The 72089-nt window shown below is 44.7% G+C and overlaps 1 protein-coding gene across 3 annotated transcripts; it reads left to right on the plus strand.

Moving 5' to 3' along the window:
* The first annotated feature begins 4145 nt into the window (after positions 1 to 4145).
* LOC123156628 (phosphatidylinositol/phosphatidylcholine transfer protein SFH8) lies at positions 4146 to 9236 on the plus strand. Of its 3 annotated transcripts, none has more exons than XM_044574772.1 (15): positions 4146 to 4397; positions 4932 to 4997; positions 5116 to 5386; positions 5494 to 5593; positions 5676 to 5942; positions 6044 to 6121; positions 6198 to 6299; positions 6383 to 6432; positions 6550 to 6649; positions 6763 to 6861; positions 6942 to 7061; positions 7229 to 7388; positions 8010 to 8374; positions 8544 to 8621; positions 8704 to 9236. In XM_044574772.1, the coding sequence occupies exons 2-15, from the start codon at positions 4991 to 4993 to the stop codon at positions 8722 to 8724; spliced, it is 1818 nt and encodes a 605-aa protein (XP_044430707.1). In that variant the 5' UTR covers positions 4146 to 4397; positions 4932 to 4990; the 3' UTR covers positions 8725 to 9236. The 3 variants fall into 3 exon arrangements, with proteins under 3 accessions (XP_044430707.1, XP_044430706.1, XP_044430705.1); XM_044574771.1 differs by having other exon boundaries at positions 4164 to 4522; positions 7271 to 7388; XM_044574770.1 differs by having other exon boundaries at positions 4167 to 4522.
* The last annotated feature ends 62853 nt before the right edge of the window (positions 9237 to 72089 follow it).

The raw sequence follows: 72089 nt of genomic DNA on the forward strand, positions 1-72089 counted from the left end.
GACGGGGCGAGGGAGACGATGCTACAGTGTGTATGTGTACGTACGCGCAATTGGGAGGGATGTACAAGTAGGACGGCGTTCGTAAACCTGCCGTGCCCGGCAGCCAAAGAGAGAGTAGATGAGCAACTAGCTTTGCTAATTCAACAAAGAACGTGCGTTGGTTAAATAGCTCACCGCCTCACCTCACAATCACATGGCATGCAGGAGCTCTCCGCGTCACACACAACCTACACCTGCGTCGGCAACGCGGTGCTTCCGTTGGTTGATAAGAATCTACTTAGTTTAGGATGGACGCATTTGCACACACATGAATTTATTGAGCAGTTGTAAGAAACTACTCAGGTTCAAAGATATACTAGCAGCTTCCGGCAATTACAGTACCCCCTTCAACTTTATATTAAATCAGCGCCATTTTTTTTAGACCGAGGAAGTGTATGATTAGATGAAACATTTTGTATATGCATTGTGGTTGTGTATTGATGCATTGCGTCAGCCTTCTTTCTAAAAGAAAAGAAAAGGCTTGGTTTGCGAGTAAAAGAAATGGTTATAGGTGATCTAATCGCGAGCGGAATCTGCACGTAGGAAACGATTCTCCTGGTGACTAGTTTAATTCCAGAAAAGCTCAAAAGTTAGTTCTTTCTTTCGATCAGCCTTCGCACTTAAGGAAGTTATTAGGTCCACTTGTATGCTGCTTTGACTTAATATATAGTTAAGCCAAAAGTACATCTTGCTTGGAAGCAATGTAGCGCCCTCTGGAAACCTCCAACCTTTAGACAGTGGAGACCTTTTCTTTAGAAGAAACATGGTATAAATATACACACTCACGTATACGCATGAACACTTAACTCTATTAACGTGCGCACACACACACCTTACATCTATATAAGCACCTTTGAGAAGCAGAGTCGGCAAATCTTTAAGTTGAGGAAGTCATGACAGTGGTCTCACAGTCGATGTAACGTCGCATCTCATTAAACGAACAACAACGGGAAACCAAAAATAAAACCAGCAAACTATGGTGGGTTGGTTCCACCATAAGAACCTCACCATTTGAGCCAAATTTAACACCAAACTTGAATTAACTACCAATAAATCTTGGGGGAGGATAGCGAGCAACCGAAACTTACATGCGATTCAACTCTACACCATGCGTTTGGACATTCAAAGATGTATTGAGCCCGATAGACTTGTAGGGCGTAAAGTGTTTCTTGCGACTCAAACTAATAGCTTCTTTAAACAGCTAGGCTAGGGTTCCTCCCTCCCCCCCCCGGCCCCCCGCCGCCGCCCCCTCTTCCGCCGCCGCCGGTCGCCGGCCCCGCGCACCCCGCCTCCCTCTCCCCCACCCCTCCCTCGCGTTCCCGTCCGCTCGCTCGCCCCCTCCCCTCCCCCCGCGGGCAACGGGCGGGCCCCTGTCGCTCCCTCTCCTCCGGTCCCCTCCCCGTCCCTCTCCCTCCCCGTCGCCGCCGGCTTGGTCCGCCGAGCCTTCCCCGCGCGCTCATGGGGGGCGCGTGGGCCTCCCGATGGCGGCGGTGCAGCTCGGCCGGCTGCGGTGTGGCTCGGCGGAGGGATCCCGACGGGCTTCGAGGTCCTTGGTGTGGTGGCGCGGCCGTTGGCTACGGGGCGGCGTGGCAGTGCTGGTGGCCGGCGGCGCCCGCGCGACCCAAATCTGGGCACTTTCGGGCTTCATCTGGGCTAGGGCGGGCCGGCGACTCGGTGCGCAGCGATGCTGCTCCCTGGTTGGTGGCGAGGAGGCAGTGGTCTGCGGGCGGTGGCGGCTTCGTCAGCTGGCGAGCTGCAACATGACGACAGGGGCTGTCCGGACCCTTTTGGGTCCGGCCAGGCCTCGGTGCCTGGCAGGCCCCTTGTCCGTGCATCCGGTCGGCTCTGTGACGGCGGTGGTGGTTGTCCCCTCACGTCGGTGATGTTGCGGATGCCCCCGAGCCCACTATCTCTTCTCTCATCCTCTAGGTCTCGTGTCGGTGACCTCAGGGAGATGCGCGAACTTGATTCGGTGATCGTGGTGGCACATGTTGGTGGACGGTGTGATGGAAGGTGCACTATGGTTCGTCTGGGGTGGTGGTGGGGGTTTGAGTTGGGAGAAATCTCTGGCGGCTCGTCCGGCCCCGACGCGGCAACGCCTGTGGGTATACCTGGCCATGGGAAGCCTGACCCGGGCGGCCCGGCCCGATGCTGCCCCCGGGCCGGGCTCGGGCCTAGATTTTGAGCCCGAAGGCCGGGCCGGGCCGGACTCGTCGTTTTTGTGTTTTTCTGAAGGTTGGGCTGGGTCGGGCCAGAGCCTGACGGGCTTTTACGTGTTCGGGCCGAGCTCGGGCCCAGAAAACAGGCCCGATGGCCGGGCCGGGCCGGGTCTGGGCTTGTGTTTTTTGCGTCAGGCTTGGCTAGGCCCGGCCCGAGGTATGGCCAGGTATACCTGTGGGTGCCGCCGGACCTTCCTGAAGGGCGTCGGGTACACCCTCCCCCCACGTACCGGGGGAAACCCTAGGCCTAGTCCGGGCAGCAGCGTCATCGTCGTCGCCTCCTTCTTGAAGGTGTTGCTTGGTACCCGGTGCTTCGGAGTGCTGGGAGCGTGGTGGTACTTCTCCAGAGGGTGCAGCAGTTGCCGGTCATCTATGTTTCATTGATCTGTCATTGTTGGCATTGTTGGCATTGTGCTGCGGCTTCAGCACCTATCGCTGACTCTATTGGTGGTTGCTTTGTAATACAAAGCGGGATGAAATCCTTTTTCGTGAAGTGTTTCTTGTAATAGCAAGTATCATTAGCTATCGTTGATAGCTGTCGCGTTACCCACACAATTGCGCTTGAGTTGCTTTTGCATTGCTTTGTTATTTGCAGAAACACCGTATCATCAACGAGATGAGTCGTATGTACACAATACTCGATTAATATGTAATATTTACTTATTATTATTTTTAAAAAGGAGGAATACCCATGTTCTCTGCATGAAAGCCATGCATTCCGCCATTTTATTATATTAGTGCACATAACCTAGCAAAACATATGGATCAATCCGAAGGCACCTTTCTGGCAACTACTGTCGCTACACATACAATCTTGATGACGTCCCCTGATGTAATATTTAATTATGGGATGTTGATCAAGACGTCGATCACCTGTAGGGCACATTGGACAACCAATTGAAATTAGCACATGTTGAGGCAGCAAGTAGTTAGAACACATTTTAAAAGATCCATCCAACGGTTATGATCTACTTGGGTCAATTTTAAAAGAGTTATAGGATCTTATATGTATAGTTTTATGAATCCTATGTAACAAATTATGAGTTCGTGAGCAATCTATTCTCCACACCATCTAACAGGCCACATCAGTAAGCAACAATGCATGTGGAAGATACATATCTTTTTATTTTCCCGCTCTAGTAATGTTAGTAAAATATTTTATAACTATATAGTAATCAACCTCAACGATTCATATTTATTTTCACTTTTTCAGCAATGCACGTGAAGCGGTAATAAATGGTGTCCATTAAATAAAGGCAATATATATCATGTTTATGTAAGATTTTCTAGCATATCTCTATTTGGTGTGCAATATTGCGCTCTTAATATGGTGTATATATAATTGCATTTATTTCATATATCTATTTTGTTGCTTTTCGATCTTGCCAAGTTTAAGCACCCCCCCCCCCCTTTTTTTTTTGCGGGTGAAGTTTAAGCACCCCTAACTTGATATATTCTTTTGGAGTAAGACAAAAGGCAAGTATTTTTTGTTTGAAGTAAAACAAAAGGCAAGTAGATAAACATGATGTGCCCATATCTCTTTTGGATACATCTGTAGTAACTTGTAAATATCCACCACCACTCCCATCTTGATACGCTCCCACATTTAGAAGCCATTCAAAGTGAATCATCAAAGCCTTAATCAGACACTGCCAACGCCACAGGCACTAACTGGCAGGAGATTAACACCCCTTTTTGCATGGATCATCTTAAAAAGCATTAATGGAACGGGATAATATCTCCGGATCCAAAAGGCATGCTACAAAACGTAGGAAGAACTGGTCCATCCCACCCGAAAGCAACGCCCCACATTTCTCGGCGAGAAGAGAACGGAATGGCCATCTCGTAGGCCCATTCCCGTACCCCCATCGCCCGGAGTATATACTTACATCCACCGTATACCCTACGCTAAAATACAAATAAATAAGGGTAATACCACCACCGGCGGCCACTCCCCTTCAGTTACCTACCCCAAGGAGCGAACCGAGCCGAGAGAGGTGGGGGAGAGAGAGAGACGCAGCAGAGCAGAGCTCCACCCGAGGGGAGAAGGAAAAGAAAGCTCCGGCCTCGCCCCTGCCTGCCTGCCTGCCTGCTGTCCCAAGCCCCAAGCCAAGATTCCCTCGTTGCATCGGCGTAAATGTATGTGACTCCCCTGCTCCTTCCGTCCCTCATCCATCAGAAATCTGGAATCCTCCGCTTCTTCTTCTTCCTCCGTGCGCGTCGTTTCCTTTGGTTTCTTGGATCTGCCTCGGCGAGGGGAGAAGGTGGTTTGGGTTCCATTTTCTTTGTTTATCTTCTTGTTCTTGCGCCCTTTTTTGGGTAGGGATTCGGGCTGTCATGTCAGGTTCGATCTCCGCCTTTTTTTCCTTCTTCTGTTCCGGAGGGTTCCTAGGATTGAAATAAATGAGATGCTGCTTCTCTGCGCGGAATTTATTGCGGCGCTCGCTTGCTTGCTTTTAGTGGCCAATGCAGGTTCCCCTCCTGGCCCTGCGAACTGCAAATCGTTTCTCTCCACCATTTGCTCCGCTGCCCCCTTCCGTTTCTCTGCTCAGATCTGTGGCGCAGCGCAGGGTTTACTCCTGCCTGCCGCAACAAATGTGTGTTCTTTCTTAAGTCCTCTTTTTCCGCTTCTTGCAACTGACTGGCAATCCTTTGGAATTTCTTCCCCCGCAGAGCGCCATTCCAACGCGGGCTCCGAGCTGGTGTCCAAGAAGTTGAATTTGGAGGAGAAAATGTCGGGTAAGAATGAGCTCTGCTGTTGCGGTGTCCGCGTCATCCTTCTTGCGTGTTCTTTTTCCTTGGGGGGGGGGGGGGGGGGGGGGAAGTGTGTGTGAGGCGCCGCTCTCTCTCTCTGCAGTGATCCATGCCGACGACATCGAGATATCGCTGTGCGACGGCAACTCGGAGGACGAGCGCCGCCGCCGGAAGATAGGGTCGCTGCGCCGCAAGGCCATCCACGCGCTCAAGAAGCGCGGCAGGCGTCGCGTCGACTTCCGCTTCCCGCCGGCCATCTCCATCGAGGACGTCCGCGACGCCGAGGAGGAGCGCGCCGTCTCCGCCTTCCGTGAGCGTCTGGCCGCGCACGGCCTCCTGCCCGACAAGCACGACGACTACCACATGATGCTAAGGTCCTGTCAGCAAACCATCACCCCTTATCCTTTTTTGGCCCTGTGTTGTTTGGATAGCTCTGTGAAATGCCAGGATCTGAAACTCGCCGTATGAATGTGTGATGCAGGTTCTTGAAGGCTAGGAAGTTCGACGCCGAGAAGGCAATGCAGATGTGGGCAGACATGCTGCGATGGAGGAAAGAGTTTGGGGCCGACACAATACTTGAGGTGATCACACTGACCTGCAACAAGCATGCAGAACAAGGAGTCTCTGCTTTACGCCTAACATTCGACCCGTTCGTGTGGTCAGGATTTTGAGTTTGATGAGCTGGATGAGGTGCTGTGCTACTACCCTCAGGGCTACCATGGCGTCGACCGTGAAGGCCGACCCGTGTACATCGAGAGGCTCGGCAAGGTCGACCCTAACAAGCTCATGCAGATCACCTCTGTGGACAGGTACATCAAGTACCATGTGCAGGAGTTTGAGAGGGCCTTCAGAGAGAAGTTCCCTGCCTGCACATTGGCTGCCAAGAGGCACATTGACTCCACCACCACCATCTTGGATGTCCAGGGTGTGGTATGTGAATCATCCTTCTTGGTCTACGCGTGTATATCTTTTTCTGTTTGTCAACGTATTGCTCAATGTGTTTTCGTCAATGTTTTTTTTGTCATGTGCAGGGTTTAAAGAATTTCTCCAAGACTGCTAGGGAGCTAGTACATCGCATGCAGAAGATAGACAGCGACTATTATCCTGAGGTAATTTTGCAGCGCAATGCTTCATGCTAGTGTTTTGGCATGGTGGAGCGATGGTTCTAAAGTCATAAAACTGCAGACGTTGCATCAAATGTTTGTTGTAAATGCGGGCAGTGGGTTCAAGTTGATCTGGAACAGTGTGAAGGGCTTCCTTGACCCAAAAACTTCATCCAAGATTCATGTAAGCCCACTTGATTATTTGTCAGGATCATGCCAGTCCATTTTGCGAGCGTCAATTAATTTGTTTAACCTTTATTAATGCAGGTTCTTGGTTCGAATTACCAGAGTCGACTTCTTGAAGTAATTGACCCAAGGTCAGTGTAAATTCATGTTGAGGAACAAGTTTTAATCTTAATCCTTATCCATTTCATTTTCTTGTGAATTGTGATGCATTCTGCAACATTTTTACAATAGTTGTGTGCTCCTCTCAGTGAGTTGCCAGAGTTTCTTGGTGGTTCATGCACCTGCATTGACAAAGGAGGTTGTCTTGGGTCTAACAAAGGGCCATGGAATGATCCTTATATCTTGAAGGTATTTTTGGCGCTCTAATTATGTGAAAGTCTTCATTGGTGTACTGCTTATGTTTTTTTACATTCTGATTGATTATATTTTTACCACTCTACTTATACATGTACCATTTGTAGCTGATACACAATCTGGAGGCTGGTTCTGTGAGGGATATCAAGCCAGTTTCTGAAGGCGAAGAAAGAAGCGATTCTTCTCTTCGACTGGAACAGTTGAAGGCAAGATTATGAAATAATACTTCACATTCAACTATAATCTAGCTGATTGCTGCTTCTAACTTCGTATGTGTTACTTGCAGTGGCAAGGCATGATGAGTGACACATCAAACGCTGAATCAGGGTCGGATATTGATGACTTTGGATCCTCATTTATTCCTAAAGGTGCTGAGTATGGCTGCCTCACTCCAGTCCATGAGGAAGTGAGTTCACTGCTTTATTCTTGCTTCGTACGAGTGTGATTACCTTTGTTCTATTTGGCTCTCTATAGCATTAAAAGCCATGCTATGCCTACCGCAACTTACTTTAATCGTTTATGTGAAACCTTCTACATGTGAGTTGTTTTCAGTATTTATTATACTTGCTGTAGGTAAAGGGCATAGATTCAACTTACTATGTCTGTTACGAACAGAGTTCCCTGGAAACGTCTCTTGAAACTGGTAGGAGACTGCGGCGAACTACTGAAACTGTGCCAAAACTACTAGCTGATAACCGGCAATTTTCCATCAATGGAAGCCCTCGTGATTTAGGTATCATCTTTTCCCTTGCATTTTTCTTATTTAACTCTATCCCATTAATTGTTACACAGCTTGCTAACATTGTTATATATTTAGTTGCCTATATATGATGTCTATTTGGTTGGTTGCTCTAGCCCAAGATTTAAGATAAATTTCTGTTTGTCTATTTGACCAAAATAATCTGTGTTGCTTGTAAACTCCAAGAGCTGCATTGTTTGTTTCTCAGTTGCATGAACAATGCATCCATAGAACAATAGATAGAAGTAAAAATGGCATTGCAATGCTAGATGCCTAGGTTGTGCGTGGTAGATTCCTAGATGGAAGATTGGAAGGCATTGGCATAAAACACTTCAAATACTGACCGGACAGAATGAAGTACAGTTCATGTGGTATACCTGCCAGGAACAGTTGCCCTGTGTAATGTACTCCCAGAGGACTGTTTCATTTAATGTACCATACAGTACGTTGCTTGTTGATATTTACTGATGAATCTATTTGCCTCCTTGGTGATAGTATACTTGCACGAAGTTACTGCCTTATCTATCCTTGGTGATATTTATGAATCCATTACTTGATCCAGTTGGCTAGTTTTATCTTCCTCATTGTTGATTTTGTTTGTTGTACTAATGGCAGGGAGCAATGCTGGCAAACTTGATGGTTCAATCGTCCGATGGGGCTTTGAAAATCTTGTTAAAGTTGTGACAGCCTTGATCAAGCTATTCTCCTTCTTCAAGCTTTTCATCTCTAGTAGAGCACTGAGGAGGCTTGAAAACGCCCGGCCTTCCACGGTGCCAGTCCCAGCTGCAGAGAAGCCGCAGCCCCGAACAGTCAGTGCTGATGAGATGAGTGCTTGCTTACAGCGCATTGAAAATCTTGAATCTGTGTGCAACCATCTTGCAAGCAAGCCACCAGAGATGCCCAAGGACAAGGAGCAACAGTTGCTAAACTCGTTCGAGCGCATCAGATCCATCGAGGCTGACCTGGAGAGGACCAAAAGAGTAAGTTTTACACTGCACTGTTGTTTTCATTGAATCGCAGACTTGAGAGTTGTTAGTTGGGCCTGTCTCAACGCAACTTCATCACATGATGTCTATTTTTGGAGCATTGCTTTGCTTCTTTGTGGATGCATGCATTGTGGTTTATGCGTAGTTTTGGTGAATTGATCAGGCACTGCATGCGACGGTGGCGAAGCAGAATTCATTGGCGGAGAGTCTGGAAGCTGTACAGGAGTCGTCGAGAGTCAAGGTACGCCGTCTACAATTAGAACTTGCTCAACCGATTGTATTCCAAAATGAATTGGTGCTCACCCCAATGCTTGCTTGTGCAGAGGAGGTTGTTCTGCTCATAGGACGACCTGACCTGACCTGATCCGAGGCACCGACCATGTCGAAATTAACAGTGAAGCTGCCAGCGCCATTTTTGACCTCCCCGTCCGTCTCGAGAGAACAGCGAAAGAGAAGATAGCATGAGACGATGCTCGTCGCTTCCTTTCGGAACATCAGCTCTCCTTTTATTTTTTGGTTATTAGTTCATATTTTGAGCCCGGTAGCCCCTCCCTCCCTCTCTCGTTCCCCTTCCCCTGGTGAACGCAGCGCAGCGCAACGTGCTATGTTTTTTGCTGGCCGAAAGTGTATGAATCTCTGCTGCGGCTGCCTTTGCGTTCCACTGGGGGCGGGGGCGGGAGCGGGAATGGAATCCGTCGAGGTTTGACTGACCCGAAAGAACAGCGAGTGACAGGCTTTACCGCTGAGCTGATGATGTCTGTGTAAATGGTAGGGGCACTGCCACCTCTCATCTGATGTGAACTGAACTGATGATAGGTTATTGTGATGGGAATGCAGAGGCTCGGCTGTCCAGAAATCTCGTGATCTCGCCCGACATGGCAACGTGGGTTGATGCTGTTGGCCCGTACGAATCTTGCACGGTCTTTTATTACAGGGCAGTGGGCTGGGCTGGGCACGGCACGGCACGGCACCCCCTAGTGCGTGACCCGGATTCCACGGCCTCCGCTTTGTTGCGCACTCGCAAGTTGCCGGCAGGACTGGGCGCGCCAGCTGCCATCGGTGCCGTGGTCTTTTGATGCGGTTAGTTTTTCCTTTTTAAGCTAGGCCGCGGTGCAACCGTTGGATGTGGATCCTGTAGTGGTGAGCATACGCTTGAGGCTGCTATGCGTTGTAAGACCTCCTATACAGCGGTTAAGGCGCCGACTGCAGCGCTCGCGAGCGCATTCGTCTAGGCCAGCCCAGTTACAATCGGACGCGTGGTATGCCCCTCTTTTTTTTTCGTGAAACCACCCTTTTTTTTGCGTAGTAATATGTGACTTTTTAATAAAATAAAGATTTTTTTTGCGGGTGTTAATAAAAATAAAGATTCACTTACAAGCCACGTAAACATCGATATTACAGGACTGAAAAGATAAGATAATCCTATGCAAAAAACTAGCGCATGTCCCTCTCCACTAAGGAAAAGGAGACATATCACATCTACACCCGAGGTCGACGCGGCTCCATCGCTGATCAACAGCTTTACGGACCTCCAAAGTAGTTTGCCTGAAGCAAAATCATTACCGTTGAAAGAATCAGACCGAGGCAACGTGTCCCCGGACACGCCATCGAACTTCAGAACTGATACCCCCGCACGACTACGACGTCGGAGAAGGAAACCAGAACTTTCAGCCTCCAACCGTAGACCCAACATAAGATGCACCATCTTTCAGCTGTCACTTGTGTAGACAACCGTCTGCGCGTACTCTTGGATGACAAAACCTCCCTGCTCCACCATGACGTCGGAGACAACGCCGTAGCAATGGGGACAGAGCAGAAGAAGAGACACACCTGATGGAGTTGCTGCCACCGCCTAGCCGACATCATCCATGAACCCTAACGCCGTCGATCTAAAGGATCGGCAAACACACGTTGCCATCAACTCCGAGACGCCGCCATGAAAGACACTGCCGGTGTGGGAGTGAAGTTGAGGCAGATTTATTCGTCCGGGTGTCACTCCCACCACCCAAACAACGCACCACGACCTACAAATTCAAACCCTAACTACAGAGCAGAGGAACGGGGTCCCCTTCCCTCCTGTCGTCGGAGCAGCAGCCGGAGGGAGAGGGGGCCAGCGCCCTCGCAGTGGAGATCGGTGGAAAAAGGGATCGCCTCCCTAGTCACCTTGTGGCGGCGGCTAGGGTAGGAAAACGTTTCGTTGCCCGTCCTTTTCTTTTTGTTCCACTAGAAAAACAAGCAGTTGCCGCTTTAAAAACTCGACTACCGGTATTTCATACAGAATTTATAAGCTTGATGAAATAGAAAAATGTTCATGATTTTTGTAAAAATGTCACAAAGTTGAAAAAGCTTGAGAATAAGAAAACAAATATGAATTAAATAAATGTCTCAAATTTGAAAAAACTTCTAAAAATTATTCACGAATCTAAAAAGTGTCTAAATTTCAAAAAAATGTAATAATTATTCATGAATTTGGAAAAGGTTCACGGATTTGATTTTTTTGGTTTCCATAAAAGTTAATAAATTTGAATGTTTGGTGATTTTAAAAAACTTCAAGGATTTTGTAAAAATGTTAAATTTTTTAAAAAGTTCTTGGGTTTGACAAAAAGTTTGCAGACTTTAAATAACAAATATGATAAATGAAAAAATAAATAGAAATAAACAAAAAAAATAACTGAAACAGAAAACCAGAAAGAGGAACCGTTCGGAAGGGCAGATCCTGTATGACGCTCGTGTGCGTCCGATCTCGTTGTTTCCTGAAGCAAAGCGAGCGACGGAGGCAACACGGGCCGGCCCACTTCGAGCCAGCACCCGGTTTTGGGAACCTTCTAGGAGGTTCCCTGAACCGTTTTTTTGTTCTTTTCGGTTTTTTCCTGTTTTCTTTTTTCGTTTTTTCCTTTTTCTTTCTTTTTTCTGTTTCTGTTTTTATTTCTCTTCTTTTTCCTTTTCGTTCATTTTTTCCTTTTTTCTTTCTTTTTTCTTTTTTGCCTTTTTCTTTCTTTTTTCTGTTTCTGTTTTTATTTCTCTTCTTTTTTCCTTTTCTTTCATTTTATAATTTTTCGTTTTTATTTGTATACTTTGTTCAAAAAAAAATTGCTTTGGCATCCCAAATTTTGTTCATCGTTTCAAAAAAGTGTACACAGTTTTAAAATTTTACTCACTATTACAAATTTTGTTCGCAATTTAACATTGTTCAGCGTATATGAAAAAATGTTCAATGGGTATTTCATTTTTAAAACTGTGAACACAAAATTGTTCAGCGCATATACACAAAGTTGTGCAATGTGTAGTTAGAAATGGTTCAGATTTTTTTTACAAAAATGTGCAATGTATAAAATTTGTTCATCGTATATCTCAAAAATGTTCAATATGTTTCAAAATTTTGTTAAGTGTATATCACAAATATGTTCACTGTGTTGTTAAAAATTGTTCATCGTATATCTAAAAAATGTTCAATGTATATTTGAAAATCGTTCATCACTATATAAAAAAATCAATAAACTTTTGTTCATGTTTTGAATAACTGTTCACGTTTTCCAGAAAGAAAACACTTTTTAACAGTTGTTCGAGTTTCAAAATTTGTTCAGGAAAACATTATACATTCTTTTGAATGAAGATTAAAAACCAGATCTGCCTCCGTACATAGTACTTCAAGTTTACGTTGTACTTACAACCAATCCGAGTCGCTAGGTGCAGTGGCCGATGACGCAGCCGTACAAGGTCACCGGTTCGAATCCAACCAGGCTATAATTTTTCGTTTGTATTCTGTTTTTCTTATGTTCACTCGTGGCCTCGTAATGGGCCGGCCCGTTTGCGCGAGCCCTGCGCGGAAGCTCTCCTGTTTGACGCTAACGAGCGTCAAACAGGAGCTCCCGGAAGGAAGCTTCACAAAATCAGGTGATGTAAGTTTGTGTAAACAGAAAATGCAATGGCCCATTTATTAGGTAGGTGCGCTGGGAGGGTGTGTGCCATGTGTAAAAAGGCTTACGAGTGGCGCGCAAAGCGCCAAATAGCAATTTGGCAGGCGTTCTTGCATCTGGAATCTAGTGAAGGAACCGGGGCCATGTGCATTTCCATGCCACTCTCACTTCAGCGTATCCTTCTCCTATAAAAAAAAACTGAAAGAGAGAAACTTGTCCATGATCGGCCTTGGCTGATGTGGCAGAATGTGTGAACATATCCGGACATACCCATATTCATCCCATGTAAGAGTTGGGTTTATGGGGCAGGTTTGAGAGGCGCGCTGGGAGAGCGTTTTTTGTGTCCGGAGACATGGGGGAGATTTGAGGGCGTACCTTGAAGATGCTCTTAGTTTGGAATGGGCCATGTCCGGGGTATCACATGGTTTTTTAGTCCTTTATTGTTCATTCTATTATGTCAAATTTTCTATTTTCCCCTATTATTTTTATTTTTCTCTGTTTTAATTTTCTTTGTATACATAACTTTTTTAGATATGAATAGGAGTATCATATGCCTTTATTTTATTTGTATACATTAACTTTTTTAGGTACAACTCCGCCTATGTTGTCTCAACATAGCCGGTCCCAAGCCCGGGTAAAGGAGGAGGGTTGTGATAGGCTTGGCGAGCCAACGTAAAAACTCAGCCACTCTTATGGAGATAAAACCCAAAAGATTTTCGTTGGGGCGTAACCCTCTCAGCGACGCGCCACATCGGAACCCGGGTGTGGTGGAAAATGGGCAAGGGCCGGGCCGTCACCCCCCAAGTGGCGCGCCGTATCTTGATCCGGATACGGTGGCAAGTGAGCGAGGATCGGGTCGTCGCATCCTTAGTGGCGCGCTACATCGGCGCCCGGATGTAGTGGAAAATGAGCAAGGGTCTTCGCATTTGACTCGACGAGTGCGAAGGGTAAGGAAGCTAGCCGAGCCTAGGAGGATTCGCTTAGGTAGCTGGAACGTAGGGTCTCTGACAGGGAAGCTTCGGGAGCTAGTTGATGCAGCAGTGAGGAGAGGTGTTGATATCCTTTGCATCCAAGAAACCAAATGGAGAGGATAGAAGGCGAAGGAGGTGGAGGATACCGGCTTCAAGCTGTGGTACACGGGGACGGCTGCAAACAGAAATGGCGTAGGCATCTTGATCAATAAGAGCCTCAAGTATGGAGTGGTAGACGTCAGGAGACGTGGGGACCGGATTATCCTGGTCAAGCTGGTAGCTGAGGACTTGGTTCTCAATGTTATCAGCGCATATGCCCCGCAAGTAGGCCACAATGAGAACACCAAGAGGGAGTTCTGGGAAGGCTTGGAAGACATGGTTAGGAGTGTACCGATTGGTGAGAAGCTCTTCATAGGAGGAGACCTCAATGGCCACGTGGGTACATCTAACATAAGTTTTGAAGGGGCGCATGGGGGCTTTGGCTATGGCATCAGGAATCAAGAAGGAGAAGATGTCTTAAGCTTTGCTCTAGCCTACAACATGATTGTAGCTAACACCCTCTTTAGAAAGAGAGAATCACATCTGGTGACTTTTAGTAGTGGCCAACACTCTAGCCAGATTGATTTCATCCTCTCGAGAAGAGAAGATAGGCGTGCGTGCCTAGACTGTAAGGTGATACCTGGGGAGAGTGTTGTAACCCAGCATAAGCTGGTGGTTGCTGACTTCCGCTTTCGGATTCGTGTCCAGCGGGATAAGCGTGCCAAGGTCGCTAGAACGAAGTGGTGGAAGCTCAAGGGGGAGGTAGCTCAGGTGTTCAAGGAGAGGGTATTTAAGGAGGGCCCTTGGGAGGAAGGAGGGGATGCGGACAATGTGTGGATGAAGATGGCGACTTGCATTCGTAAGGTGGCCTCGGAGGAGTTTGGAGTGTCCAGGGGAAGGAGAAGCGAAGATAAGGATACCTGGTGGTGGAATGATGATGTCCAGAAGGCGCTTAAAGAGAAGAAAGATTGCTTCAGACGCCTATACCTGGATAGGAGTGCAGACAACATAGAGAAGTACAAGATGGCGAAGAAGGCCGCAAAGCGAGCTGTTGGTGAAGCAAGGGGTCGGGCATATGAGGACCTCTACCAACGGTTAGGCACGAAGGAAGGTGAAAGGGACATCTATAAGATGGCTAAGATCCGGGAGAGGAAGACGAGGGATATTGGCCAAGTCAAATGCATCAAGGACGGAGCAGGCCAACTCTTGGTGAAGGACGAAGAGATTAAGCATAGATGGCGGGAGTACTTCGACAAGCTGTTCAATGGGGAGAATGAGAGTTCTACCATTGAACTGAATGACTCCTTTGATGAGACCAGCATGCGTTTTGTGCGGCGCATCCAGGAGTCTGAGGTGAAGGAGGCTTTAAAAAGGATGAAAGGAGGCAAGGCGATGGGCCCTGATTGTATCCCCATTGAGGTGTGGAAAGGTCTCGGGGACATAGCGATAGTATGGCTAACCAAGCTTTTCAACCTCATTTTTCGGGCAAACAAGATGCCAGAAGAATGGAGACGGAGTATATTAGTACCAATCTTCAAGAACAAGGGAGATGTTCAGAGTTGTACTAATTACCGTGGAATTAAGCTGATGAGCCATACAATGAAGCTATGGGAGAGAGTCATTGAGCACCGCTTAAGAAGAATGACAAGCGTGACCAAAAATCAGTTTGGTTTCATGCCTGGGAGGTCGACCATGGAAGCCATTTTCTTGGTACGACAACTTATGGAGAGATATAGGGAGCATAAGAAGGACTTGCATATGGTGTTCATTGACTTGGAGAAGGCCTATGATAAGATACCGTGGAATGTCATGTGGTGGGCCTTGGAGAAACAGAAAGTCCCAGCAAAGTACATTACCCTCATCAAGGACATGTACAATAATGTTGTGACAAGTGTTCGAACAAGTGATGTCGACACCGATGACTTTCCCGATTAAGATAGGACTGCATCAGGGGTCAGCTTTGAGCCCTTATCTTTTTGCATTGGTGATGGATGAGGTCACAAGGGGTATACAAGGAGATATCCCATGGTGTATGCTCTTTGCGGATGATGTGGTGCTAGTTGACGATAGTCGGACGGGGGTAAATAGGAAGTTAGAGTTATGGAGACAAACCTTGGAATCGAAAGGGTTTAGGCTTAGTAGAACTAAAACCGAGTACATGATGTGCGGTTTCAGTACTACTAGCTGTGAGGAGGAGGAGGTTAGCCTTGATGGCCAGGTGGTACCTCGGAAGGACACCTTTCGGTATTTGGGGTCAATGTTGCAGGAGGATGGGGGTATTGATGAAGATGTGAACCATCGAATCAAAGCCGGATGGATGAAATGGCGCCAAGCTTCTGGCATTCTCTGTGACAAGAGAGTGCCACAAAAGCTAAAAGGCAAGTTCTACAGGACGGCGGTTCGACCCGCAATGTTGTATGGCGCGGAGTGTTGGCCGACTAAAAGGCGACATGTTCAACAGTTAGGTGTGGCGGAGATGCGTATGTTGAGATGGATGTGTGGCCACACGAGGAAGGATCGAGTCCGGAATGATGATATACGAGATAGAGTTGGGGTAGCACCAATTGAGGAGAAGCTTGTCCAACATCGTTTGAGATGGTTTGGGCATATTCAGCGCAGGCCTCCAGAAGCTCCAGTGCATAGCGGACGGCTAAAGCGTGCGGAGAATGTCAAGAGAGGGCGGGGTCGATCGATTTTGACATGGGAGGAGTCCGTTAAGAGAGACCTGAAGGATTGGAGTATCGACAAAGAGCTAGCTATGGACAGGGGTGCGTGGAAGCTTGCTATCCATGTGCCAGAGCCATGAGTTGGTTGCGAGATCTTATGGGTTTCACCTCTAGCCTACCCCAACTTGCTTGGGACTAAAGGCTTTGTTGTTGTTGTTGTTGTTAACTTTTTTAGGTACGAAAAGGAGTATCATATGCCTTTATTTTCTTTGTATACATTAACCTTTTTAGATACGAAAGGGAGTATTATATTTGCCTAGATATGTTAGAGGCTTGTATTTAACCTGTTTTCTCCACTAGTTTATTGTACTTGAGAGCGGAGTAGAGCAGTCATGAACATTTTTAAATACGCAACAAACATATTTATCTACATTTTAAATTTTCCTGCAACATGAATTTCCCATTTTAAAACTGATTATCTTTTATCTTTTAAATCAGTGAAATAGAAAAGATGATAATAGGGAAAAAAGTCGGTCATGGGCCCTACCAAGGGAGCCTTGAGTGAATGATTGCTTTCCTATCTCTCACAATGAGCGTGGAATAGGGGGACTCCCGTGCTACGGTGCCAACATTTGTCATACCAAGGAATCAGTGTTGGGTTGTATAAAAAGATACGAGCTGGTGTTGGATCACCGATCGACCAGCGAGGAGAGGACTCTTGCATCCACAATCTTGCCCCTTCTCTGACCAGGACATGGAGACCATCGAACACTTGCTACTAGGTTTTGTCCTAGTTTGTATTGTGCTGTATCCCTTGGCGTGCCGGATTGGACACCAATTGAGATGCAACCTTCACGTCTACATTGCCTTTTCTATTTTAGGAGCATGGGAACAACACCGTCGACCATGCGGCATGGACGAATGTGGTTGTTCTTCACATTTATTCATAAGGTGTGACATGGAGTGACTACATACAGTAGAAGCATATATATGTTTATATACATCCGTATGTGGTAGTTCATTTAAAATATAAAAAAAACAAATATTTAGGAACAGAGGAGTACATGTTAAACCTATTTATACAAAGTAAAAACATAAGTGTAAAAGGGGGTATACGTACATGTGGACCCGCCCCCATTGTGGGGTTGGACAATGAGTGAATTGTGCGAGGGTGTTACATGTACAACTTCTTTTGCCAGAAAACTTCCGATCTACTCATCATTAACCATGGCAGTACAATGAACATTAGAAAAAATAAAAATTACATCCAGATTCGTAGACCACCTAGCCACGACTACATGCACTTGAGCGAGCCGAAGGCATGCCGCTGTCATCACCCCTCCCTCGCATGAGTCGGGCAGAACTTGTTGTAATAGACAGTCGGGAAGTCATTGTGCTAAGGCCCCATAGGATCAGTGCACCAGAACAACAACCACCGTCGATGAAGAGAAGCATAGATCAAAAGGATCCAACCTGAAGACACACTAACATAAACAAACAAAGACCGGTTATGAATGGATTCATCAAAGACAACCATCGATCGAATCATGTGAGATTGGCTGGAGACACACCTCCACATGCCCTCCAACGATGCTAGACGCATCACCGGGATGGAGGCTAGGCGAGAAGAATCTTATTCCATCTTCAGGAAGCTGCCACCGTCTTGGTTTCCTGAGCAGGATATAAACCCTAGCAAAACTCCAATAAGCACGTTAAAACAAAGCCCTTCCGCTAGCAAGGGCCGGGGTCCATCATCGGCCCCATGGCCCAAATACCATAATGGACGAGGCAGATCGGCGGTGCCGCCGATGGGAGGCAGAAACCCTAGCCCAGCGATGAGGCTAGTGTGTGAGCAGTGGTGTCAACTGACACCAGTGACAACTAGAAAAACCTTGATTAAACCAAACCAGTTACTGTCCATCTTTAATCTAACCCATTGAAATAGAGTTGACACCATAGAATTTTTTTCTAGCTTCGTCCCTGCCCTAGCCGCCTTGTTCGTTCGGAGGAGAGGCAAAGGGCTGTTAGGGCATCTCCAATAGCAACCCGCAAATTTCCTCCCGCATCCGTCCGCGTACAGCTGAGGACCAGTCCACGGACACGGGTGCGGGAGGCCGCCATCCAACCGTAGCTGCATACATTGCAAACACTTTTTCAACAAACCAGATGAAATTCATGCAAACATGGGCGAATTTCATATAAAGATGACGGATTTCATACAAACAGGACTAAAACGGTTACATTTTGGACACGAATACACTAAACTTGTCTACGGTCGCGCATAGCTTCACTCCTACGACACGGATACACTACACTAGTCTACGGCCGCCGGATCCCTTTGTCTTCTCCATGTCTGGCAGCCCGCTAACTGGACTACCGGGAGCCCCAGAGCTAGAATCTTCCCCTGTATCTTCCTTATGTCCGGCTACACCGCTCATCGGAGTGGCAAAGAGGGTGCTTCAGCCAACAGGAAGGGGGAAGGGCTCCACAGAAGCCTAGGCGGGGCCGATGATGGTATAAGATAAAGCAGAACAGGACAGGTCACCGGCTGGTCACCGACTATATAAGTCGGCGACATGCCGACGGTGGCCTTCCTGAGACCGAAGCGACAACCGCCTCCCGTGTTCTACTTTTCCTCAATGTTGGCAGCCGACGCGACGCGCCATCCACCGGCTCGTCGATCTCCGCGCAGCTGGCTTCTTTCTCTGCCAGCGGAGCGCTGTTACTCGCGCGTTGATGGCGGATGGCGCGGTCACAAGCATGGAAGGCGCGGCATGACGTGCCGTCGTCCACGGCTGTGACGATGTCCATGCCGCCATGCCGGCCTGGAGCTGCTCACCAGTCCTCCGCGAGCTGGCTTGGAGCGGCGAGGTGCTGAACCACGCACTAGCTTGGAGCGGCAACTTGATTCATCGGGCCAAGTGAGGGTGGTGGAGCTGCCTCGCTCGTATCCTGCTGGCTTGACGGTCCTGTTGGAAATATGCCCTAGAGTCAATAATAAATTGGTTATTATCATATTTCCTTGTTCATGATAAAGGTTTATTATTCTTGCTAGAATTGTATTGACCGGAAACTTAAATACAAGTGCGGATACATAAACAAATACTATGTCCCTAGTGAGCCTCTACTAGACTAGGTTGTTGATCAAAGATGGTTAAGGTTTCCTAACCATAGACATGAGTTGTCATTTGATAGCGGGATCACATCATTAGGAGAATGATGTGATGGAAAAGACCCAACTGCAAGCTTAGCACTCGATCATATCACTTGAATTTATTGCTATATCTTTCTTCATGTCAAGTATCTATTCCTAAGACCATGAGATGATGCAACTCCCGGATGCCGGAGGAATACCTTGTGTGATATCAAACGTCACTTCGTAACTGGGTGATTATAAAGATGCTCTACATGTATCTTCGAAGGTGTCTGTTGGGTTAGCATGGATCGAGACTAGAATATGTCACTCCGTGTGATGGAGAGATATCTCTAGGCCCTCTCGGTAATACAACATCGTAAAGAGCTTGCAAGAAATGTGGCTAATGAGTTAGTCATGAGAGCTTGTATTACAGAATGAGTAAAGGGACTTGTTTGCAACAAGATTAAACTAGGTATGGAGATACCGACGATCTAATCTCGGGCAAGTAACATATCGATGGATAAAGGGAATTGCATACGGGATTAACTGAATTCTTGACATCATGGTTCAACCGATAAAAGATCTTCATGGAATATGTAGGAACCAATATGAGCATCTAGGTTCCACTATTGGTTATTGACTGGAGAGGTGTCTCCGTCATGTCAACAAGATTCTTGAACCCGTAGGGTCCGCACGCTAAGCGTTCGACGATGATAGAGTAATATTGGGATATGCATGTTGGTGACCGAATGTTCTTCGGAGTCCCGGATGAGATGCCGGACATCACAAGGAGATCCGTAATGGTCTGGAGGTAAAGATTTATATATGGAAAGTTGCTTTCAGGGTTCCAGAAAAAGTTTCAGTTTTTTCGGCATTGTATCGGGAAGCTTCCAGAAGGTTCGGGAAACTTCCGGAGGAGTCCTACAAGGGTTCCACCATGTCCCAAGGGATAGAATGGGCTAAGGGGAGGCGCCCTGGCCTTGGCGCACAAGTCCCTCAAGGCCCACGTGGCTTGGGAGAGGTGGAAAGTCCACCTATGTATGGAAAAGGAGGGAGTTGGACTAGGAGTCCAGCTCCTCCCCCTTGGTGCACCCCTAGGGCTTGGAGGGCTGGACACCACGCCCCTCCACCTATATATAGAGGGGAGGGGCACCCCCAAGAGGACACACAAGCCCTTGGACCCCCTCTCTCTCATTACTTCATAACTCTTATGTCTTCGTTGTTTCGGTAGTGCTCAGTGTAGCCCTGCCGGAATCACTCCACCTCAATCACCGTCGCATCATTGTGTTGCCGGCAATCCCATCTAATTCTCCTCCCTCGCTTGCTGGATCAAGGAGGAGGAGTCCTCATCGATCCGTACGTGAGCTGAACGCGGAGGTGTCATCCATTCGGTACTTCATCGGTTTGGATCGCGATTGGATCATGACGAGTACAAGTACATCAACCGTGTGATATACGTTTCCTCTTAACGGTATACGAGGGTACATAGACAATCTCTCCCCTCTCGTTTCTATGCTTCTCCTAGATAGATCTTGGGTGTTCGCAGGATTTTTTTTGATTTTCCTGCTTCATTCCTCAATAGTGGCATCATGAGCTAGGTCTATGCGTAGATGTATATGCACAAGTAGAACACAAAGAGTTGTCAGCGTTGATGCTCAAATTTCTTACCTCTGTTGTCTTGTTTGGATTCAACGGTATTGTGGGATGAAGCGGCTCAGACCAAATTTACATGTCCGCGCACATGAGACCGGTTCCCCCGACTGACATGCACCTTGTTTTGTATAAGGTGGCCAACTAGCGGGTGTTTGTCTCTCCTACTTTAGTTGAATCTAATTTGACGAAGGCGGTCCTTGTAGAAGGTTAAAAGGTAACTTGATTATCACCGTTGGTCTTTGCGTAGGTAAGAACGGTTCTTGCTAGTTGCCCATAGTAGCCACATAAAATTTGCAACAACAAAGTAGAGGACGTCTAACTTGTTTTTGCAGGCCATGTTGTGATGTGGTATGGCCAAAAACATGATGTGATACATGTTGATGTATGAGATGATCATGTTCTGTAATAGGTTCACGACTTGCATGTCAATGAGTTCAGCAACCGGCAGGAGCCATAGGATTATCTATAATTTATTAATCGCCATGTAATTGCTTTACTTTATTGCTATGCGTTAGAAAATAGTTGTAGAAGCAATAGTTGGTGAGACGTCCACATGATGACACGATGATGGAGATCATGGTGTCATGTCGGTGATGATGGAGATCGTGCCGGTGCTTTGGATATGGAGGTCAAAGGCACGATATGATAATGGCCATATCATGTCGCATATTGATTGCATGTGATGTTTATATTTTTATGCATCTTATTTTGCTTAGGATGACGGTAGCATTATAAGATGATCCCTTCACTTAATTTCAAGAAATTGTGTTCTCCCTAAGTACGCACCATTTCAAAAGTTCGTTGTTTTGAAGCACCTCGTGATGATCCGGTGTGATAGACTCTATGTTCTCATACAACATGTGCAAGTCAGTTTTACACATGTAGAATACTTGGGTTTAACTTGACGAGCCTAGTATGTACAAACATGTCCTTGGAACACAGGAGACCGAAAGGTCGAACATGAGTCATATAGTAGATATGATCAACATGGAGATGTTCACCATTGATGACTACCCCATCTCACGTGATGATCGGACATGGGTTAGTTGATTTGGATCATGTATCATTTAGACAACTTGATGATGTTGATTTAAGTGGGAGTTCATTAGTAATTTGATTAACTGAACTAATTATCATGAAGTTAGTCTTAATTGTCTTTGCAAAATTTGTGTTGTATATTAATGGCCCGCGTTGTAGTTCCCCTAAATTTTAATGCGTTCCTAGAGAAAGCTAAGTTGAAAGATGATGGAAGCAACTATGCAGACTGGGTCCTGATACGTCTCTAACATATCTATAATTTATGAAGTATTCATGTCATTATATTATCATTCTTGGATGTTTTACAATCATTTTATAGCAACTTTATATCATTTTTTCGGACTAACCTATTGACATAGTGCCCAGTGCCAATTGCTGTTTTTTGCTTGTTTTTTACTTTGTAGGAAATCAATATCAAACATGGTCTAAACGCAGCGACTTTTTGGAGAATTTTTATGGACCAGAAGACCCAAGATGGGCCAAATAAGTACCAGAGGGGAGGCCCGAGGTGGGCACAACCCACCTGACCGCGCCCAGGAGCCCAAGCACACCCAGGGGATTTTGCCCCCTCGGTGACCTCCAACACCGACTCTTCGCCCTATAAATTTCCAAATATTCCAAAAACCCTAGGGGGTCGATAGATCGGATGTTTCGCCACCGCAAGCCTCTGTATCCATGAAAAACTAGTCTGGACCCTGTTTCGGCACCCTACCGGAGGGGGGAGTCATCACCGGAGGCCATCTTCATCATCCCGACGGCCACCATGATGAGGAGGGAGTAGTCCAGCCTCGGGGCTGGGGGTTTGTACCAGTAGCTATGTGTTTAATCTCTCTCTCGTGTTCTTGAGATGGCACGATCTTGATGTATCGCGGGCTTTGTTAATATAGTTGGATCATATGGTGTTTCTCCCTCTCTATCTTGTTGTGATGAATTGAGTTTTCTCTTTGAGATTTCGTTCTTATCAGATTAAATATATTTTTATGGATTTGAAAGCACTTGATATATGTCTTGCATATGAATACCCATCGTGACAATGGAGTATTATATTGATTCACTTGATATATGTTTTGGCACTCAGCTCGTGGATTCCTGAGGTGACATTGGGGTAATCTATGCATAGGGGTTGATGCACGTTTTCATCCTACTTTCTCCGGTAGAAACCTTGGGGCACTCTTTGAGGTTATTTGTGTTGGATTGAGTATTATGAATCTGAATTTGCTTTGGTGTTATTTTAGTATGAACTCTTGATAGATTGATCGGAAAGAATAACTTGGTGTTATTTTAGTACGAACTCTTGATAGATCGATCGAAAAGAATAACTTGGTGTTATTTTTGAACTCTTGGATAGATCGATCAGAAAGAATAGCTACAAACAATTTCTTCTTATGTTCTCTGCTAGATAAGAACTTTGGAGTGAATCTTCATTCCACTTTGAGGGATGGTTATATGATCCAATTAGATTATCATTGTTGAGAGATTGCACTAGCGAAAGTACGAACCCTAGGCCTCATTTTCAAGCATTGCAATACCGTTTGTGCTTCGTTTTATCAATTGCTACCTTGCTATTTTTCATTGTTCCTATTACAAAAATCAATATCTACTATCATTACTACGCTTTCATTACCATCTCTTCATCGAACTAGTGCACCAATACAAATTAGCATTGTATTTGGTGTGTTGGGGACACAAGAGACATTTTATTATTTGATTGCAGGGTTGTTTGAGAGAGACCATCTTCATCCTACAGCTCCCACGGATTGATAAACCTTAGGTCATCCACTTGAGGGAAAATTGCTACTATCCTACAAAACTCTGCACTTCGAGGCCCAACACGAGTCTACAAGAATAAGTTGTGTAGTAGACATCAAGCTCTTTTCTCGCCGTTGTCGGGGAGGTGAGTGCTTGAAGGTATATCTTTAGATTTTGCAATTGAATCTTTTAGTTTCTTGTGTATCACTAGTTTGGTTTATAAAAAGAAAACTACAAAAAATGGAATTGAGGTTGCATCATATAATTCATCTTTATAATGTATTTCATGAATTTTTTACACATGACTTATATACAAATTCTCTACATTTTCCTAATTTTAAAGAATTGTTTGTGTAGCAGAAGTATGGTCTTTGTTCATATTACTACAGACTGTTCTGTTTTTAACAGATTCAGTTTTCAATGCATAGTTTGCTTGTTTCCTAGTTTATATGGATTATATTGGTCAACATAAATTGTAGAAATGATAGGGTACATTAGGCATTGTGTGAGAACAATTATGAATCTTGTCTTGATAGTACCAAATTGAATGATTTGCTCTTTATCATACTAACGCATCGCACGAAGTTCCATTAGGTTTTGTGTGATTGAAGTTTTCAAGTTTTGGGTGAGATGTCGATATGAGGAGAATAAGGAGTGACAAGACCCTAAGCTTGGGGATGCCGAAGGCACCCCAAGGTAATATTAAAGGAAGATCCAAGCAACTAAGCTTGAGGATGCCCCGGAAGCCATCCCCTCTTTTGTCTTCAACACTATCGGTAACCTCACTTGGAGCTATATTTTTATTCATCACATAATATGAGTTATGCTTGGAGCGTCATTTTTTTGTTTACATTTTCTTGCTGATATTTAGATTAATGCTTTGTATCTTTTATTTCAATAAAAAATTCAAGTATAGCCTTTTCCATGCTTATTTTGCAAGTCTATATGTGCCTGTTTATAAACAGAAAGTTGCACACCAGTGCATGAGAAAAGTCAGAATGTGATAAAATGCTGAATTTTTTTTGCACACTAAGCTATGATAAATTTTCTATAGTGTGGTAATTTTTCAGAATTTTTGGAGTTAAAGAAGTATGGATCTTCTTGCATTCTTTACAGACTATCCTGTTTAGACAGATTGCTGTTATGTTTGTTGTTTGCATATGTTTGCTTGTTAATTGATTCTATTTGAGGATAGGAATATTAAATATGCAGGGGCATTTAGTAGGCAATGTTAAATTATAATTTTAGTGATTTGCTACAGTAGATAATGATAAGGTTTTGCATTGATTTGTACTAACTTATCTCACGAGTTCTTGTTGAGTTTTGTGTGGATGAAGTTTTTAAGATTTAGAGAAATCGTGGTATAACAGGAATTAAGGAGACACAAAAGGTCAAGCTTGGGGATGCACACGACATCCCAAGATAATACTCCAAGAAGTCTCAATCATCTAAGCTTGGGGATGCCCCGGTAGGCATCCCACCTTTCTTCACCAACAATTATCGGTTAGTCTACACTACTAGGGAAAACCTTATACATAGAATCTTACCAGCAACGCACTTTAAAGTAAGGCGCTACTGCTATTTAGCAGTAGCACGTGTCAACAAAAAGCGCTGCTGAAATCAAAATAGCAGTAGCGCGTCCGAAGTAAACCGTGCTACTGCTATAATTGCCACGACCTCGCCGTCAAGCTAGTTATAGCAGTAGCGCCTTATTCTAAACTGCGCTACTGCTATTGATCTTAGTAGTAGCCCCTTTTGACAATGCTCGCTACTACTATGTTTAGTCCACTCCCCGCACCTAAGTTTAGTCCCACCTCGCTCCGCGAACAGGGTGATTACCACCTTAAATATGTTACTTCTCAAACTATCACAACCACTTGGTCTTCATTGAACTCTATGAGTAGAATTTGTTGCCGCAATATGAGTCTTCTCCGGTTCCTAAACTGGTAAGGACTCATATTGACAATTCAGATTGTACACAAAAAGATCGTTGATGACCAACATATTTTTGATGTTTATTTTTACATGCTTAGACTTAGTGGTAGCGCGTTTTAGCAGAAGGCGCTACTGCTACGGGCATAGCAGTAGCACGTCTTGTCTGAAAGGCACTACTGCTAGGGCATTTAGCAGTAGCGCGTTACCCTAAAGAGCGGTGTCGTTGTCAAAACCGGCGGATCTCGGGTAGGGGGTCCCGAACTGTGCGTCTAAGGCTAATGGTAACAGGAGACAGGGGACACAATGTTTACCCAGGTTCGGGCCCTCTCAATGGAGGCAATACTCTACTTCCTGCTTGATTGATCTTGATGATATGAGTATTACAAGAGTTGATCTACCACGAGATCGTAGAGGCTGAACCCTAGAAGCTAGCCTATGTTTATAATTGTTGTTGTCCCACGAACTAAACCCTCCGGTTTATATAGACATGGAGGGGGCTAGGGTTACACAGAGTCGGTTACAGAGAAGGAGATCTACATATCCGAATTGCCAAGCTTGCCTTCCACGCAAAGGAGAGTCCCATCCGACATGGGACGAAGTCTTCAATCTTGTATCTTCATAGTCCAACAGTCCGACCAAAGTATATAGTCCGGTTTTCCGAGGACCTCTTAATCCAGGACTCCCTCAGTAGCCCCTGAACCAGGCTTCAATGGTGATGAGTCCGGCGCGCAGATTGTCTTCGGCATTGCAAGGCGGGTTCCTTCTCCGAATACTCCATAGAAGATTTTGAACACAAGGATCGTGTTCGGCTCTGCAAAACAAATTCCACATACCACCGTAGAGAGCACAATATTCCAGAAATCTAATCTGCTGACAACTTTTCATAGCGTGACATCACACCATGGCCCGGTCATTATTCGAACCGTTTTTCTCAACCAGCTACTGCACATATTGCGAGGCAGTTTCCTTGGCACGTCTTGTCGAAGCAGAGATCGTGTCCCCTTATCACGGGATTCTCATCAATACGGGTGTGGGTAACCCAACCGCGCCATCAATCGTGGCGTAAGCAATTTTAACGGGCAAGTGGGGAGGCGCACAGTTTCTACCGCCTTTATAAAGAGATAGGGATCCCTCCTTTTCACCCATGCCTTCTTCTTCCTCCGCTCATCCATTCTCGCACGCTCGAGCTCCAGTGCCCAAGTTCTCACCTTCTCCGTAAAGCCATTGCAAACATGTCCGGAGCGGGAGGCAAGTGGATGGCTTCCTCCGTTACGGAGGAGGACATCAGGAAGCTCCGGGAGGTCGGATACTTGGCCGCAGACATCGCGCACCGGCTCCCGGACGCAGGGTAGGTCGTTCCTACTCCGGAACCCCACGAGAGGGTTGTGTTTCTCGCCCACTTCGTCCGCGGACTAGGATTTCCCCTCCACCCATTTGTCTGCGGGATCATGTTCTATTATGGGCTAGATTTCCACGATCTGGCCCCCAATTTCATCCTCAATATCTCGGCGTTTATCGTCGTGTGCGAGGCCTTCCTCCGCATCAAGCCCCACTTCAGCCTGTGGCTGAAGATCTTCAACGTGAAGTCGAAGATAGTGGTCGGCCAGCAAGCGGAGTGCGGAGGCGCCATGGTGGGCAAGATGCCCAACTTCACCTGGCTCGAAGGCTCCTATGTGGAGACCGTGAAGGGGTGGCAATCGGGGTGGTTCTATATCACCGAGCCGCGTGACTCCAACTGGGCGGTGGCCCCTGAATTTTGATCTGGCATCCCCATGCGGCTTACCTCCTAGAAAAGGAAGGGTTTAGCCTGGGGTGAGCCAGCGGAGTTGACCAGACTCCAGAACTGCGTCAAGAATATGATAAGCAAGAAAATCAAGCTTGTCAATGTGGTCCAGGTCATGCTCTTCCGCCGATCCTCCCATGTCAAAGACGGGCATTCAATATGTGGAGTTCGACCCGGCCAAACACCAGACACTGCGAGAGATCTTCGACATGATGCACAAAGACGTCTGGAAGGTGCTGTTCAAGGCCGCCGAGGTACCTCCTCCCGTTACCGAATATCGCGGGCTCAGCGTAAAGCGCCTCGCCAATCCGGTAAGTTCTCTATGTTTTAGAAGATGCTCCTTTTCCCAGTATATTCGTGAAAGGAATCTAAGCCTCCACACCAATTTAGCAAGACTGGGTGGCGACAGCGAAGCGGATCGACTACCCAGCTCCACTACCTGAAGATCCAGCGACGACTCTTCTAACGGAGATGCTGTTTCCGGCGCCCTATGAGGTGCCGGAGAAGAAGGCCACAGGGACCAGGAAAGGTCTCCGGTGCAAGGTTGTATCGGACTCATCGTCCGAAGACACCGAGGCGCACTCCTCCAACGAAAACAAGGAGGAGGAAGAGGAAAACCCTCCCCCTCAAATCGAGGGGAGAAGAAAAGGAAGGCCGCCCCATCCGAGGAGGCCGAAGGGTCCAAGAAGGGAAGTACCCTCCCTCCGGACCACTCCACAACAGCCGCCTACAACGACGAGGAGTGGCTGCCCAGGGACAAGCCCCTGGCGAAGTCGTAAGTATCCGGATACCATAATACTGCTGGCATGTTTCGCTTTATTACTTCTTATCGTATTAAATATGATCGTGTAGTCCGTCCAAAGCCCGCATCGACTTATCCTCCTTGGATGGGTCTTTGAGCGCGTCGGCGATGAACAGCGACTTGCTCCCGAGGTGTTGTCCCAGAGGTTACCGGGCCAGGGGAGACAGTTCTGGGGGCGCCCCAAGGCAAAATCCCCGACGTCGGACACATGGGGGGAAGACCCCCATGGATTTTGGTGAGGGGGCTGCAACAAGTTTGGCCCCCAGTCAGATACTGCGCCGGAACCTCTAGTGGTTCCGGACTCAGGTAGGCAACCCCTCGCTAAGGGGGGCGGGCCGTCCGTGCCGATGACCTCTGTCCATCCAGAGGCATCAGACAACTTGCTGAAGTGCTTCAGGGCGCTTCCATTGATGAAGAACACCATATCTTATGAGTACGGTGATTGCGAAGGTTCGGTCCGCCAAAAGCGGATTGACCGAAGCCTGCGCCAGCCTCCTAACAGGCTTTGAGGTAAGTAATTAAATTATGAAAGAATATCACAGTATAGACAGTAGCCCCTGATGCTTTGTTTGGCGTTCGGAAAGAAAAGCCAAACAAAGGATCAAAGAACATCCACAGGAGTCTAATCATATTATGTCTATGTGAATAAGCAGGCGTCACTTCTGGCCGCTGCCGCCCGTACTGCGGAGGTCTTCAAACTGAAGCGTGACCTGGGGCGGACCGAGGAAGAGCTCGGCCTTGTGAAGAAGCAGCTCGAGGAGAACAAAGGTAAGTGATACCCCATCTGTATGTCATATAAAGGAATAATTGTTGATGCTAAGAGAAGCATCATGAATTTAATAGGGGCCACGACCGAGGTGGTGGCCCTTAAGAAGGCATTGTCCGAGGCCGAAGACAAGGCGGCCAAGGAGCGCACCGAGCGCGAGAAACAAGAGGCTCGGGTTGATGAGGTCCAACAAGAGCTTCGTAAAATAATTCGAGTCCTTGGAGCGTGAGTCCAAGATGCGGGAGTCCGAGCTTGCGAAGGCCCGCCAGAGTGCACAGGATGCCAAAGCGGAAGCCCAAAGGGCCCTCCAAGAGGTTCAAGCGGCCAAGAAGATTGCGGCGGGTAAGACATTCAATATGCAGAGCAAGCATGTGAAGGAGAATTTCTTTTTACTTACCCGAATTTGGAGCTCTCGAGGAGCATTCGCAGATCTGTCGCACAACATCTCTGATGCCGCAGAGTTCTACCGAGCCGAGGAAGGGAGCTCGACAGATAAGTTGCTCTGGTCCCAGTATATTGGGGCCGAACATCCGATGCCCTTGAGCGACCAGTTGAAGCAACTGGTCGAACTTCACAAGGCGGCCGAACTGGCCATGAAGGACCTCATAGTCCGGCTGTGGCCTGGCGAGCCCCTGCCCGGCAGCTACTTCAGCCTTGTCAAGCGGATGGTAAATGCATGTTCGCGGCTTGAAGTCATTAAGCGGTCCGTCTGCATTGAAGGTGTGCGCAGGGCCTTGGCCCGCGTGAAAGTGCACTGGGCGAAGATGGATGCCGAGAAGCTAGTGACAGAGGGGCCACCGAAGGGCAAGGAGCATCGCCACCCCAAACAGTACTATGACAATGTTATGAAGGGTGCCCACCTTGTGGCGGATGAATGTGCTAAGGATGTAATATTTGAATGAATGTACTCATATCATCCTGTAATATGAAAATGAGTTCATGTGCGCTATATGGCGCTTGTTGATTTAAAATATTACCTTCTGTGCGGCCGTTTATAAAATCTTGAGAGTTGGCCAGTCGTCGGCTTCTGCCCCCATGTAACTAGTACTGGGGTGTTCGGGATAAATATAAACACTCTTTATCCAAATTTTTGGTCCTTTTAAGGAGGTGTTTAGCGCAACGAACAAGGCAATCAGACTATATAGCTTTATCACTCTCACTTGGCCATAGAAGTCTACAATTTTAAATTTTGGCGAACCCCTAGTATTCGGAAGGCCGAACTTGGGGCGCTATATACGCCTAAATCGGACAAGGCCGATTCCTCGCCCGAAGCAGAAAAAATCTTTAAGGATTTGAGACCTCTCGAACAGCGACCAGCTCTTGCCTCATCATGACAGTCAGTTTTCGGCTTTCTCTACTGAGGTGCTCGTCCGGAAGAACCGGGACACAATCGTAGTAGTTCTCCCTGTGCTACCTTAGCCGATATAGTGGAACGTAAGGTATGAAAACATAGGAGCCGGGCAAACCCAACTATTGACCCAAGACATGATTCGGAGCTGATGCATATAGTGCTATAAGTTCGGGGTGCCGCACTGTCAAAAGTGTTCGGACTTTTCTTGCCATGTTATGGGGTACACTGAAGCCCCTGGCGAACTGGACGTACCAAAATGTACGGGTGCGATTTGTAATAAATAAACAGTAAAGGAAAAGGATAAAGAAATTGAATAGTAAGCTGACGTTGTACGTTTTTCCCATTGTTATTTGAATAATATGCCAAGGCATATGCGTACAAGTAGTGTGATAAGCGGAATAGGCCTGTTTGACACATCCTGATCAAGAGTGAGCTGTGTGCGGGTATGTAAAACAGGTATAACGATCGTTATCAGACCACCAGAGGATTCCCTTGTACGCTAAAGCTTCTTGTCTCCTTGGTGTGTCCGTCCCGCTATGTGTCCGATAGTCGGGCTATCGGAAGAGCTTCCCGAAGATAGGGACCTGAAAGGAAAAAGGTGGAAAGATGCCCAGATCCTGGGGCGGTCGAACCGCATTGTGGACCATGCCATAGCCGTGCCTCCGCCTATGCCCATGGTATTTTAAGTGCATAATTATGTACGCGTGGCACACATTTCGCCGCTTGACTGGGACTAGGGCGGAGGCCGAATTGCTAGTCGAGCTCTGGACGTGCCAGACGATCCTGTTGCAGGGTACTCCAGACTTGCTTGACGGTGTCCAGGGGGTTTATCACCGAATTGGCGGCCTGCCTAAGAAGGCTGCTTTGTACTTCTACTGCGAGGGCCGCAGTGTGCTCCTCCGTATGGAGCGAGCGCTCTGTGTTTCCATTAACTATTATAACCCTGCGAGGTCCTGGCATTTTGAGCTTCAGATATGCGTAATGCGGTACCGCATTGAATCTAGCGAATGTGGTTCGTCCGAGCAGTGCGTGATAGCCACTGCGGAAGGGGACGATATCGAAGATTAACTCCTCGCTTCGGAAGTTGTCCGGAGATCCGAAGACCACTTCCAGTGTGGTTGAGCCCGTGCAATAGGCCTCTACACCTGGTATGACACCTTTGAAGGTGGTTTTTGTGGGTTTGATCCTTGAGGGGTCGATGCCCATTTTGCGCACTATATCCTGATAGAGCAGGTTCAGGCTACTGCCACCGTCCATAAGGACTCGTGTGAGATGGAATCCGTCAATGATGGGGTCGAGGACCAATGCGGCCGAACTGCCATGACGGGTAGTGGTAGGATGGTCCCTGCGATCGAAAGTGATCGGGCAAGAGGAACATGGGTTGAACTTTGGGGTGACTGGCTCCATTGCATAGATGTCCCCTAGTGCACGCTTCCGTTCCCGCTTGGGAATATGGGTTGCGTATATCATATTCACCGTTTTCACCTGGGAAGGAAATTTCTTCTGTCCTCCTGTGTTCGATGGCCGAGGCTCCTCGTCGTCATCGCTGTGCAACCCCTTTTCCTTGTTTTTGGCATTCAACTTGCCGGCCTGTTTGAACACCCAACATTCTCTGTTGGTGTGGTTGGCTGGTTTATCGGGGGTGCCGTGAATTTGACACGAGCGATCGAGTATGCGGTCCAGACTGGACGGGCCCGGATTGTTTCTTTTAAATGCCTTTTTTCGCTGACCGGATTTAGAGCCACTGAATCCGGCATTGACTGCCGTGTCTTCGGTGTTGTCGCCATTGTTGCGACGCTTGTGTCTATTGCGTCGTGGCTTGCCGTTGCCACTCTGGCATCTGAATTGTTAGAGTTTCTTGGTGTGATGTTGCTATGAGCCAGCCAGCTGTCCTCGCCCGCGCAAAAGCGGGTCATGAGTGTCGTGAGGGCTTCCATGGACTTTGGCTTCTCTTGGCCGAGGTGTCGGGCGAGCCATTCATCGCGGATGTTATGCTTAAAGGCCGCTAAGGCTTCAGCATCCGGACAATCGACAATTTGGTTCTTTTTAGTAAGGAACTGAGTCCAGAATTTCTTGGCTGACTCTCCGGGCTGTTGGGTTATGTGACTTAAGTCATTAGCATCCGGTGGTCGCACGTAAGTGCCCTGGAAGTTGTCAAGAAATGCGTCTTCTAGGTTCTCCCAACTGCCAATGGAGTTTGCTGGCAGGCTATTCAGCCGACGCCGAGCTGGTCCTTTAAGCTTAAGTGGGAGGTACTTGATGGCGTGTAGATCATCGCCGCGGGCCATGTGAGTGTGGAGAAGAAAATCTTCAATCCATACCGCGGGGTCTGTTGTGCCATCATATGATTCAATGTTCACGGGTTTAAACCTTTTTGGGAATTCGTGATCCATTACTTCATCAGTGAAGCATAGGGGGTGTGCGGCGCCTCTATGCCGGGCTACATCATGACGCAGTTCAAATGAGTCTGGTCTGTTGTATTCGTCCCGTCCGGACTTGTGTTTAGTGCATCCGGTGTGACGGTCATCATCACGCGTTGTGGCGCGCCCCCGTGATCCGTAGATCGATCTTGACTGTCCTGCTTTGTTTTACAATACGTCTCACAGGTCCTTCGTGTAGCCCCGGGCCTTAGTGTTATTGTTTGATTGGCCACGGGGTGCGGTCTGGACTTCTGGCTGGTACGGCGCTTTGTCTCGGCCACGGGGTGGCCGGTCAGCCGCATCATGCGCTGGTAGTGTGGGCTTTAACGCCTCCTCCTCGAGTTGAGGTAGCAACCTGCGCTTTGGGTAACTTCTGGTAGGGCGCTCGAGTCCGTATTCCTCGGCAGCCAGGACCTCGGTCCATCTATCAGCTAGCAGATCTTGATCAGCTTGAAGCTGCTACTGCTTCTTCTTCAGGCTTTTTGCAGTGGTTATAAGCCAGCGCTTGAAGCGCTCCTGCTCGACGGGATCCTGAGGCATGATGAATTCTTCGTCGCCAAGGCTCACTTCGTCTTCGAAGAGGGGCATGTAATTTTCATCCTCTGATTCTCCATCTGTTGCCTGTTCATTAGGGCTAGCTTTCCCATCTTCTTGCTTGGCCTGCTCGAAGCCTGGCTGGGCAGGATTGTTTTCGTCTTCTACACCATCCGGATTGCTATCATCTCTGGTGCCAGTATTACTATTTTTGCTATGGCGGGGCTTAGAGCGGCGCCTATGACGCCGGTGCCTAGATTGCTTCTCCAAGGGATTATCCTTTGTTGCCTCATCGCCATTGCTTTTTGTGGGGGTGTCCACCATATATATATATATATATATATATATCATATAATGAGGTGGTCGTCCAGTGCCCTGTGGGCGGTGGTTCCTGTTCTTCTCCTGCATCGTCGTCCATACCGTTGATGTCTCCGGAGTCGAAGTAAAGCACGTCGGTTAAGTCATCGACAATAGCTATTACATGGGTGGTGGGTGGGGAATGGATTTCTTCATTGTCCGCTTCCCACTCCAGCCGGACATAGTTCAGCCAAGAGCCTCCTGACAAGGAGAGAGACCTCAATGAATTTAGTACGTCGCCCAAGGGCGAGTGCTGAAAGATATCCGCTGATGTGAACTCCATGATTGGTGCCCAATCAGATTCGATAGGCACGGATGCACACGGCTTGGAGCCTGTAGCCGGAGACGAGTCCGAGGGTCCGACGACACCGGCCTCATAGGAGGTGGGGTCAGTGTTCGGCTCCAATGCCGATGAGTGTGGGGCTTTCATGGCGGGGTCCATTCACCCATCCTCGGATGGCGCGATCTGCAGGCGTGATCTCCCGAACACTGTCCGATGGCAGGTCTAAGTCATGCTCGTCGTGACTGTTTGGCACGCCTAACATGGGCTCGAATCCGTCAAAGATCAAGTCTCCGTGGATGTCGGCAGTATAGTTCAAGATTCCAAACCTAACCTGATGGCCAGGGGCGTAGCTATCGATCTGCCCCAAATGGCCAAGCAAGTTGGCCCGCAGTACGAAGCCGCCGAATATGAAGATCTGTCCGGGGAGGGAAACCTCACCCTGGACCGCGTTGTTGAAGATGTTTGAAGAAGCCATCAAGCCTTATCGTGACGACACAGTGGAACTCTCAATTAAAGCACCAATGTCGGTGTCAAAACTGGCGGATCTCGGGTAGGGGGTCCCGAACTGTGCGTCTAAAGCTAATGGTAATAGGAGATAGGGGACACGATGTTTACCCAGGTTCGGGCCCTCTCGATGGAGGTAATACCCTACTTCCTGCTTGTTTGATCTTGATGATATGAGTATTACAAGAGTTTATCTACCATGAGATCGTAGAGGCTAAACCCTAGAAGCTAGCCTATGATTATGTTTGTTGTTGTCCTACAGACTAAACCCTCCAGTTTATATAGACACCGGAGGGGGCTAGGGTTACACAGAGTCGGTTACAGAGAAGGAGATCTACATATCAGAATTGCCAAGATTGCCTTCCACGCAAAGGAGAGTCCCATCCGGACACGGGACGAAGTCTTCAATCTTGTATCTTCATAGTGCAACAGTCCGGCCAAAGTATATAGTCCAGCTGTCCAAGGACCCCTTAATCCAGGACTCCCTCAAGCGGTACTAGTAAAGCCATCCTATCTTCCCCAACCGAGCTCCCCTCACTCTCCTCTCTGCACTTCACTCACTCTCCCCAGCACCCCGTCGTCTGGCGCCGCCGCATTGCCGCCCGCTGCTGTCCTTGTCGCCCCCTCCCTCCCTAGATCCCTCCTACATCCCCTACCTCCTCCATCCCGCCGCCGTCACACCCTCCCTCCCTAGCTCCCTCCTCCATCCCCTTCCTCCTCCATCCCACCACCGTCGCCCCCCCGCCGTCACCGCCACCGAGGTAGCTCCTCCTACCTCCCCTTCCTTCTCGCCTCCTCCCTCCTTCCCCCCTCCTCCCTCCATCCTTCCTAACCCTCCTCCCTCCCTCCTTCCTACCCCTCCTCCCTCCCTCCCTTCTCTCTGTTCTTGTAGAATGTAGGTAATTTAAATGTAGATTTTAGAATGTAGACATTGTAGAATGTAGGTTTTGTAATAGAATAATTTTAATACTATTTTAGGTGTTTTCAATAAAATAGGAAATTTTAGGTCTTTTGATTATAAAATTTTAGTAATGGAAATTTTTTGTTGGTAGAATTTGAAAAAATGTCATGTACTTGTTATATTCTGAACTTAGGGCATATTTTTAGGGTTTAGTAAAAAAATAGTAATAGTTGATGATGATGTAGATGTTTTAGGTATAGAACATTTTGAATAGGTGATGATGTAGATTTTTTAGTAAATGTAGGTCTTTTGAATCAGCATAATAAGGTTTAGTTGATAGCTTATAGGGTTTCACTAAGTCCTAAGATGAGGATAATAATGTTTTTGTTCATATTTTGTTTTTTGCAGAAATCAAGGAGCCCCTGCATCATCCCCGCCGTCGCCCCTATCACCGACCCCCTCCGACCTCGAGGTGAGACCAGCCAAATCTCCATGTGGATGATGATGTAGATGTTTTAATAGAACTAGTTTATTTAGTAAGTAGTTAATAGAACTAGTTTATTTAGTAAGTGCTTAATAGAACTAGTTTAGAGAGAGAGACCTATAAGATATTTTGAAATGTTTTTGTTCATATTTTCATCCATTGAAATGCAATGACTATCAAGTTTGAATGCTCATATGATGTAGATATAAACATGTATATATAGTGTTGCTCAAATAGGATATGTGCTTGCCCAAGTGGCCGGCCATGTTTGCAGGTAACACCTCCGAGTGGCCTATGTTTTGCCAGAGTGTTGATTAATTTCTGTTCCAGCAAATTTCAGGCGCTCGATATGTCCTTTTTTTTAGCAAAGGTCATGCCCAATTTTTCCGTTAATTTTGGCATGACTTGTGCTAGAATATGTAGGAAATATCGAGTGGCCTGGATTTTCTAGAAAGATAATTAAACGACATTTCGGGTTGACTTTAAGTCTGTCGAGGCTCCATACATGACAATCAAAAAATGAGTGAAGGAGAAAGTCTGCTGTTATGAGATAGGAAGAATCCCGACTGTTGTCATGGGGTTCGTTTCTCCTTCTTCTCCTTGTGCTAGACCTTTGTTATGCACTAGGGGAAGGAGGAGTAATGACCATCACCGACGGTTGAAAAATCAGTGAGGGAGTGTGTCCACCATATATGAGAGAAGACGAAGAATCTCGACTGTTGTCGTGGGGACAGCTTCTCCTTCGTTCCCGTGTGCTAGAAAATTTGGTGTAATGCACTCGGGAACGTAGGGAGGAGCTACCATCACCGACAGTCAAATATATACACCATGTGAGCTGAGAGTTTTCAAGAAAATACTCGACAGAGCGATAGTCAACCCGTGATGAATAATAATGATCTAATTTATTTTTTGTAGTATATATATATATACAACTTTAGAAGTTTAACCTTTGAATTATGAACATAGGAAATGTCATCGGACGACGATAGTCTCCTGGAGTGCGACTGGTGCGGTGACGACCGGGGTCTGTGTGACAGGCCTCACCTGGTAGAAGGTCGGTGCTTCAGTATTAAGCTCCAGGGGACATTCGTTGTTGAAATGGTACGCAATGACGACAAGTGTTTTTTTGTAATTAAGCACAACTTCTTCTTCTTCAACGTGTAATTTTCATCTTTTACAATTCGATTATAGCTTATCCCATGCCATGCAAGACACTATGTCTTGGAGAGGATGGATTTTGGAGATCATGAAAGTATGGAAACAAACATAGTTCAGCTAAGGACCCATCATGGATATGATTTTGCTGTAAATCTATACAATTCTAAGAGCGCATCCCATTTTGGTTGCCCGAATTGGGAAGCACTTTGCAAGACGTATGATTTTCATGAGGGTATGCTTTTCACCATGGATCTTGGTGGTCCTGACATCGACAAAGACAATATGGACATTTGGGTCCTTGTTGTTACGCTTCCAATTCTACCGCTATGTGAGTTTCTCAAACATACTTATTAAGTAATTTATATTGTTTATTTCAAAATAGTTGACATCTTATTTCCATTGATAGCTTATTTTCTTTCTTCAAAGAATGTGCGGAAGATGGTAGACAGAACCTACTGCACCGATGCGCAGAATTAACTTATTAGGAGAAAAATCATGCTCATTTATTAATGATCTTGAGAATTACAATATCTATTATCAAACTCCTGCACATTATGGTCAATACATGCCACTAGTGCATGTGTTGAACTACGGTAACATCCATGGAGATGGATAGTAAGATTTTTTACTATTACGACATCTGTGCATCTTTTGCATAAATTCTTCTAAAACTAAACTATATTGCTAACTGCAAAATAATTACTATGTTTTTCAACAGAAAATACCGAAGGATTGTGTGCCTCATCTGATGTTTCTGAAAGGTCGCCTTGATGTTATGAGCTTACGGCCAGGTCATCGTACGCATCACTGCTGTTCATACCGAATTTCTAAAACCGATGAAGACATGACAATCAAAGATTGGAAAAAATGTATGGTCAATCGTAGGGAGCTACTTGGAAGCAACACTATGCGAAGCGCAAGAATTGGAGACAGGATAATCTCCATTCTCCATGATGGTGAGTCAAGGAGTATCTTGTTTTATGCTATTTTACCTAAGAGAGGGTAGTAGGTCCTATGAGAGAGGAGTAGGTCCTAGGTACAATGTGTTATTATGTGCTACAATGTGTTAGAGTTGTTGATGATGATGATGAGGAGTTGTGATTATGACTAGTGACCAACTTGCTATATGATGTCTCATTGCCAAAAATGATGATCATGAGGAGTTGTTATATGACAATGATGTATTATGATGACAAGTTGTTAATGATATGATGATGATGATTTATTATATCATTGGGTGAAAGAACGGCGGTTTAATTTCAAGTGGATGGATCCATCCACTTGAAACTAATCCATGGTTCTTTCACCTAGTGATGTAATAACTCATTATGATGTAAAAACAACCTCTAAATTGCTACTGTATGAAAACTTGTATAATGGTGTATGCATACGACATAAAATCAAAAAGAAATAGAATACGCAATAATAGTAGTAGCGCGGGCACAGAGGCACGCCGCTAGTATTTACCAGTATAGCCTCCTACAAGACGCGCTACTACTAAGTGCGTATAGCAGTAGCGTTTCTAGACCAACGCCACTGCTAACCTTTAGCTGTAGCGTCGTATCAATAGCGCGGCACCCCGTGCTACTGCTAGGCTTTTCCCTAGTAGTGCTAGGTTGAGCCTAACTTTTTGCTTCTTCACATGATGTGTGCCATCCTTAGAATTTCATTTTATTATGTTTTGCTTGCCATTTTAATAAAATACTTAGATCTGAAAGTTTTAAAATAAAAGAGAGTCCTCAAATAGCTACCCGTTTACTTAACTACTCATTTGATCTTCACTTATATCTTTTTGGAGTAGTTTGTCATTTACTCTTGTGCTTCACTTATATCCTATGAGTAAATTGTTGAATGAATTGAATGTCATGAACTTGAAATTATATGTTCATATCATGCCTAGTAGTAGCTTCACATTGGGTTTAGAAAGTGAAATCTTTTGAAGCTTGACAATCACAATATTGGTCATACAAGCGATTCATGAATGATTAGTATAAGGAAGAGAACTTTCACATATAAATATATTATCTTGGACATCTTCTATGATTGTGAATACCCATTAATTATTTTCATACTTGAGCAAATTAGTTGAAGTTGGACAAGGAAGATAATGTAATGAGTTATGTTTGGGTATATTTGCATAGAAGTTATATTGTCATGGTCCTCCAACATGTGGTGTTTGCTTAGAATCTTTTGCTAGACAAAAATTTGCACTAAGTAGAGAGACTACTTGTGCATCCAAAAACTCTTAAACCCATATTATTGCCATGAGTGTCCACCATACCTACCTATGGATTGAGTAAGATCCTTCAAGTAAGTTGTCATCGGTGCAATAAAGCAATACAAATTGCTCCTAAATATGTTTGATCTTTTATTGCAAGGGAAAATTGAGCGTTGTACGAACTTGTGATGGCAAAGTAATAAAAACGATGAACTGCATAATAAAGGTTGCTATCATAAGGGGAAATATAATGTAATGTTCCTTTGCATTAAGAGTTTGGGCATCCAAAAATAAAAAGCGCATGACAACCACTACTTCCCTCTGCGAAGGGCCTATCTTTACTTTTCAGTATTTACTTTTCTGCAAAGAGTCAATAGTGTGAATTCTCATTTCAACCTCAACTATTCCCTAGTTGGCAAGCATCATGTGGTGGGGAAATATCTAGGCACATATGACCAGTCAAATATATTTGGTCATGAATTATTATTGTTGAGAATTATCTCTATGGTAAATGAGTTGGGAGGCGAAGTATTAAGCCCCTATCTTTCTCTATGCTCGATGGATGCCATTTGTTCTAAGAATATGCTTTGAGTACTAGAAATCATAGAAGACTATATGATGATTGAGTATGTGGAGCTCTTACTCTGACTCTGTTGAATAGTTGAATTGCAATTGTTTGGTGACTAAGAATATAGGTTGTTGAGTTTGAAGAGAATTCATTGTCTGAACCATAACATGTGAATTGGTTGCTACTTTAACGTGATGAGTTTTATGAGAAAGAGTTGTTGTTATGATGCTAGGAAAAGTGATTGAAATTATCATTGATCAAACTTATGCACTTTGCTAGCATTCACACTTCATAAATTATTTCTTTTATCATTTACCTACTCGAGGACGAGTAGGAATTAAGCTTGGGGATGCTGATACATCTCCAACGTATCTATAATTTATGAAGTATTCATGCTGTTATATTATCATTATTGGATCTTTTACAATCATTTTATAGCAACTTTATATCATTTTTTGGGACTAGCCTATTGACATAGTGCGAGTACCATTTGCTGTTTTTTGCTTGTTTTTTTACTTCGCAGGAAATCAATATCAAATGGAGTCTAAATGCAGTGAAAGTTTTTGGAGAATTTTTATGGACTAGAAGACCCAGGATGGGCCAAAGAAGTACGAGAGGGAGGCCTGAGGTGGGCACAACCCACCTAGGCACGCCCAGCGGGGTTGTGCCCCCTCGGTGACCTCCAGAACCGCCTCTTCACCCTTTAAATTGCCAAATATCCCAAAAACCCTAGAGGGGTCGATGGATCAGAAGTTCTGCCGCCACAAGCCTCTGTATCCACGAAAAACTAATCTAGACCCTATTCCGGCACCCCGTCGGAGGGGGGAATCATCACTGGAGGCCATCTTCATCATCCCGACGGCCACCATGATGAGGAGGGAGTAGTCCACCCTTGGGTTTGAGGGTTTTTACCAGTAGCTATGTGTTTAATCTCTCTCTCTCTCTCGCGCGCGTTCTTGAGATGGCATGATCTTGATGTATCGCGGGCTTTGTTAATATAGTTGGATCATATGGTGTTTCTCCATCTCTATCTTGTTGTGATGAATTGAGTTTTCCCGTTGAGATTTTGTTCTTATCGAATGGAATATGTTTATGGATTTGAGAGCACTTGATATATGTCTTGCATATGAATACCCGTGGTGACAGTGGAGTATTATATTGATTCACTTGATATACGTTTTGATACTCAACTCGCGGATTCCCGATGTGACATTGGGGTAATCTATGCATAGGGGTTGATGCACATTTTCATCCTACTTTCTCCAGTAGAAATCTTGGGGCACTCTTTGAGGTTCTTTGTGTTGGATTGAGTATTATGAATCTGAATTTTCTTTGGTGTTATTTTAGTACAAACTCTTGAAAGATTGATTGGAAAGAATAACTTGGTGTTATTTTAGTACGAACTCTTGATAGACCGATCGCAAATAACTTGGTGTTATTTTAGTACGAACTCTTGGATAGGTCGATCGGAAAGAATAGCAACAAACAATTTCTTCTTATGTTCTCCGCTAGATAAGAACTTTGGAGTGATTCTTCATCGCACTTTGAGGGATGGTTATATGATCCAATTAGATTAGCATTGTTGAGAGATTGCACTAGCGGAAGTACGAACCCTAGGCCTCATTTTCAAGCATTATAATACTATTTGTGCTCGGTTTTATCAATTGTTACCTTGCTGTTTTTTATTGTTCCTATTAGAAAAATCAACATCTACTATCATTACTACGCTTTGATTACCAGCTCTTCGCCGAACTAGTGCACCAATACAAATTACCACTGTATTTGGTGTGTTGGGGACACAAGAGACTTTTTATTATTTCATTGCAGGGTTGTTTGAGGGAGACCATCTTCATCCTACATATCCCACGGATTGATAAACCTTGGGTCATCCAATTGAGGGAAATTGCTACTATCCTACAAAACACTATGCTTGGAGGCCCAACACGAGTCTACAAGAATAAGTTGTGTGGTAGAAACCTGGTCCATAACTTGAGGATTATCCTCATTGCTGCATAGAAGGCTTATTTCCTTGATGCACCACTAGGTGCCGCATCCCCTTCAACGTCGTCTGTGGATGTTGTGAACATTTGATAGGCACGTTCTGATGACTACTCGATAGTTCAGTGCACCATTCTTTACGACTTAGAACCGGGGCTCCAAAGATGTTTGGAGAACCATGAAGCATATGAGTTGTTCAAGGAATTGGAATTGGTATTTCAAGCTAATGCCCGTGTTGAGAGGTATGACGCCTCCGGCAAGTTCTTTAGCTGCAAGATGGAGGAGAACAGTTCTGTTAGTGAGCATATACTCAGAATGTCTGGGTTTCACAACCGCTTGACTCAGTTGGGAGTTAATCTTCTAGATGACACGGTCATTGAAAGAGTTCTCTAGTCACTGTGACCAAGCTATAAGGGCTTTGTGATGAACTACACTATGCAAGGGATGGTGAAAACGATTCCCGAGCTCTTCGCGATGCTTAAGGCAGCGGAGGTAAAAATCAAGAAGCAACATCAAATGTTGATGTTTAGAAAGACCACTAGTTTCAAGAAAGGCAAGGGAAAGAAAGGGAACTTCAAAAAGAATGGCAAGATAGTTGCCGCTCCCGTGAAGAAACCCAAGGTTGGACCCAAACCTGAGACTGTGCTTCTACTGCAAGTGGAATGGTAACTGGAAGCGGAACTGCCCCAAGTACTTGGTAGATAAGAAGGCTGACAACGTCAACAAAGGTATATTTGATATACATGTTATTGATGTGTACCTTACTAGTGCTCGTAGTAGCGTCTGGGTATTTGATACTGGTTCGGTTGCTAATATTTGTAACTCAAAACAGGAACTATGGAATAAATGAAGAATGGCTAATGACGAGGTGACGATATTCGCCGGAAATGGTTCTAAGGTTGATGTGATCGCCGTCGGCACGCTACCACTACATTTACCTTCAGGATTAGTTTCAAACCTAAATAATAGTTATTTGGTGCCTGCGTTGAGCATGAACATTATATCTGGATCTTGTTTATTGCGAGAAGGTTATTCATTTAAGTCAGAGAATAATGGTTGTTCTATTTATATAAGTAATATCTTTTATGGTCATGCACCCCTTGTGAATGGTTTATTCTTGTTGAATCTCGATCGTAGTGATACACATATTCATAATATTGATGCCAAAAGATGCAAAGTTAATAATGATAGTACCACATATTTGTGGCATTGCCGCTTATGTCATATTGGTGTAAAGAAAATGAAGAAACTCCATGCTGATGGACTTTTGGAATCTCTTGATTATGAATCATTTGAGACATGTGAACCATGCCTCATGGGCAAGATGACTAAAACTCCGTTCTCTGGAACAATGGAGCGATCTAGTGACTTATTGGAAATAATACATACCGATGTATGTAGTCCGATGAGTGTTGAAGCATGTGGTGGATATCATTATTTTCTTACCTGCACAGATGATTTGAGTAGATATGGGCATATATACTTAATGAAACACAAGTCTGAAACATTTGAGAGGTTCAAGGAATTTCAGACTGAAGTGGAGAATCATCCTAACAAGAAAATAAAGTTTCTACGCTCTGATCGTGGAGGTGAATATTTGAGTTACGATTTTGGTATGCATTTAAGACACTGGAATTGTTTCACAGCTCATGCCACCTGGAACACCACAATGTAATGGTGTATCCGAACCTCGTAATCGTACTCTATTGGATATGGTGCGTTATATGACGTCTCTTACTGATTAGCCACTATCATTTTGGGGTTATACCTTAGAGACAGCCACATTCACTTTAAATAGGGCATCATCTAAATCTGTTGAGACGACACCGTATGAGTTGTGGTTTGGTAAGAAACCTAAGTCGTCGTTTCTTAAAGTTTGGGGATGCGACGCTCATGTCAAGAGGCTTAAGCCTGATAAGCTTGAACCCAAAGCGGAGAAGTGCATATTCATAGGATACCCTAAAGAGACCATTGGGTATACCTTCTTCCACAGATCCGAGCGCAAGATCTTTTTTGCCAAGAATGGGTCCTTTCTAGAGAAGGAGTTTCTCTCGAAAGAAGTGAGTGGGAGGAAAGTAGAATTTGATGAGGTAATTGTACCTTCTCTCGAATTTGAACATAGCACATCACAGAAAGTAGTTCCCATGATGCGTACACCAACCGAAGAGGAAGCTAATGATGATGATCATGAAACTTCAGATCAAGTTACTACTGAACTTCGTAGGTCGACTAGGGTATGTTCCGCACCAGAGTGGTACGGTAATCTAGTCCTGGAAATCATGTTGTTAGACGACGACCTACCTACGAACTATGAAGAAGCTATGATGAACCCGGATTCCAACAAATGGCTTTAGGTCATGAAATCTGAGATAGGATCCATGTATGAGAACAAAGTATGGACTTTGGTGGACTTGCCCGATGATCTGCAAGCCATTAAGAATAAATGGATCTTTAAGAAGAAGACAGACACTGATGGTAATGTCACCATCTATAAAGCTTGACTTTTCGCAAAGGATTTCCGATAAGTTCAAGGGGTTAACTATGATGAGACTTTCTCACCTGTAGTGATGCTTAAGTCTGTTAGAATTATGTTAGCTATTGCCACATTTTATGATTATGAGATCTGGCAAATGGACATCAAAACGACATTCCTTAACGAGTTTCTTAAGGAAGAGTTGTATATGATGCAACCAGAATGTTTTGTCGATCCTAAGGATGCTAACTAAGTATGCAAGCTCCAGTGATCCATCTATGCACTGGTGTAAGCATCTCGGAGTTGGAATATTTGCTTTGATGAGGTGATCAAAGCTTTTGGTTTTATACAAACTTACAGAGAAGCTTGTATTTAGAAGAAAGTGAGTGGGAGCGCTGTAGCACTTCTAATATTATATGTGGATGACATATTGGTTATTGGAAATGACATAGAATTTTGGGAAAGCATAAAAGAATATTTGAATAAGAGTTTTTCAATGAAAGACCTCGGTGAAGCTGCTTACATATTAGGCATCAACAATCTATGGAGAGAGATCAAGACGCTGAATAGGAGTTTCACAAAGCACATACCTTGACAAAGTTTTGAAGAAGTTCAAAATGGATCAGTCAAAGAAAGGGTTCTTGCCTGTATTGCAAGGTGTGAAGTTGAGTAAGACTCAAAGCCCGACCACGGTAGAAGAAAGATAAAGGATGAAAGTCATTCCCTATGCCTCAGCCACATGCTCTATATTGTATGCCATGCTGTGTACCAGACTCGATGTCTGCCTTGCCATAAGTCTGGCAGGGAGGTACCAAAGTGATCCAGGAGTAGATCACTGGACAGCGGTCAAGAACATCCTGAAGTACCTGAAATGGAGTAAGGAAATGTTTCTTGTTTATGGAGGTGACGAAGAGCTCGTCGTAAAGGGTTACATCGATGGTAGTTTCAACACAGATCCGGATGACTCTAAGTCTCAAACCGGATACGTATTTATATTAAATGGTGGAGCGGTCACTTGGTGAAGTTGTAATTAGAGCAATGTGGCGGGATCTACATGTGAATTAGAGTATATAGCTACTTCAAAAGCAGTGCAAGAAGGAGTCTGGATGAAGGAGTTCATATCCGAGCTAGGTGTAATACCTAGTGCATCGGATCCAGTGACTATCTCTTGTGACAACACTGGAGCTATTGGCATTGCGAAGGAGCCTAGGTTCACAAGAAAACCAAGCACATAAAGTGCTACTTCAACTCCATTCGTAATTATGTTAAAGAAGGAGACATAGAACTTTGCAAAATACATACAGATCTGAATGTGGCAGACCTGTTGACTAAACCTCTTCCACAGGAAAAACATGATCAACACCAAGACTCCATGGGTGTTAGATTCATAACTATGTAAACTAGATTATTGACTCTAGTGCAAGTGGGAGACTATTGAAAATATGCTCTAGAGGCAACAATAAATTGGTTACTGTCATATTTCCTTGTTCATGATAAAGGTTTATTATTCATGCTAGAATTGTATTGACCGGAAACTTAAATACAAGTGTGAATATATAAAAAAATACTATGTCCCTAGTGAGCCTCTACTAGGCTAGCTCGTTGATCAAAGATGGTTAAGGTTTCCTAACCATAGACATGAGTTGTCATTTGATAACGGGATCACATCAATAGGAGAATGCGATGGACAAGACCCAACTGTGAGCTTAGCACTCGATCGTATCACTTGAGTTTATTGCTATAGCTTACTTCATGTCAAGTATCTATTCCTAAGACCATGAGATCATGCAAATCCCGAATATTGGAGGAATACCTTGTGTGCTATCAAACTTCACTTAGTAAGTGGGTGATCATAAAGATGCTCTACAGGTATCTCCGAAGGTGTCTATTGGGTTGGCAGGGATCGAGACTGGGATTTGCCACTCCGTGTGACAGAGAGATATCTCTGGGCCCTCTCGGTAATACAACATCATAAAGATCTTGGAAGAAATGTGGCTAATGAGTTAGTCACGAGATCTTGTATTACTCAACGAGTAAAGAGACTTGTCGGTAATGAGATTGAATTAGGTACGGAGATACCGATGATCGAATCTCGGGCAAGTAACATATCACTGGACAAAGGGAATTGCATAGGGATTAACCGAATCCTTGACATCATGGTTCGACCGATAAAAGATCTTTGTGGAATATGTAGGAACCAATATGGGCATTTAGATTCTGCTATTTGCTTATTGACCGGAGAGGTGTCTCAGTCATGTCTACATGATTCTCGATCCCGTAAGGTCCGCATGCTTAACGTTTGGTGACGCTATTGGGATATGCATGTTGGTGACCGAATGTTGTTCGGAGTATCGGATGAAATCCTGGACATCACGAGGAGCTCCGGAATGGCCCGGAGATAAAGATTTACACATGGAAAGTTGTCTTCACGGTTCCAGAAAAAGTTTCAATTTTTTCGGTATTGTACCGTGAAGCTTCCAGGAGGTTCCGGAAACTTCCGGAGGAGTTCGGAAGTCCACCAAGGTTCCACCACGCCCCAAGGGTCAACATGGGCCGATGGGAGGTTCCCTGGCCTTATTGGGCTAGGCGCACAAGTCCCTAAAGGCCCATGTGGCTTGGGAGAGGTGAAAAGTCCACCTGTGTATGGAAAAGGAGGGAATTGGACTAAGAGTCCAACTCCTCCCCCTTGGTGCGCCCCTCCACCTATATATACGGGGGAGGGGAGCCCCCAAGAGGACACACAACCCCTTGGCCCCCCTCTCGCCCGTTACCTGGTAACTCCTCCGTCTTCGTTGTTTCGGTAGCGCTTGGCGTAGCCCTGCCAGAATCACTCCACCACCATCACAGTCACGTCATCGTGCTGCCGGCAATCCCATATACTTCTCCTCCCTCACTTGCTGGATTAAGGAGGAGACATCATCGAGCCGTACATGTGTTAGACGCAGAGGTGTCGTTTGTTCGATACCTCATCGGTTTGGATCATGATTGGATCGTGACGAGTACGACCACGCTTTCTCTTAACGGTCTACAAGGATACGTAGATACACTGTCCGCTCTCGTTGCTATGCTTCTCCTAGATAAATCTTGGGTGTTCGTAGGATTGTTTTGATTTTCATGCGTCGTTCCCCAACAGGGCCACCCAGCCGGCGTTTATGCCGGAGAACTGCTCTTCCTGCTTGTCGGATGCCATCGAAAGGGTGGAAAAAATGGTGGAAGGAGAAGATGGGGAGTGGCAAAGTGGTGCGATTCTAGCCTGGCGTGTAGCCTCATTTAAATAGAGGGTGGATGGGAGGAGCTTGCCCGGTGTTTCGTTTAATGCTGGCCCGCTCGTGAACGGACATTACTCTGATTTCCATGCTGGTTTATTGGAGGCATTTAAATTCGGCGAGGAGGCATATTAAGTCGAGCGTGCACCCTTGATCATCGCGGCGCTTCAATGGCGGTGGCAGTGAGTGGTCGCATCCGTCCCGAGCCGCCTTCAATCACTACAAAAAAAGACACTTCCGTGATGATACGTGTTTGTCACAGTAGGTCACGTTTTTTGTCATGCATGTACATCCATGACGATTTTATGACAAAATCAAGATAGTCATGCCTGTGCTGTCGTAGAAATGTTCCATGACATTACCAAAATTATCATCACGAAACTGTACACTTCCATGACGATAAATCGCGCGTCATAGAAGTGCTTTCGTCAAGGGTGACCGACATGTGGCATCCACCGTAACGGGTCGCCGTTAAGCTATCGGGTTCTGGTTTGGATCCAATAACCCGTTAATAGCCCCGACCAATGGGGATTTTCCACGTGTAAAATTCTCATTCGCCGAAGGAAACACGTGTCAGCTCATCATTGGGACAGATGTCATCCCTACAATGGACGGAAGACGCCAATGATATGTCAACACATGGCACGGCCTAACAGTGGCCCATTTAAGGTCAAAAGGCTGGCCTAGCTAAAGGCCCACCATTTTTTTCCGACACTAGTGGGCTGGCCCGTTAACAACCTGCCATGTTTTGGGTCAAATTAGGCCCATATCAGATCAGGCCCATTCACAGCCTGCCTTGTTTTGGGCCAAATTATGACCCATATCGGATTAGGCCTGTTAACAGGCATGTGTTCTTTTGGGCCCGTTCTAAGACAGGTTTGTATTTCAGCCTGTTAAAGACCCGCTTACCAGTTCGGTCCGATAATAGTTTCGGCCTGTTAGCGGCATCTAGGAAGTTGTCGGCCAGTTTAACTTTAGGCCATTTAATGGCCCATGCAGAAACTGGGCTATTTCTTGTCCGAAGTAACTTTAGGCCTCTTAACGGCCTGTAGTCTTCATGGATAAATTTCAGCCCAACTGGCCTATCGGCCTATTAATGGCCCGTGTAATAGTTGGGCCTAATTACAGGTTGTGTTGAATCTGGTCTGCTTACAACCCATCTAGTGATGGCTCGTGACACTGTTGGGCCTATGGCCTGCATTGATACCGGCCTGCTTAAAGCCCATAATTTTATTGGGCCAAACAGGGCCCGAGATATATTTTGCCCTATTAACGGCTCGTCCTATTTGGGCCAAACATGGGCCTTAGGCAGTTTTGGCATGTATTGGCCTGTGAATTTTTCGGCTCAATGCTAGCCCAGTCTAGCTTTTAGCCTGTTAAAAGCCCATGGTATTCTCTGGCCCAGTTGGCCAGAACTTTACTCGGCCTGTTAAAGGTGGAAAACTACTATACGTTTAGACCTGCTAATGGCCCAAGATGATTACAGGCCCATGTTTTGGCCCATATGAGTAACGGGCCAGCCTGAAGACCGACAACATTGAGATCCATTGAACCTTCCAGCCTAAATTACAGCATACCGACCAATAATAAACCTAGACCATACAATAATGAAATTACGACATATTACATCCACTAGGAATCAAAGTTCGCCACCGGTGATAATAAGTGCAACATGACCGCAGATTACATACACTGGGCATCAAAGGTCGCCACCAGTGCATATAAACGCGCAGACAAAAGAATATACAAAACTGAGTGCACTTCAGAAGGCATTAGGCCTGGCCAGGACGGGCACCACAAGCAGCCGAACAAACTGATGAGACCTCAATTGTGACAAAGATAGATGCTCCTTCCCTAGCTGTATAGCACCAAAGCACGCAAGGCAGTCCTCTGAGATCTTCCTTGCATGATTGACATCAAGTTGGAGCTTAGCTGAAGCAAGCCTTTTCGCTTTAAGTTGAGTCTAAAGAAGTCGAACTGGTTGAGGCAGCGACTGCATAGAGGTTGTCTCACAACTGCTGGTGAGTAGCTTCAACTCACTGTCTTCATCAAGACAGGACCTTGGCTCGCTCTCTTCAAGACTACTTCCCTAAAGTTTTGCCTTAGCATAAGGGATACGACTCTGAAAGAGAAACAAGGAGACATGTAATAGGTTTCACTATTATATAAGCAAATAAATGGATCTGTTCTGCATAAGGAACATGTTTTTACAACTACAATTTAAATCAGGTAGTTGTTGCAAACATCCAATCAGATTTAAACAGCAAAGTAAACAGCAGTGGAAGAAATGATGCCTATCCAAATCTATACTAGAACAAAGTTTGAAGGCTTGAGAAGGATGAACTTACATTACATGTTAACATGGGCTGGACAAAGCCCTTCTCCATGTCAATGGAAGGATAATTCAATAAATTCCCCAAAGAAACTCCTTTATAAGCGTCGCCATTATTTTACATTTTGCAAAGAGTGAGTATAGATCAAATAATATTTGAAGAAATAGAGCATAATGAAGCTTAGGTGCAGATTGATGATATATAATCAAATAGCAATTAATGAAGTACAGTGTTACAAGGCAAAAGGCACTGACAAGAGGAATGCAGGCATCAACATGTGCAGTGGCATTGGCTTTATTCAACATTTTGGTAAGATTAAATGTTGATCTGATAATTTGGAGGAAGTGGATGGTAGGGTAGATAATATGCAGACTAATGCTAGACAATCAACTATCTCGTGATGCAAGTACAGTAATACCACCACCGCCCGTTATTACTTGTCGCTCAAATGGATGTATCTAGCACTATTAAGTTCTAAATACATCCAATTGATCAACAATTAATTCGATACAGAGGGCGTACATGACAACATGTACTTACATGAGCAATCCAAAACTTCATAACCATTGTGTTAATTCTACATTTATCTAAGAGTAAATATAGATCTTATAATTTCGAGCAAAGGGAGGAGAAAGAAGCGAACATTTACAGTGATGCTACATAATCAAACATCAATGAGTGTAAGTATGCTAACAAAGGGCAAGAGGTACTAACAAGAGCAATGCACTGCCCAGTATTGTTGTGAGATCCTATGATCCTTTGAGCAAGGAGATTCATCTGAAATTAGTTTTCATACAAGAGAGAAGGTAAGTGATAACCCACGAGTATATGGGATCGCAATAGTTTTCGAGGGTAGAGTATTCAGCCAAAATTTATAGTTCGACACAAGGGGAGCCAAAGAATATTTGCAAGTATTAGAAGCTGAGTTGTCAATTCAGCCACACCTGGAGATTAATTTTCGGCAGCAAAGTGATCAGTAGCAAAGTAGTATGATAATTTTGGTAATAGTAGCAACAACAATAGTAACGGTAACAGTGATTTTGTAGAAGTGCAATAGTGACATAGCGATAGTAACTTAGCAAGAACAATATGTAGGAAAATCGTAGGCATTGGATCGGTGATTCATTGGATGAATTTTTTGACAGAACACTATAGGGAAAACCGCCACAACCTTTTATTGACAAAATAGAATTACAAGGGCTACCAGTGGTAACCAAAAGGAGAAGAATCTAATTATGTACAACTAGAGAACAAAGAAAAATACATTTAAGGAGGGAGAAAAGAGACCCATCTAACCAAGTCCTCCTTAAACCTCACCTTGATCCTATGTGAAAATAAAAGCAAATCATTTACAAAAGCCCCTCTCCATTTGTTAAAACTAGGTCTTTCCTGCCTGAAGACTTCCCCATTCCTGATGATCCAAATGTTCCAGCAAGCAGTGAAGACCACCTCAACAAAGAAAGGGTGAGCAAAGTTTCTCTTAGCATTAAGGACAACCTGACCCATATCATTACCAGCCTCCCAGTCAATCTGAAGGAAGTTCCAGACCCTCTGGCTGAAGTTGCAATTAAAGAAGAGATGGTCCCTATCTTCCTTCATGTGTGTGGGGCAGAGCACACAATTAACTCCAACATCAATATGCCAATGCCTTCTTTCCATCATATCCTTAGTGTTGAGTCGATCCATGATGAGCATCCAGGCAAAGACCTTGATCTTCATGGTGCAGCAACTTTTCCAAATCCAAGTCAGAAGAGGGTTGATAGTATGGTTGATGAAAGTATGATCCTATCGTTGGATGATATTCATCGTGAGACAGTCATAACCTAGAGCGATACGACACTAGCTCCAGTTCATAAATATAATGTAGGCATGTATTCCGTAAATAGTCATACGTGCTTATGGAAAGAACTTGCATGACATCTTTTGTCCTACCCTCCCATGGCAGCAGGGTCCTATTGGAAACTAAGGGATATTAGGGTCTCCTTTTAATAGAGAACTGGAATAAAGCATTAGCACATGGTGAATACATGAACTCCTCAAACTACGGTCATCAACGGGAGTGGTCCCAACTATGGTCACTCCGGGGTTGCCGGATCATAAGACGTAGTAGGTGACTATAACTTGCAAGATCGGATCTAGAACATGGATATAATGGTGATTACATAAATGGTTCAGATCTGAAATCATGGCACCCAGGCCCAAAGTGACAAGCATTAGGCATGGCAAAGTCGTAGCAACATCATCTCAGAATATAATGGATACTAGGGATCAGACCCTAACAAAACTAACTCGATTACATGATGAATCTCATCCAACTCCTCACCGACCAGCGAGTCTACGAAGGAATTGCTCACTCCCGGTGGGGAGCATCATGGAATTGGTGATGGAGAAGGATTGGTGATGACCAAGATCGAAGATCCCCCTCTTCGGAGCCCCAAACGGACTGCAGATCTGGCCTCCCGATGAAGAATAGGAGACGGCGGTGGCTCCGTCTCGTCAAACATGATAATTCTTTCTCCCTGATTTTTCTAGAAAAATAGGATTTTATAGCATTGGTTTCAGGGTCTGCGGGGCCACTAGGTGGGGACAACCCACCTGGGCGCGCCTGGACGGGGTAGCGCGCCCTGGTGGGTTGTGCCCACCTAGGTTCCCCCCTCCGGTGGTTCTTGGCTCCAAATATTTTCTTTTATTGTATAAAAAATCCTCGCAAAGTTTCATTCCATTTCGAGAACTTTTATTTCTACACAAAAACAACACCATGGTAGTTCTGCTGAAAACAACGTCAGTCCGGGTTAGTTTTATTCAAATCATGCAAATTAGGGTCCAAAACAAGAGGAAAAGCGTTAGGAAAAGTAGATACGTTGAAGACGTATCAACTCCCCCAAGCTTAAACCTTTGCTTGTCCTCAAGCAATTCAGTTGATAAAATGAAAGTGAAAAAGAAAAACTTTTATGAACTCTTTTGCTCTTGTTTCCATAAATAAGCTTAAACAACACCCAAGTTTTCAGCAAAGATTATAACTAACCATGTCGACAATAACTCTTAAAAATTTAACTCATATCAATGGCATAATCAACTAGCGAGCAATAATAAGACATCTCAAACAGCAACACGTTGTTAAAACAACCATGATACAATATGACAATAGTGGTATCTCGCTAGCCCTTTCTGAGACCGCAAAACATAAATGCGGAGCACCCCCAAACTTCAAGTAGTGACTAAACATTGTAATTCATGGTAGAAAAGATGCAGTCATGATGCACCCAACATTAGCTATACACAATGCATCAGCATAACAATAGTGCTCTCAAGTTCTGGCACTTATTTGAGAAGGTGATGACACAACATAAAAGTAAATAAATAGTCCCTTCGCAGAGGGAAGCGATGATTTGCAGAGGTGCCAGAGCTCAAGTTTTTAAAACAGAGGTAGATGAAATTTTCAGGCATGCACCCTTCTTGTTTACTTCACGACCATCAGTTATCAATATCTTCCATGCTAAACAAATTAGTAGCGGTTCCCAAGCGGTAGAGTAAAGGTTTTTGCTCCATAGGAGTTTTTGTTTGATTATAGATAAGTTCTTTTTGCAATTTGGGACTGGGAATCCCTATTGCCGCTCTTTTCTCGTGCAATGGTGAGTGAATAAACACCCAACCTGAGAATAACCCGCTTAGCATGGAAGATACCAACTACCTCATGTCGCTCTATGAACAATCCAGACACACAAAAAGGATATTTATTTGAAGTTTTTAGAGGTGGCACATGCAAATTTACTTAGGACGGCAGGGTAATACCACATATAGGTAGGTATGGTGGACTCATCTGGAATAACTTGGGTTTAAGGTTTTGGATGTACAAGCAGAGTTCCCACTTAGTACAAGTGAAGGTTAGCAAATAGGTTGAGAAGCGGCCAGCTAGAGAGCAACAACGGTCATGAACATGCATTATGCATAAGCAACATTGGATACTAGCATGAGTAGGATATGAACACCATGAACATAAATATCATAGAGGCTATGTTGGTTTTGATTCAACTACATGCATAAACATGTGCCAAGTCAAGCCACTCAAACATTCAGAGGAGGATATCATATCATCATACTACATCACAATCATTTTAACGCAATGTTGACATCCAAGATGAATCATTATCCACTCCTAGCTACTTATGCATGGCATGAGAAACTATAATCTCTAATTGTTATTGCAAACATGTTTGATCACAATAGGCTGAATCATGGATACTAGGTTAAACATATTTACAAAACCAGAACAAGTCGAGTTCATACCCGTTTCTCTCTGCCATGGCCAGTTCATCGAATATCGTCATTATTGCCTTTCACTTGCATGTTCGAACAATTTGAAAATAATAATAGTGCAAGAGTGTCGTGGACTAAGATGGAATCTGCAAACATTTTGTTCAAAAAGGAGAAGACAAGGTAAGAGGGGCTCTTCATTAGATCAACAACAATGCAAATGAGAGCCACTCAACATTTTCATTGTGGTCTTCTCCTCGGTATGACTCAAACAAAAAAGAAAACAAATTCAGAGAAACACACCGAAATATTTTTGGAGTTTTTGATTATTCATAAATAAGCAAATAAAAAAAGGAAAAACCAAAAAACGAGAAAAACTATTTACACGGGAAAGCTCCCAACAAGTAAAAGAAGAACAAGGAAATCTTTTTGGGTTTTTATTATTAGTGCTACAAAAATTTAAACTAGGAAAAAAAGATAAAAATAAGCAAGAAATATGTTTTTATATTTTCTCAAAGTTTTTCAAACACACAAGAAGAAAGCGAGAAAATAAATTTAACATGGATAATACAATGAAAAAGTGTGAACACTGACAACTGAAATGAAATGTGTGAACATGAATGTAATGTCGGTGGGAATACATACTCCCCCAAGCTTAGGATTTTTTCCTAACTTGGTGATCACCAGTCGTAGAAATGGTGAGGTCCAATGTTGAAGTGCTGGGAGCATGCACCTGAGGGTCCCACTGCCGAGGCTCCTCCTGTGCCGCAGCCAGGTTGTTCCGGTAAGCGACAATGTCCTTAGGCATAATCATGTATCCGCCCCTGGCAACATGATCAAACAAAGAAGGTGCAAACAATGGAATAATATCATGAGTTTTCTCACTAAAAACTAAGTTATAAGGAATATCAATATCAAGGTAATCAGCAGCAATAAACTGGTGGTCTTCCATAGCCGCTCTATCTAGATAAACCTTGGGCAAACGATGGTCATGCTGGCGTATCTACATGTTAAAGTGAGTCGCCAAGCGAATAGCGTAAATGCCCCCATGTATTTTACCCCTGGATCTGTTAATGAGAAGGCGACGTGCCACAATAGCTCCCAAGCTATAAGTGTTGTCGCCATAAAGTGCGCGACGCAAAACATCGAAGTCTGGAGCACTAAGTGGACCTACCTTCTCTCTAGCAAGCAAGCACTTTGCAATGAATATAGCAAAATAATGCACAGTAGGAAAATGCAAGCTAGTAGTGGTGACACTCGATATTCCTCTATCATTCCCCACCGTCATAGTACGGTAAAAACCATCAAACTCCGCAGGCCTAGGCTCTACCAAATCACCATCAGAAGGAAGCATGCATATGTCACAAAATTCAGTAAGTGGTATTTGGTGGTTTTCAGCATATAAATTAAATGACACCTTAGGGGGATCATTCCTAGAACGGAAATGAAAGGTTTGCACAAAGGAATTTGTGAGGAGATGATACTATTCACATTCAGCTGGGATGAAGTCGATGAGGCTGGCATTAGCAGCATATTGTGTGAACTCTTGAAGGATTCCAGCCCCTTCCATGAACGAATTATGAGGCATTCGCACGGCCGTAACTCCGCCAACCTTGCTTTTATTGCAATCAATAACAGACCGTGCAATATTCAAGAAGGGTCTACCAAGGATAATCGACATGTTGTTATCCTCGGGCATCTCAAGTATAACAAAGTCAGTCAGAATAGTAACATTAGCAACAACAACGGGCACATCCTCACAAATACCAATAGGAATGGCAGTTGACCTGTCAGCCATTTGCAAAGATATTTTAGTATGTGTGAGTTTATTCAAATCAAGTCTTTTATATGAAGAAAAAGCCATAACACTAACACCAGCTCCCAAATCACATAAAGCAGTTTTCACATAGTTTCTTTTAATGGGTAAAGGTATAGTTGGTATTCCCGGATCTCCAAGTTTTTTAGGTACACCATCTTGAAAAGTATAGTTAGCAAGCATAGTGGAGATTTCATATTTTGGTATTTTTCTCTTATTGGTGATGATGTATTTCATATACTTTGCATAAGGAGGTATTTTTAAGATGTCAGTCAAGCGAGTACGCAAAAAGACTGGCCTAATCATTTCAGCAAAGCGTTCAAATTCTTCATCATCTTTCTTTTTGGTTGACTTAGGTGGAAAGGGTAGGTTTTTGAACACCTGGTTCTCTTTCCTTACCGTGTTTTCTAGCAACAAAGTCTCTTTTATCATATCTTTTATTCTTGGGTTGTGGGTTATCAAGATCAACAGCTGGTTCTATCTCAACATCATTGTCTGGTTCTTTATTATTAGGTTGAGTGTCTTCATGAACCTCATCATTATCTTTTTCATTATCAGAAGGTGAGTGTTCACTACCAGATTGAGTTTCAGCATCAGAGATAGAATATCATTATCAGGAGGTTTTTCTATTTCAGGTTCACTAGAGGCATGCAAAGTCCTATTATTTTTCATCTCCTTTTTCTTTTAGAAGGACTAGGTGCATGTGTGTTAATTATTTGAGAATCTTGTTCAATTCTCTTTGGGTGTCCCTTAGGATAAAGTGGTTCCTGAGTCATTTTACCTCCTCTAGTTGCTACCCCAATAGCAAAGTCACTTATATTATTGTTCATTTCATCAAGAAACTCTCTTTCAAATTTAGAAACTTGTTCTAATTGAGTTTGAACCATAGAGGCATGCTTTCCTAAACCTCTAACATCATTTGAGATTTTAAATAACAAGTCACTTGGGCGAGCAATAATATCAGAGTTGTATTTCAATTGTTTCATAAGATTTGCATTCAAGTGGTCTTGCTTTCTAATGTAATTATCAAACACATAAAGGCATTGACTAGGATGTTTATTACGAGGATCATCACTATCATTGAATTTTATTAAAGATTTTACCTCTACCACCTTAGGTGGTGGTGGTGCTTCAAGCCCATGTATTCCTTCAATAGGAGGTAAATTTTTAACATCCTTGGCTTTAATACCTTTTTCCTTCATAGATGTCTTTGCCTCTTGCATATCTTGATGACTGAGATATAAGATACCCCTGTTCTTCGGAGTGGGTTTAAGCGGTGTTCCAGGAGGAGTCCAATCATCATAATTTTTCAATATGTTATTTAATAATTCTTCAGCTTGCCTAATAGTTCATTCCTTGAAAACACAACTAGCACAACTATCTAGGAAATCCCTAGAATCATCGGTTAGTCCATTATAGAAGATATCAAGTATTTCATTTTTCTTAAGTGGATGATCATGCAAAGCTTTAAGCAATTGGAGAAGCCTCCCCCAATCTTGTGGGATACTCTCTGCTTCAATTTGCACAAAGTTCAATATTTCCTGCAAGGCAACTTGTTTCTTATGCAGGGAAATATTTTCAGAGAAGTTATAAATCATATCCTGGGGACTACACACACAACTAGGAGCAAGAGTATGTACCAAGCTTTAGCATCACCCTTTAATGAAAATGGAAATAATTTGAGGATATAGTAATAGTGAATCTTCTCATCATGAGCAAAAAGGGTGGATATGTCATTTAACTTAGTAAGATGTGCCACAACAGTTTTAGTTTCATAACCATGGAAAGGATCGGATTCAACCAAAGTAATTAACTCTGGGTCGACAGAGAATTCATAATCCTTATCATCAATAAAGATAGGCGAATTAGCAAACTTAGGATCATATTTCATTCTAGCATTCAGAGATCTTTCTTTATACTTGCATAATAGTTTTCCAAATCATCTCTATCCTTACAAGCAAGAATATCTCTAGTTGCCACTTCACTCATAGCATAACCTTCTGGTACTTTTGGCAATTCATATCTAAGAGAGCTAGTTCTAGTAGGTGTTTCAAGATTTTCAGTTTCAAGCTCATCATCAGTTTCAACAATATCATGATGTCTTACTCTAGCAATTTGTTCATCAAAAAATTCACCTAGTGGCACATCATCATCAAGAAAGGTACTAGCATCATCATGAGTAGCATTCAAAGCAGAAGTAGCATCATCAATAACTTGTGACATGTCAGAATTAATAGCATGTGGTGGTGTTGCAAGTTTACTTATAATAGAAGGTGAATCTAAAGCGGAGCTGGATGGCAGTTCCTTACCTTCCCTCGTCTAAGAGGGAAAAATCTTAGTCTTAGCATCCTTCAGATTCTTCATACTGATAACTTGATAATAATCCCAAGTGACTCAACAAATATAGCTATGCTCCCCGGCAATGGCGCCAGAAAAAGGTCTTGATAACCCACAAGCATATGGGATCGCAACAGTTTTCGAGGGTAGAGTATTCAACCCAAATTTATAGATTCAATAGAAGGGGAGCCAAAGAATATTTGCAAGTATTAGTAGCTGAATTATCAATTCAACCACACCTGGAGATTAATTTTCTGCAGCAAAGTGATCAGTAGCAAAGTAGTATGATAATTTTGATAGTAGTAGCAACAGCAATAGTAACGGTAACAGTGATAGCAGAGATTTTGTAGCAAGTGCAATAGTGACAGTAGCGATAGTAACTTAGCAAGAACAATATGTAGGAAAATCATACGCATTGGATTGGTGATTCATTGGGTGATATCCATCATGAGGTAGTCATAACCTAGAGCGATACGGCACTAGCTCCAGTTCATAAATATAATGTAGGCATGTATTCCATAAATAGTCATACATGCTTATGGAAAGAACTTGCATGACATATTTTGTCTTACCCTCTCATGTCAGCGGGGTCCTATTGGAAACTAAGGGATATTAAAGCCTTCTTTTAATAAAGAACCAGAACAAGCATTAACACACAGTGAATACATGAACTCCTCAAACTACGGTCATCACCGGGAGTGGTCCCGACTATTATCACTCCGGGGTTGCCAGATCATAACACGTAGTAGGTGACTATAACTTGCAAGATCCGATCTAGAACATGAATATAATGGTGATAACATAAATGGTTCAGATATGAAATCATGGCACCCGGGACCGAAGTGACAAGCATTAAGCATGGCAAAGTCGAAGCAACATCAATCTCAGAACATAATGGATACTAGGGATCAGACCCTAACAAAACTAACTCGATTACATGATGAATCTCATTCAACTCCTCACGGACCAGCGAGCCTATGAAGGAATTACTCACTCCCAGTGGGGAGCATCATGGAATTGGCGATGGAGAAGGGTTGGTGATGATGAAGATCGAAGATCCCCCTCTCCGGAGCCCCAAACGGACTCCAGATCTGGCCTCCCGACGAAGAACACGAGACGGCGATGGCTTTGTCTCGTGAAACGTGATAATTCTTTCTCCCTATTTTTTTCTGGAAAAATAGGATTTTATAGCATTGGTTTCAGGGTCTGCGGGGCCACCAGGTGAGGACAACCCACCTGGGCGCGCCTGGAGGGGGAGGCTCGCCCTGGTGGGTTATGCCCACCTAGGTGCCCCCCTCCGGTGGTTCTTGGCTCTAGATATTTTCTTTTATTGTATAAAAAGTCCTCACAAAGTTTCGTTCCATTCCAAGAACTTTTATTTCTGCACAAAAACAACACCATGGTAGTTCTGCTGAAAACAATGTCAGTCCGGGTTGTTTCATTCAAATCATGCAAATTAGAGTCCAAAACAAGAGGAAAAGCATCAGGAAAAGTAGATACGTCGGAGACGTATTAGTAAGGCACATGCAGAAATTTAGGAGTTCAAATTTTGAATTGATATCATAGACAGTACCCGACGCTAGGCTCTCTGAATTTCTAATAGGGGTTTGGCCACTGGAGTAGGGGTAAAGTGTGGTATAGTTGGGCCTGTGTTTTCTGTGGCTGCAGATCTATCTGATTTAACAGGTATTACTACCTTTTCCAAATACCTAGTTTGTAGTCCTTGAGGATCTGCACTCACCCTCTTCCTTTTGGACATCTATTACGGAAGAACAACATTTGATTGAAAAAAAACATAGTATGATGACACATGGAATAGGTACAGAAAATGGATAGGTATGGCATATACTCATATATGATCCTTAAACTAAGCAGATGGTGGTGTAACAAAGTAGAAGTCATGCAAGAGGTCATATGCAAAAATATGTCCGACCAATACAACCTTGCCAAGTTAGAGCAAGCACCTTGATGGGTGAAAAAGATAGGCCATCCTCCACCATGCCAAGTTTGTTAGTTAGTGGATTGTTCCACAATATTCTTCTCGTGCGCCCATTATCATATTCATTTTGATTATGTTTAATACCTAACATGCATGAAAACATAAAACAAGTGAGATTATCTTTGTAATGCAAAAGTGATTCTAATCCAATACTGCCTCCCTGTAAACCCCTTTGTGCTATCTCTGCAATTCTTCTGAGAGATGCCATGCATGCTGTAATTTGGTTTGTGCATTAATATAATGTGACCTACTACTCAAAATATGAGAGCTCCAGAAGTGATGATACTTCGCAGATGACAACTTCAACATATAGTTAAGAAGAAGAAGTCGGCCTGGCCTGACAGATTCAAAATATACTAAGGGAGAACAAATCGACCTGACCAGTCGACCGCAAATGTCTCTGCTACTCTTCCCAACAAGGAACATAATTATTAAATAAGAGAAGAGGATCATGTTAAAGAAGAGCAAGCAGACTGAAGATATTACAAGGTTTTCTATACAATGTGTGTTGCCCACCCATGATGGACCAGAGCGCACAGAGAAATGCTATTCCTTCCGGTCTCTCCATATGTGGCTCACATGCATTTCGAAACTAAAGTAGGAACATTTAGCTAACCATTTAAACATGTCTTAGTTTTACTAATATGAACATAGTATCATATTCGAATTTGTACAACTAAGCTTGTTTAGCTCGATGGGTGGAGAAGTGCTATTACGACACGAACCACGTAGGCTGATCATGGTCATCATAAAATTGGGAAATCGTAAGCATGATGAGTATAGTGTTGACCGTGGTAGTGGGATGGTAGATCTGATGCTGCAAACTGCGCAAAGGGTAGTTAGCAACCGATGTTTGCTTTGAAATAACAACTAAGATTTGGTATGGACAAGAAAGTATAGTCTACAAGTGACAAAGAAATGCAATTCTGCTGTCTCTCTATATGTCGCGACATGCATATGGAAACTCAAGTGGGACCTTTAGCTAACCAATTAAATGTGTCTGTTAACTAATACCAGTATCATATCACAATCATATTTGAACAACTAAGCTTTGGAATTACGACTGTTGTGTTGTTTAGCTTGAAGGGTGGAGTACTGTTAGTACGACAGAAAGCACCTATGCAGATCATAGTAGAGTAGATAAAAGGGGAAAACCCTAAGCATCAAGAGTAAAATCACGAAAGTGGAACTAGCTGTACCATATGGGCTTGTATTGCCGGTATGACAAGAAAGAGCTACATAAGAACAAAACAATGCCATGGCCCGCCCAACCCTAGTCCAATATACAAAGGAGTGAAGGTAAATTTGTACCAAAATTTGGGATCCCCTGTGGCCTAAGCCATTTGGGCCACCCAATATTTTAACTGTAGCTCCGCCGGTATGTGGAGCACATGCTTTTCGAAATGAATATAGGAACATTAGGTGACGAATTAAATGTTCTCTATTTTCGTAATATATGAGCTTCATATCAGATTCGTATATCAACAACTAAGTTTGGGAATTATGGGTGGCATGTTGTTTTGCTTAATGGGTTGAGGTTTTGAGGAGCAGTGCTAGCATGACACGAAGCACCTACGATGATGGTAGTGAATATAAAGGGGGGAATGTTGGAAATATGCCCTAGAGGCAATAATAAAAGCATTATTATTATATTTCCTTGTTCATGATAATTGTCTTTATTCATGCTATAATTGTGTTATCCGGAAATCGTAATACATGTGTGAATAACAGACATCAACATGTCCCTAGTGAGCCTCTAGTTGACTAGCTCGTTGATCAACAGATAGTCATGGTTTCCTGACTATGGACACTGGATGTCATTGATAACGAGATCACATCATTAGGAGAATGATGTGATGGACAAGACCCAATCCTAAACATAGCACAAGATCGTATAGTTCGTTTGCTAGAGTTTTCCAATGTCAAAGTATCTTTTCCTTAGACCATGAGATCGTGTAACTCCCGGATACCGTAGGAGTGCTTTGGGTATGCCAAACGTCACAACGTAACTGGGTGACTATAAAGGTAGACTACGGGTATCTCCGAAAGTGTCTGTTGGGTGACATGGATCAAGACTGGGATTTGTCACTCCGTATGACGGAGAGGTATCACTGGGCCCACTCGGTAATGCATCATCATAATGAGCTCAGAGTGACCAAGTGTCTGGTCACGGGATCATGCATTACGGTACGAGTAAAGTGACTTGCCGGTAACGAGATTGAACGAGGTATTGGGATACCGACGATCGAATCTCGGGCAAGTAACATATCGATAGACAAAGGGAATAGCGTACGGGGTTGATAGAATCCTCGACATCGTGGTTCATCCGATGAGATCATCGTGGAGCATGTGGGAGCCAACATGGGTATCCAGATCCCGCTGTTGGTTATTGACCGGAGAGTCGTCTCGGTCATGTCTGCTTGTCTCCCGAACCCGTAGGGTCTACACACTTAAGGTTCAGTTACGCTAGGGTTGTAGGGATATGTATATGCAGTAACCCGAATGTTGTTCGGAGTCCCGGATGAGATCCCGGACGTCACGAGGAGTTCCGGAATGGTCCGGAGGTAAAGATTTATATATGGGAAGTCCTGTTTCGGGCATCGGGACATGTTTCGGGGTTATCGGTATTGTACCGGGACCACCGGAAGGGTCCCAGGGGTCCACCGGGTGGGTCCACCTGTCCCGGGGGGGGCACATGGGCTGTAGGGGGTGCGCCTTGGCCTAATGGGCCAATGGCACCAGCCCCACATAGGCCCATGCGCCTAGGGTTTGAAGGGGGAAGAGTCCTAGGAGGGGAAGGCACCTCCTAGGTGCCTTGGGGGGGAGGGAAACCCCCCTTGGCCGCCGCACCCCCTAGGAGATTGGATCTCCTAGGGCCGGCCACCCCCCTTGGCCCTCCTATATATAGTGGGGGAGAGGAGGGACTTCATACCTGAACGCCTTGGCCTTTGGTTGCCTCCTCCCTCCCCAACACCTCCTCCACCTCCATAGTGCTTAGCGAAGCTCTGCCGGAGTACTGCAGCTCCATCAACACCACGCCGTCGTGCTGCTGCTGGTGCCATCTCCCTCAACCTCTCCTCCCTCCCTTGCTGGATCAAGAAGGAGGAGACGTGGCTGTTCCGTACGTGTGTTGAACGCGGAGGTGCCGTCCGTTCGGCGCTGGTCATTGGTGATTTGGATCACGTCGAGTACGACTACATCATCACCGTTCTTTTGAACGCTTCCGCTCGCGATCTACAAAGGTATGTAGATGCATCTAATCACTCGTTGCTAGATGAACTCCTAGATGATCTTGGTGAAACGAGTAGGAAATTTTTTGTTTTCTGCAACGTTCTCCAACAGTGGCATCATGAGCTAGGTCTATGCGTAGTTCTTCTTGCGCGAGTAGAACACAATTTGTTATGGGCGTAGATTTGTCAACTTTCTTGCCGTTACTAGTCCTTTCTTGCTTCAGCGGTATTGTGGGATGAAGCGGCCCGGACCAACCTTACACGTACGCTTACGTGAGACCGGTTCCACCGACTAACATGCACTAGATGCATAAGGTGGCTGGCGGGTGTCTGTCTCTCCTACTTTAGTTGGAGCGGAATCGATGAACAGGGTCCTTATGAAGGGTAAATAGAAGTTGACAAATCACGTTGTGGCTTTAACGTAGGTAAGAAAACGTTCTTGCTAGAACCCTAATTCAGCCACGTAAAACTTGCAACAACAATTAGAGGACGTCTAACTTGTTTTTGCAGCAAGTGGTTTGTGATATGATATGGCCAAAGTTGTGATGAATGATGAATGATCTATATGTGATGTATGAGATGTTCATGCTATTGTAGTAGGAATCACGACTTGCATGTCGATGAGTATGACAACCGGCAGGAGCCATATGAGTTGTCTTTATTCTTTTATATGACCTGCGTGTCATCAAGAAACGCCATGTAAATTACTTTACTTTATTGCTAAACGCGTTAGCCATAGTAGTAGAAGTAGTAGTTGGCGAGCAACTTCATGGAGACACGATGATGGAGATCATGATGATGGAGATCATGGTGTCAACCCGGTGACAAGATGATCATGGAGCCCCAAGATGGAGATCAAAGGAGCTATGTGATATTGGCCATATCATGTCACGTTTATTATTTGATTGCATGTGATGTTTATCATGTTTTGCATCTTGTTTACTTAGAACGACGGTAGTAAATAAGATGATCCCTCACAATAAATTCAAGAAGTGTTCCCCCTAACTGTGCACCGTTGCGACAGTTCGCTGTTTCAAAACACCACATGATGATCGGGTGTTTTATTCAGACATTCACATACAACGGGTGTAAGACAGATTTACACATGCAAACACTTAGGTTGACTTGACGAGCCTAGCATGTATAGACATGGCCTCGGAACAAAGAAGATCGAAAGGTCGAGCATGAGTCGTATAGAAGATACGATCAACATGAAGATGTTCACCGATGTTGACTAGTCCGTCTCACGTGATGATCGGACACGGTCTAGTTTAACTCGGATCATGTAATACTTAGATGACTAGAGGGATGTCTAATCTAAGTGGGAGTTCACTAATAATTTGATTAGTTGAACTTAATTATCATGAACTTAGTCTAAAATCTTTGCAATATGTCTTGTAGATCAAATGGCCAACGTAGTCCTCAACTTCAACGCGTTCCTAGAGAAAACTAAGCTGAAAGACGATGGCAGCAACTATACGGACTGGGTCCGGAACCTGAGGATCATCCTCATAGCTGCCAAGAAAGATTATGTCCTACAAGCACCGCTTGGTGACGCACCCGTTCTCCCTGCAGAACAAGATGTTATGAACACTTGGCAGGCACGTTCCGATGACTACTCCCTCGTTCAGTGCGGCATGCTTTACAGCCTAGAGCCGGGGCTCCAAAAGCGTTTTGAGAGACATGGAGCATATGAGATGTTTGAAGAGCTGAAAATGGTTTTCCAAGCTCATGCCCGGGTCGAGAGATATGAAGTCTCTGACAAATTCTTCAGCTGTAAGATGGAGGAAAACAGTTCTGTCAGTGAGCACATACTCACTATGTCTGGGTTGCATAACCGCTTGACTCAGCTGGGAGTTAATCTCCCGGATGATGCGGTCATTGACAGAATCCTCCAGTCGCTTCCACCAAGCTACAAGAGCTTTGTGATGAACTTCAATATGCAGGGGATGGAAAAGACCATTCCTGAAGTATTTGCTATGCTGAAATCAGCAGAGGTAGAAGTCAGGAAGGAACATCAAGTGTTGATGGTCAATAAAACCACTAAGTTCAAGAAAGGCAAGGGTAAAAAGAACTTCAAGAAGGACGACAAGGAGGTTGCCGCGCCCGGCAAGCAAGCTGCCGGGAAGAAGCCAAAGAATGGACCCAAGCCCGAGACTGAGTGCTTTTATTGCAAGGGAAGCGGTCACTGGAAGCGGAACTGCCCTAAGTACTTAGCGGATAAGAAGGCCGGCAAAACGAAAGGTATATGTGATATACATGTAATTGATGTGTACCTTACTAGTGCCCGTAGTGGCTCCTGGGTATTTGATACCGGTGCAGTTGCTCACATTTGTAACTCAAAGCAGGGGCTGCGGAATAAGCGGAAACTGGCAAAGGACGAGGTGACGATGCGCGTCGGGAATGGTTCCAAGGTCAATGTGATCGCCGTCGGCACGCTACCTCTGCATCTCCCTTCGGGATTAGTTTTAAACCTTAATAATTGTTATTTAGTGCCAGCTTTGAGCATGAACATTGTATCGGGATCTCGTTTAATTCGAGATGGCTACTCTTTTAAATCTGAGAATAATGGTTGTTCCATTTTTATGAGAGATATGTTTTATGGTCATGCTCCTATGGTGAATGGTTTATTCCTTATGAATCTCGAACGTGATGCTACACATATTCATAATGTGAGTACCAAAAGAAGTAAGGTTAATAATGATAGTCCCACATACTTGTGGCACTGCCGCCTTGGTCACATAGGTGTCAAACGCATGAAGAAGCTCCATGCTGATGGACTTTTAGAGTCTCTTGATTATGAATCATTTGACACGTGCGAACCATGCCTTATGGGTAAAATGACCAAGACTCCGTTCTCAGGAACAATGGAGCGAGCAACCGACTTATTGGAAATCATACATACTGATGTGTGCGGTCCGATGAGTGTTGAGGCTCGCGGTGGCTATCGTTATGTTCTCACCCTCACTGATGATTTAAGTAGGTATGGGTATATCTACTTAATGAAACACAAGTCTGAAACCTTTGAAAAGTTCAAGGAATTTCAGAGTGAGGTTGAAAATCAACGTGACAGGAAAATCAAGTTTCTACGATTAGATCGTGGAGGAGAATACTTGAGTCACGAGTTTGGGGCACACTTAAGAAAATGTGGAATAGTTTCACAACTCACGCCGCCTGGAACACCTCAGCGTAATGGTGTGTCCGAACGTCGTAATCGCACTCTGTTAGATATGGTGCGATCTATGATGTCTCTTACCGATTTACCGCTTTCTTTTTGGGGCTATGCTTTAGAGACTGCCGCATTCACTTTAAATAGGGCTCCATCGAAATCCGTTGAGATGACACCGTATGAATTATGGTTTGGGAAGAAACCTAAGCTGTCGTTTCTAAAAGTTTGGGGATGCGATGCTTATGTCAAGAAGCTTCAACCTGAAAAGCTCGAACCCAAGTCGGAAAAATGCGTCTTCATAGGATACCCAAAAGAAACTATTGGGTACACCTTCTACCTCAGATCCGAAGGCAAGATCTTTGTTGCCAAGAATGGGTCCTTTCTGGAGAAAGAGTTTCTCTCGAAAGAAGTAAGTGGGAGGAAAGTAGAGCTTGATGAAGTATTACCTCTTGAACCGGAAAATGGCGCAACTCAAGAAAATGTTCCTGAGGTGCCTGCACCGACTAGAGAGGAAGTTAATGAAAATGATCAAGATACTTCTGATCAAGCCCCTACTGAAATTCGAAGGTCCACAAGGACACGTTCCGCACCAGAGTGGTACGGCAACCCTGTCTTGGAAATCATGCTGTTAGACAACGATGAACCTTCGAACTATGAAGAAGCAATGGCGGGCCCGGATTCCGACAAATGGCTGGAAGCCATGAAATCCGAGATAGGATCCATGTATGAAAACAAAGTATGGACTTTGACTGACTTGCCCGTTGAGCGGCGAGCCATAGAAAATAAATGGATCTTTAAGAGGAAGACAGACGCGGATGGTAATGTGACCATCTATAAAGCTCGGCTTGTCGCTAAGGGTTATCGACAAGTTCAAGGGGTTGACTACGATGAGACTTTCTCACCGGTAGCGAAGCTGAAGTCCGTCCGAATCATGTTAGCAATTGCCGCATTCTATGATTACGAAATATGGCAAATGGACATCAAAACGGCATTCCTTAATGGTTTCCTTAAGGAAGAATTGTATATGATGCAGCCGGAAGGTTTTGTCGATCCTAAGAATGATGACAAAGTGTGCAAGCTCCAACACTCGATTTATGGGCTGGTGCAAGCATCTCGGAGTTGGAACATTCGCTTTGATGAGATGATCAAAGCGTTTGGGTTTACACAGACTTATGGAAAAGCCTGCGTTTACAAGAAAGTGAGTGGGAGCTCTGTAGCATTTCTCATATTATATGTAGATGACATACTTTTGATGGGAAATGATATAGAACTCTTGGACAGCATCAAGGCCTACTTGAATAAAAGTTTTTCAATGAAGGACCTTGGAGAAGCTGCTTATATATTAGGCATCAAAATCTATAGAGATAGATCGAGACGCCTCATAGGTCTTTCACAAAGCACATACCTTGATAAGATATTGAAGAAGTTCAATATGGATCAATCCAAGAAGGGGTTCTTGCCTGTGTTGCAAGGTATGAAATTGAGCTCAGCTCAATGTCTGACCACGGCAGAAGATATAGAAGAGATGAGCGTCATCCCCTATGCCTCAGCCATAGGTTCTATTATGTATGCCATGTTGTGTACCAGACCTGATGTAAACCTTGCCGTAAGTTTGGTAGGAAGGTACCAAAGTAATCCCGGCAAGGAACACTGGACAACGGTCAAGAATATCCTGAAGTACCTGAAAAGGACTAAGGAAATGTTTCTCGTTTATGGAGGTGACGAAGAGCTCGTCGTAAAGGGTTACGTCGACGCTAGCTTCGACACAGATCTGGATGACTCTAAGTCACAAACCGGATACGTGTATATTTTGAATGGTGGGGCAGTAAGCTGGTGCAGTTGCAAGCAAAGCGTCGTGGCGGGATCTACATGTGAAGCGGAGTACATGGCAGCCTCGGAGGCAGCACATGAAGCAATATGGGTGAAGGAGTTCATCACCGACCTAGGAGTCATACCCAATGCGTCGGGGCCGATCAAGCTCTTCTGTGACAACACTGGAGCTATTGCACTTGCCAAGGAGCCCAGGTTTCACAAGAAGACAAGGCACATCAAGCGTCGCTTCAACTCCATTCGTGAAAATGTTCAAGATGGAGACATAGAGATTTGTAAAGTACATACGGACCTGAATGTAGCAGATCCGTTGACTAAACCTCTCCCTAGAGCAAAACATGATCAACACCAGAATTCCATGGGTGTTCGATTCATCACAATGTAACTAGATTATTGACTCTAGTGCAAGTGGGAGACTGTTGGAAATATGCCCTAGAGGCAATAATAAAAGCATTATTATTATATTTCCTTGTTCATGATAATTGTCTTTATTCATGCTATAATTGTGTTATCCGGAAATCGTAATACATGTGTGAATAACAGACATCAACATGTCCCTAGTGAGCCTCTAGTTGACTAGCTCGTTGATCAACAGATAGTCATGGTTTCCTGACTATGGACACTGGATGTCATTGATAACGAGATCACATCATTAGGAGAATGATGTGATGGACAAGACCCAATCCTAAACATAGCACAAGATCATATAGTTCGTTTGCTAGAGTTTTCCAATGTCAAGTATCTTTTCCTTAGACCATGAGATCGTGTAACTCCCGGATACCGTAGGAGTGCTTTGGGTATGCCAAACGTCACAACGTAACTGGGTGACTATAAAGGCAGACTACGGGTATCTCCGAAAGTGTCTGTTGGGTGACATGGATCAAGACTGGGATTTGTCACTCCGTATGACGGAGAGGTATCACTGGGCCCACTCGGTAATGCATCATCATAATGAGCTCAGAGTGACCAAGTGTCTGGTCACGGGATCATGCATTACGGTACGAGTAAAGTGACTTGCCGGTAACGAGATTGAACGAGGTATTGGGATACCGACGATCGAATCTCGGGCAAGTAACATATCGATAGACAAAGGGAATAGCGTACGGGGTTGATAGAATCCTCGACATCATGGTTCATCCGATGAGATCATCGTGGAGCATGTGGGAGCCAACATGGGTATCCAGATCCCGCTGTTGGTTATTGACCGGAGAGTCGTCTCGGTCATGTCTGCTTGTCTCCCGAACCCGTAGGGTCTACACACTTAAGGTTCAGTTACGCTAGGGTTGTAGGGATATGTATATGTAGTAACCCGAATGTTGTTCGGAGCCCCGGATGAGATCCCGGACGTCACGAGGAGTTCCGGAATGGTCCGGAGGTAAAGATTTATATATGGGAAGTCCTGTTTCGGGCATCGGGACAAGTTTCGGGGTTATCGGTATTGTACCGGGACCACCGGAAGGGTCCCGGGGGTCCACCGGGTGGGTCCACCTGTCCCGGGGGGGCCACATGGGCTGTAGGGGGTGCGCCTTGGCCTAATGGGCCAAGGGCACCAGCCCCACATAGGCCCATGCGCCTAGGGTTTGAAGGGGGAAGAGTCCTAGGAGGGGAAGGCACCTCCTAGGTGCCTTGGGGGGGAGGGAAACCCCCCTTGGCCGCCGCACCCCCTAGGAGATTGGATCTCCTAGGGCCGGCCACCCCCCTTGGCCCTCCTATATATAGTGGGGGAGAGGAGGGACTTCATACCTGAACGCCTTGGCCTTTGGTTGCCTCCTTCTCCCTCCCCAACACCTCCTCCACCTCCATAGTGCTTAGCGAAGCTCTGCCGGAGTACTGCAGCTCCATCAACACCACGCTGTCGTGCTACTGCTGGTGCCATCTCCCTCAACCTCTCCTCCCTCCCTTGCTGGATCAAGAAGGAGGAGACGTGGCTGTTCCATACGTGTGTTGAACGCGGAGGTGCCGTCCGTTCGGCGCTGGTCATCGGTGATTTGGATCACGTCGAGTACGACTACATCATCACCGTTCTTTTGAACGCTTCCGCTCGCGATCTACATAGGTATGTAGATGCATCTAATCACTCGTTGCTAGATGAACTCCTAGATGATCTTGGTGAAACGAGTAGGAAAATTTTTGTTTTCTGCAACGTTCCCCAGCAGGGAAACCATAAGCTTTATGAGTATAGTGACCGTGCCATGGCAGATCTGAAGGTGCAAACCAGACAAAGGCTACTTGCAACCAATGTTTGATTTCAACTAGCCACTACAATTTGGTACGGACAAGAAAAGTACAACAAACAAGTTAGACGGTGAGATCAATAACTTAAGCAGATATGAACAAGTACCACCTCTCTTGTGACACCGTGTAGGCCCATGCTGATATGTTGAGGGCGCTGTGGGTGCAATGGTTGTCGGCGACATGGAAGAAGACTTTAAACGGCATACGGTCGGGTCGGGGAATAAGTCCTGTTGCCGTGGACGAGTCGGTCATAGGAGCGGCAATGGCAAGGTGGACGACAGCACCGATGAAGCGAGAGGACGTGATGAAAGGATCCTGGTCCGATGCCGTGGATGAGAGACGTCCATCTCTTGCAGTGGACGACGGGGTAAGGGTAGCGGCTCCGACAAGGTGGAGGATGGGGTGGCGGACGGAGGAGGCTGGCTGCGGTGGGGAGGTTGTTGTGGCGCCGACAGTGTATGAATGGGGAAATGGAGGGGGAGGGGGGATCTCAAACTTTGGGACACGCTTGTCTGAAATGTGGGAAAGTTATGAACGTATCCCCCGTTTAAAATTTCGGATATCATGTCGGTTGGGGATAGGACTATAATATCGCATCTCCCCAATATTTGCCGGTAGTGATTTTGGGCAAGGAGAGGGTGTTTTGCCGCCCACGGTGTATGAATGGGGCTGACTGGTAGGGCGGTTGTGTCACGTCTGAGGGAAGTTACACATCTGCCCCTATTTAAAATATTTGCCTACATCGATTTTGGATGAGGAGAGTTTGTTTTGCCGCCCACCGTGTATGAATGGGGAAATGGAGGGAGAGACACATGTCTTTCGAACGAGCTTGAATCAAATGTGTTTTGCCACCCAGGTTAGGCGTCCACCGTGTCTAAATGGGCTCAGAGGCGGTCGTGTCACGTATGATTGAAGTTACTAGTCTACCCCTATCAGCAACAGTGGAAATCAGGTCGATTAGGATGTGAAGTGTCAGGGGTAGATAGTAATTTCCATCTCGCAAACACTTGCTTCGGGAGCCAACAAATGATAGTGGGTGATTTGCCGCTTTGTTCAAAATTTGGGAGAATTAGCATTCATGTTTATCCTGGGCCCTGGCAACTAAATTCAAATCCAATTTGTATTCGATTACGAATATCCATACGTCATTCTACATTTTGTTATTTATTTCTTCAAAACCATGACAAAGATTTATTCCACCTTTATATATGATTATGATTTAGAAATGTCGTGATCTTCGAATTCAGTAGGTTGGATACACTTTGAGTCAAACATTTATTTCATCCAATACAATATGGTCACACGAAAAATAGTTCACCTTATGTCAATCATACAAGTACTGGGGATTACCTCGCCTAAAAAATTCAGATCATTACAACACATGGACAACATAGAGGGTCTTACAACATAATCTATTCAGAGACATGACAACACATGTTGGGGAACATAGTAATAATTCAAAATTTTCTACGTATCACCAAGATCAATGTAGGAGATTCTAGCAACAAGAGAGAGAGAGAGAGGATGTGCATCTTC

This window comes from Triticum aestivum, chromosome 7B (genome assembly GCF_018294505.1).
Source record: "Triticum aestivum cultivar Chinese Spring chromosome 7B, IWGSC CS RefSeq v2.1, whole genome shotgun sequence".
Classification (NCBI taxonomy): domain Eukaryota; kingdom Viridiplantae; phylum Streptophyta; class Magnoliopsida; order Poales; family Poaceae; genus Triticum; species Triticum aestivum.

Coding starts and splice junctions, on each gene's coding strand:
- LOC123156628 (XM_044574770.1), top strand. CDS start 4,396: ATGTATGTGACTCCCCTGCTCCTTCCGTCCCTCATCCATCAGAAATCT. Junction 6,862..6,941: donor TTCGACTGGAACAGTTGAAG/GCAAGATTATGA, acceptor TGTTACTTGCAG/TGGCAAGGCATGATGAGTGA. Junction 7,389..8,009: donor TGGAAGCCCTCGTGATTTAG/GTATCATCTTTT, acceptor TACTAATGGCAG/GGAGCAATGCTGGCAAACTT.